The sequence below is a fragment of the Nerophis ophidion genome, linkage group LG03 (assembly GCF_033978795.1).
Source record: "Nerophis ophidion isolate RoL-2023_Sa linkage group LG03, RoL_Noph_v1.0, whole genome shotgun sequence".
NCBI classification, from domain to species: domain Eukaryota; kingdom Metazoa; phylum Chordata; class Actinopteri; order Syngnathiformes; family Syngnathidae; genus Nerophis; species Nerophis ophidion.
The window spans coordinates 77734891-77797576 of record NC_084613.1 but is presented as its reverse complement, the minus strand read 5'-3'; the positions used below and the strand labels follow the sequence as shown (position 1 = coordinate 77797576).

The 62686-nt window shown below is 41.6% G+C and overlaps 1 protein-coding gene and 1 non-coding gene across 2 annotated transcripts; both read right to left on the bottom strand.

Moving 5' to 3' along the window:
* Nucleotides 1–6987: 6987 nt before the first annotated feature.
* trnak-uuu (transfer RNA lysine (anticodon UUU)) lies at nt 6988–7060 on the bottom strand. The gene has a single exon. It is a non-coding gene; the product is annotated as a tRNA-Lys (tRNA).
* Nucleotides 7061–14829: 7769 nt separating this feature from the next.
* On the bottom strand, nt 14830–56884 carry atg9a (ATG9 autophagy related 9 homolog A (S. cerevisiae)). Its single transcript, XM_061896117.1, has 21 exons — nt 56576–56884; nt 56415–56467; nt 43973–44039; nt 43727–43881; nt 43618–43661; nt 40626–40690; nt 40382–40531; nt 38724–38865; nt 38000–38140; nt 37797–37917; nt 34568–34743; nt 34374–34496; nt 30612–30799; nt 30386–30539; nt 30131–30310; nt 24264–24476; nt 23955–24181; nt 21456–21573; nt 21112–21370; nt 15655–15800; nt 14830–15564 (listed from the first exon to the last, which is right to left on the bottom strand). The coding sequence occupies exons 4-21, from the start codon at nt 43827–43829 to the stop codon at nt 15556–15558; spliced, it is 2559 nt and encodes an 852-aa protein (XP_061752101.1). The 5' UTR covers nt 43830–43881; nt 43973–44039; nt 56415–56467; nt 56576–56884; the 3' UTR covers nt 14830–15555.
* Nucleotides 56885–62686: the final 5802 nt, after the last annotated feature.

Genomic DNA, 62686 nt, shown 5'->3' with positions numbered 1-62686 from the left:
TATAATTTACACAAAAATTAAAGCACATCCAGAGATTGTTAACCACTTGTTTTGGACTTGTGAAAACACTCGATCAATATGGTAGAGCATCTGTCGAATCACCCTGGACAATATTCATGATTAATTTTTGGGTTTCAATCAATCAATCAATGTTTATTTATATAGCCCCAAATCACAAATGTCTCAAAGGACTGCACAAATCATTACGACTACAACATCCTCGGAAGAACCCACAAAAGGGCAAGGAAAACTCACACCCAGTGGGCAGGGAGAATTCACATTCAGTGGGACGCCAGCGACAATGCTGACTATGAGAAACCTTGGAGAGGACCTCAGATGTGGGCAACCCCCCCCCTCTAGGGGACCGAAAGCAATGGATGTCGAGCGGGTCTAACATGATACTGTGAAAGTTCAATCCATAGTGGCTCCAAGACAGCAGTGAGAGTCCCGTCCACAGGAAACCATCTCAAGCGGATCAGCAGCGTAGAGATGTCCCCAACCGATACAGGCGAGCGGTCCATCCTGGGTCCCGACGAGCGGTCCACCCTGGGTCTCGACTCTGGACAGCCAGTACTTCATCCATGGTCATCGGACCGGACCCCCTCCACAAGGGAGGGGGGGACATAGGAGAAAGAAAAGAAGCGGCAGATCAACTGGTCTAAAAAGGAGGTCTATTTAAAGGCTAGAGTATACAGATGAGTTTTAAGATGAGACTTAAATGCTTCTACTGAGGTAGCATCTCGAACTGTTACCGGGAGGGCATTCCAGAGTACTGGAGCCCGAACGGAAAACGCTCTATAGCCCGCAGACTTTTTTTGAGCTCTAGGAATCACTAATAAGCCGTACACTGTATGTACCTTTGCAACCTCATTATTCTATTGGCTAAGTTTTATATTCATGAATGTAAGTTTCTCAATCAAGACCTGTCTTTTGTGCCTTTGAAAAAGATTTTGAACTTTACTTTAAAACGCTCTCTACCTCTAACAGCAAAAAAGCTGTCAAAACAATGATGCTGTGTTCTAAATTTAAGTTATTTAATGAATCTGAATGAGCCTATGACTTTGCACCTAGTTCATATATATATATATATATATATATATATATATATATATATATATATATATATATATACATATATATATATATATATGTATGTATGTATATATGTGTATATATATATATATGTATATGTATATGTATATATATATATGTGTATATACATATATATATATACTGTATATATATGTATATGTGTGTATATATAGATATATATGTATATATATATATGTATATATATATATGTATATATATATGTATGTATATATATATATATATATATATACATATACATATATATATATATATATTACATTTTATTTTTGTTACTTTGAATTTACAACCCCCTGGCGCTGTTTTTATAATGTTTTGTAATGTTTTATACTATTGTTGAACTATTTTGATTATTGTTTCTCTTCTGTTTGTTAATGTTGAAATGTATAAATAAACATAAAAAAAGAAAAAGAAAGCACTGTCAACATCAGGGAAAGAAGTGAAGTGAATTATATTTTAAATAGTGCTTTTTCTCTAGTGACTCAACGCGCTTTACATAGTGAAACCCAATATCTAAGTTACATTTAAACCAGTGTGGGTGGCACTGGGAGCAGGTGAGTAAAGTGTCTTGCCCAAGGACACAACGGCATTGACTAGTAAGGCGGAAGCGGGGATCGAACCTGCAACCCTCAAATTGCTGGCACGGCCGCTCTACCAACCGAGCTATACCGCCCCACAAAAAAACAAAAGCAAATACAGATAGAGTAATAATACTAAAAAAATATGAAAATAAAATAAAATAAAACACAAAAAGGGCTTCCTAAATCACTTTAAATGTTTTTAAACACATATATCAATTTAAGGGCTTTTGTACTCTTAATCATTCTCCAAGATTTGATTGATGATTGATGATTGATTTGTGTGCTGACTGTATTATGCTGATAGTATATTTTTTGTACCATGAATTGATTAACGTGGACCCCGACTTAAACAAGTTGAAAACCTTCTTCGGGTGTTACCATTTAGTGGTCAATTGAACGGAATATGTACTGAACTGTGCAATCTACTAATAACAGTTTCAATCAATCAATCAACCTGATAAGCCAAATAAAAAATGAAGGCCTTACTTTCATAAATCCACATTTATGTAGAAAAAAGTTGCCTGGAGCAAAATAACATTGACAAACATTTCTATGTTACCGTCGTTCATAAAAAAATATCACATTTGATCTCTTGTGGTGACTCAAATTTAGTGAAGCTGAATATTGAATGTGAGTGTAAATGTTAATTGTCTGTCTATCTGTGTTGACTCTGCGATGAGGTAGCGACTTGTCCCGGGTGTAACCCAACTTCCGGCCGAAAGGGACAAGCGGTAGAAAATGGATGTATGGATGGATGGGAAGATATTGATTAGTTTTTTAAACAGAAAAATACATGCTTTTCTTAGACTGTGTACATTTTGATTGATTGATAAGTTGGGGTTCACATTAATTTTATTGCGTCTTAAAATGTTATTTTTGCCAAACGAGCCCGCCTTCCGCACGTGTGCAACCGAGATATAGGCTCCAGCACCGCCTGCGACTCCTAAAGGGACAAGCGGTAGTAAATTGATGGATGGAGGGCATGTAAGCCAGTGTTTTTTCAACCTTTTTTGAGCCAAGGCACATTCTTTTGCTTTGGAAAAATGCAGAAGCACACCACCTGTAGAAATCACTAAAAAACGAAACTCAGTTCACAGTAAAAAGTCGTTGTGGCAATAGTTGGTTATGACTTTAAAGCATAACTATCACTATTGCTCTTGTCTTAAAGTAGGTGTACTGTCACCACCTGTCACATCACACTCTGACTTATTTGGACTTTTTTGCTGTTTTCCTGTGTGTAGTGTTTGTTCTTGTCTTGCACTCCTATTTTTTGGGGTATTTTCCTGTAGCAGTTTCATGTCTTCCTCTGAGCGATATTTCCCGCATCTACTTTGTTTTAGCAATCAGGAATATTTTAGTTGTTTTTACCCATTGATGAGGTGGCGACTTGTCCAGGGTGTACACCGCCTTCCGCCTGATTGTAGCTGAGATGGGCTCCAGCGCCCCCAGTGACCCCAAAGCGAATAATTGGTAAAAATGGATGGATTATCCTTCTTTGTGGGGACATTGTTGATTGTCATGTACTTTGTGGACACCGTCTTTGCTCTGCAGTAAGTCTTTGCTGTCGTCCAGTATTCTGGTTTTGTTTACTTTGTAGTTCAGTTTTAGTTTTGTTCCGCATAGCCTTCCCTAAGCTTCAGTGCCTTTTCTTAGGGGCACTCACCTTTTGTTAATTTTTTTTGTTGAAGCATTAAATACCTATTTTTACCTGCACACTGCCTCCTGCTGTTTCCAACATCTACAAAGCAATTAGCTACAGGCTGCCACCTACTGATATGGGAGAGTATTACACGGTTATTCTAGACCAGGGGTGTCAAACTCAAATACAGAGTGGGCCAACATTTAAAGCTGAACAAAATGGCGAGCCAAGGTTGAACAAATTAACCTTTTAATAGGGACCCCAAAAAGTTTTTTATTGAATATTGAACAAGGAAGCCTTATATAACTTTATAGTGACATGCAAACTCGAGTTTCAAATAATAATAATTATGAAAAAAAATTCAATGGCGTATCAAATAAAATTTTAATAAAAATGTAGTGCCTCTTTTCTATTTGCAGCCTTCTCAGGTAAATATCAAAATAAACTTTTTTCACAGGCTAAAAATAAATTTGAAAATAAAATAACAATAATGAATGAATCAAGCATTAAAGTCTTGAAGAAGCAAGAGAAAGTGCACAAATAAAACGTTAATTATTGCTTAGCTGATTTGCTTTAACACTAAATATGGAAAAAGCAACACTTATATATGCAAAATCTTAATAGTGGTGGTAGCGGAGGGTGTATATTGTCGCGTCCCGGAAGAGTTATTGCTGCAAGGGATTCTGGGTATTTTGTTTATGTTGTGTTACGGTGCGGATGTTCTCCCGAAATGTGTTTGCCATTCTTGTGTGTCTTGGGTCCACAGTGTGGCGCATATTTGTAACAGTGTTAAAGTTGTTTATACGGCCACCCTTAGTGTGACCTGTATGGTTGTTGACCAAGTATGCCTTTCATTCACTCATGTGTGTGTTTTATAAGCCGCATATATTATGTGATTAGGCTGGCACGCTGTTTGTATGGAGTAAAATCGGACGTGACGACAGGTTGTAGAGAACGCTTTAAGGCACACCCCCAATATTGTTGTCCAGGTAGAAATTGGTTGAAATTCGGGAGAATGGTTTCCTCGGGAGATACTCGAGAGGGGGGTGGGTATAGCTCGGTTGGTAGAGTGGCCGTGCCAGCAACTTGAGGGTTGCAGGTTCGATTCCCGCTTCCGCCATCCTGGTCACTGCCATTGTGTCCTTGGGCAAGACACTTTACCCACCTGCTCCCAGTGCCACCCACACTGGTTTAAATGTAACTTAGATGTTGGGTTTCACTATGTAAAGCGCTTTGAGTCACTAGAGAAAAGCACTATATAAATATACTTCACTTCACTGAACTTCGGGAGTCTCCCGGGAAAATCGGGAGGGTTGGCAAGTATGAGTATTAGCGGTGAATGCGGCTGTATAATACCGGCGGGCCAGTACTAATGTTAATTTGATATTGCTTCAAGGGCCAAATTAATTTACACGGCGGGCCAAATTTGGCCCGCGGGCCAGAGTTTGACACCCATGTTCTAGCCCAGGGGTGCCCATTACGTCGATCGCGATCGACTGGTCGATCTCGGAGGGTGTGTCAGTCGATCTCAAGCCAGGCATTAAAAAATAGACATAAAAATGAGCAATCATCAATCATACCAAGACTTCACTTTCGTCAGTTGTTTGACATTCTCGGCACCCGAGGATCTTGTGAGATGACGCTGGCTGCTGCGAGCTCATATTTAAGAAAAAAAATCACTAACAGGGCGGACGCAGAGAAACACATTTTATTTCTAGAGACTCCGTACCTACTGTCAAAACTCTAAAGACCGACTGCACAGTTCCTGTCTTCACCATAAAAGACCTGTTTCATCCTGCCTGTGCTAACAAAATAAGAGTCTCAGAAAGCTAGCGTGCACAAGCTAGCAAGCTACGGAGTTTGATGCCAATGTATTTCTCCCCCGCCCTCAGTGACCGCTTTCTCACTTGCTTGCCCACCCGCACACTCACTGACGTCACTCACCTGCTGCCAGACATTAAAGGGCCACACACATATGCTACTCTCATAACAAAGTGTTTAAAAACGAGTATGCAAGTTGGACAAATGAGATGCCAAATCCAACCACTTTCATGTGGTATTGGACAAAAAGGAGGACTTTTTTTTCTCCTCCATTTGAAAATGCGGACGTTATCAGCACCACTGTCTGATTCCAATCAATGCAAGTCATCAGAATCAAATACACCAACTTATATCTTGCCGATTGTATTGTACCGTATGTCCCGGCAAGAAATCTGCGTTCAAAAGACTCCGGCTTATTAGTGATTCCTAGAGCTCAAAAAAAGTCTGCGGGCTATAGAGCGTTTTCCGTTCGGGCTCCAGTACTCTGGAATGCCCTCCCGGTAACAGTTCGAGATGCTACCTCAGTAGAAGCATTTAAGTCTCATCTTAAAACTCATCTGTATACTCTAGCCTTTAAATAGACCTCCTTTTTAGACCAGTTGATCTGCCGCTTCTTTTCTTTCTCCTATGTCCCCCCCCTCCCTTGTGGAGGGGGTCCGGTCCGATGACCATGGATGAAGTACTGACTGTCCAGAGTCGAGACCCAGGATGGACCGCTCGTCGGGACCCAGGATGGACCGCTCGCCTGTATCGGTTGGGGACATCTCTACGCTGCTGATCCGCTTGAGATGGTTTCCTGTGGACGGGACTCTCACTGCTGTCTTGGAGCCACTATGGATTGAACTTTCACAGTATCATGTTAGACCCGCTTGACATCCATTGCTTTCGGTCCCCTAGAGGGGGGGGGTTGCCCACATCTGAGGTCCTCTCCAAGGTTTCTCATAGTCAGCATTGTCGCTGGCGTCCCACTGAATGTGAATTCTCCCTGCCCACTGGGTGTGAGTTTTCCTTGCCCTTTTGTGGGTTCTTCCGAGGATGTTGTAGTCGTAATGATTTGTGCAGTCCTTTGAGACATTTGTGATTTGGGGCTATATAAATAAACATTGATTGATTGATTGATTGATATTCTTGTCTTCATGAAAGAAAGGAATCTATGTGTGTTAAACATGCTTGTATTATCATTAAACACCATTAACTTGTTAACAAAAATGTCTCTTTCATAAATAAATAAATATAAATTATAAATAGGAATGAGGTAGACCTCGACTTGGTCAATTGAAAAGTAGCTCGCCTGCAGAAAAAGTGTGAGCGCCCCTGTTCTAGACAGTACAGACACTCGAAAACAACACATCATTTGCAGACTATAATTACCGGTTTGCAAAAAACATTTTTAACCGAAATAGGTGAAATTATATCATCTCCCACGGGCCCACGGCACACTAGTGCGCTAAAACACTGATCTAAGCAATAGCCTTCCTCACTGCCTTCACTGTAGCTACACCAAAATATCATCGACAGGGGGCAGCAACGTTCTGCTTTAGTTTAGTACGCAAATAAATCACAAATATATATTTCGTGATGTAATAAACAGGTTAACATATGTGTTATTAACATAATGAAAATTATGTATATTTATTTATTCTCAAGTGGAATTTTACAGTGTTTTTGTGAGTCGAAACCGCTTAGCAGGGGACGTTCCAGGTTAACATGTTTGCTACAAAACGTCGACACACGGGCGATATATACTAGTTACAAGGAGTATACTAGTTACATAAGTATTCGTATAAGGCGTTTGAAAAATATATATATATATTAAAAAAAAAAAAAAAAAAGGAACGCCCGAACAGGGACTTGAACCCTGGACCCTCAGATTAAAAGTCTGATGCTCTACCGACTGAGCTATCCGGGCTCTGCTGGCTAAGCAGTCGTTAATGTTTAATAATCTGTTAATATTTAGTTATTGGTGTACCGTATTCCGATATGGTTATATTCAAATATTGATGTATTCCAATATTGTTAACCCTCCGTCTAACTTTGTTCAATATATTCCACAAACATTTGGCCAGTGACAGAGCACCCGGCTTTTTCCGGCTTCATGCGCATATTTCAACATTTAAACAATCACAGATAGGATAACGACATTCTGTAACCTCCCACGAAAGGCAGATTATTTTAAACTATCCATCCATTTCCTACCGCTTATTCCCTTTGTGGTCGCGGGGCGCGCTGGTGCCTATCTCAGCTACAATCGGGCGGAAGGCGGTGTACACCCTGGACAAGTCGCCCCCTAATCACAGGCCAACACAGATTGACAGACAACATTCACACTCACATTCACAAATTAATCAGCATCAAATCAAATACAACATCTTAAACTTTTGACAGAGGCTCCAACGACCCCCCACGCGACCCCTAAAGGGACAAGCGGTAGAAAATGGATGGATGGCATCAAATGAAAAACGACATTTTACACTTTTTTTTGACACTGCGACGTACATACATGTATTTCCTGCATCCAATAAGAAGAGGGTTGAGTATTTTTAGACTTTTCACTTTTTCACTGGTGCGTGTTTACAAACGCCGTTTCCATATGAGTTGGGAAATTGTTTTATAATAAACGGAATACAATGATTTGCAAATCCGTTTCAACCCATATTCAATTGAATGCACTACAAAGACAACATATTTGATGTTCAAACTCATAGACTTCTTTTTTTTTGTGTGCATATAATCATTAACTTTAGAATTTGATGCCAGCAACAGTGACAAAGAAGTTGGGAAAGGTGGCAAAAAATACTGACAAAATTGAGGAATGCTCATCAAACACTTATATGGAACATCCCACAGGTGTGCAGGCTAATTGGGAACAGGTGGGTCCAATGATTGGGTATTAAAGCAGCTTCCATTAAATGCTAAGTAATTCACAAACAAGGATGGGGTGAGGGTCACCACTTTGTAAGCAAATTGTCGAACAACATTTCTCAACGAACTATTGCGAGGTATTCAGGGATTTTACATCTACAGTCCGTAAAAATCATCAAAAGGTTCAGAGAATCTGGAAAAATCACTGCACGTAAGCGATATTACGGACCTTTGATCCCTCAAGCGGTACTGCATCAAAAAACAACATCAGTGTGTAAAGGGTATCCCTACATGGGCTCAGGAACACTTCATAAAACCACTGTCAGTAACTACAGTTGGTCGCTACATCTGTAAGTACAAGTTAAAACTCTACTATGCAAAGCCAAACCCATTTATCAACAACACCCGGAAACGCCGCCGCCTTTGCTGGGCCCGGCCTCACCTCAGATGGACTGATGCAAAGTGGAAAGGTGTTCTGTGGTCTGACGAGTCCACATTTCAAAATACATCTGGAAACAGAGGACGTGGTGGCCTCCAGAACAAAGAGGAAAAACACCATTCGGATTGTTATAGGTGCAAAGTTCAAAAGCCAGCAGCTGTGATGGTATGGGGGTGTATTAGTGCCCAAGGCATGGGTAACTTACACATCTGTGAAGGCACCATTAATGCTGAAAGGTCCATACAGGATTTGGAGCAACATATGTTTTCATCCAAGCAACATTATCATGGACGCCCCTGCTTATTTCAGCCATACAAGTGTTACAACAGCGTGGCTTTGTAAAAAAAAAGGGTGCGGGTACTTGCCTGGCCCGCCTGCATTCCAAACCTGTCGCCCATCGAAAATGTGTGGCGCATTTTTAAGCGTAAAATACGACAGCGGAGACCCCGTACTGTTGAACGACTGAAGCTCTACAAAAAACAAGAATGGGAAAGAATTCCACTTTCAAAGCTTCAACAATTAGTTTCCTCAGTTCCCAAACATTTATTGAGTGTTGTTAAAAGATAAGGTGATGTAACACAGTGGTGAACATGCCCTTTCCCAACTACTTTGGCACATGTTGCAGCCATGAAATTCTAAGTTCATTATTATTTGCAAAAAAAAAAAATAAAGTTTATGAGTTTGAACATCACATATTTTGTCTTTGTAGTGCATTCAATTGAATATGGGTTGAAAAGGATTTGCAAATCATTGTATTGAGTTTATATTTACATCTAACACAAATTACCAACTCATATGGAAACGGGGTTTGTAATTGAAATGTAGATGATTGATGAGCCTTTTGTTTCATTGCTGCACTGTGTTGGGGACACTTAGGGGTGCAGTTGTCTGTGGCTTTATGTCAATACTTGCCTGTACTTGTTTGACTGATGTCCATTTTCAATAAAAATCATAAATGAACAATAAGATACAATTAAAGTATATTTATTTAAATGTGTTGTAAAAAATACATTCAAACTAGAGAATAGTGAGTACCTCAAGTCCACTGTGTAGTCTTTGCACAATTACCTGCCTCTGGTTTATATACAAGGTTAGTGTGTGATGTACCATTTTCTTTGTAAATATTTTTGTACATGGTTTTTAATGTACATCTTACCGGATGTCGTAGATGGTTGTATTTTGCGTTGTTGTATGTGTAATAAAACAAGCAACTTTACTATTTATCTTTTCTCTTTGCAGTACATTGTCTCAGAGCTTATGTACGTGAAGTGAATTAATTAACTCATCATGTTGTACATATGGTGAATGTTTATATTCAACTTGGTTTAAGTAAACAATGGTTGAGTCCATAATAAATTAATAAGCCTTAGTTGGACATTAGCATGTGGACTGGAATTTGCTCTCTCACGAAGAGAGGCAAGGATTTCAGACTTCGGAATGTAAAAGTGATAGCTCTATCCTGGAGGAGAGACTCCATGTCTATCTTCATGTCGACATTTAAGTTACAACTTACATACTAACATCTCCTTACATGGTCAGGTTGTGCATCCATCCATTTTCTACTATTTGTCCTTTTTTGGGGTCGCGGGGGGTGCTGGAGCCCATCTCAGCTGCATTCGGACGGAAGGCGGGATACACCCTGGACAAGTCGCCACCTCAACATTCACATTCACATTCACACACTAGGGCCAATTTAGTGTTGCCAATCAACCTATCCCCAGGTGCATGTTTTTGGAGGAGGGAGGAAGACGGAGTACCCGGGTGGAACCCACGCAGTCACAGGGAGAACATGCAAACTCCACAAAGAAAGAGCCCGAGTCCGGGATTGAACTCAGGACTACTCAGGACCTTCGTATTGTGAGGCACATGCACTAACCTATGTACCACCGTGCTGCCTGGTCAGGTTGTACTCTCCTAAATTAACACATACCCAGGCAGAGAAAGTGAAGTGAATTGTGAAGTGAATTATATTTATATAGCGCTTTTCTCTAGTGACTCAAAGCGCTTTACATAGTGAAACCCAATATCTATGTTACAATTAAACCAGTGCAGGTGGGTAAAGTGTCTTGCTCAAGGACACAACGGCAGTGACTAGGATGGCGGAAACGGGAATCGAACCTGCAACCCTCAAGTTGCTGGCACGGCCACTCTACCAACCGAGCCATACCGCCCCAAAGACGGAATATAAGACTGTGGTTCAGCTCCTCCAAGTTAGGAGTGCGTATTTTTTTTTAATTGACCTCCTCCAGGTACTGCAGTCCTGTATAATGATGCTTGCTTGTAATAAAGCAACTTTTGAACCAGCTGCACTGCCGTGTCACCCTTCTGTCCGGACGAGGATGACAAGCCCAGAAATAGATGTTTTTTAGTTTGGTAATAGAAAAAATGAATAATTTGGTAAAAGGGTAATTAAAGTCTTTTAGGTATTGCTCACATCTGATTTATTTCAGACTCGCCGAGTTGGTGCATGACGGAACACTCGTAGCACAAATGTACTCTTAAGAAATACAAATAATATCAAGATAATACTTGAAGTGAATTAATTATGTTCTCATATTATGTTCTACATATGGTGAATATTTATATTCACCTTGGAGAAAGCGAACCACCAGGTTTAAGTGAATAATGGTTGAGCCCATAATAAATTAAGAAGCCTCAGTTGGACATACGTATGTGGACTGGATTAACTCTCTCACGAGAAGAGGCAACAAATTCAGACTTCGGAATGCAAAAGTGATAGCTCTATCCTGGAGGAGAGACTCCATGTCTATCTTCACGTCGACATATAAGTTACAACATATAGAGGTTGTTTTCCGGTCACTTGAACGTGAACATTTCCTTACATGGTCAGGTTGTACTCTCCTGAATTAACACACCCAGACTGTGGTTCGGCTCCTCCAAGCTAGGAGAGACACATTGTTTGACCTGACCTCCTCCAGGAACTGCAGTCCTGTATAATGACGCTCACTTGTAATAAAGTAACTTTTGGTTCAGTAAAGTCTCTTTTGATCCAGCTAGAATGCTATGCCACCCTTCTTTCCAGACGAGGATGTCAAGACCAGAAATACACAACATACTCAAGTGGGAAACACTAAACGTTAAAAGAATATCAAACAAGTCTTTTAACGGAGCGGTCACTGCAAACTCGTACATTCCTCGGCTATGCTCTTTTGTACTAGAGTGCGGAGTACTTTGGTCTTTTTTCATAAAATCTTGCAATCTTGCACCATTCTGGATAACCTCTGGAGGAACTCTGAATAAATGTTTTATCCTTTTCGCCATCTAAAGGCTTCGTACAGCCGAAAACAACGCAAACATAGGGCATTTTTCTTTAATAAAGGCTAAAGGACATCTAGTAACCTTCAAAGTTAGATGCTGGCATGATATTCAATGAGCCGGACTTGACGTCGTTTTGAATCCAAGCAATTAGTTATAAAATGGATTGAAACAGCCACAATTTATTTACAAAACCCAAAACAAGTGAAGTTGGCATGTTGTGTAAATTGTAAATAAAAACAGAATACAATGATTTCCAAATTCAGACTTCGGAAAGCAAAAGTAATAGCACTATCCTGGAGGAGAGACTCCATGTCTATCTTCAATTGAATAGACTGCAGAGACAATATATTTAATGTTGGAACTGAGAAACTTACTGTTTTTTTGCAAATAATCATTAAGTTTGAATTTAATGGCAGCAACACATTGCAAAAAGTTTGCACAGGGGCATTTCACCACTCGGCCTTGCCGCTCACGTGCAGTGATTTCTTTGAATTTTTTGACGATATTACTATAAATTTCTTGCAACAACTTGATTTGCAAATTCTGACTTCGGAAAGCAAACGTAATAGCACTATCCTGGAGGAGAGACTCCATGTCTATCTTCAATTGAATAGACTGCAGAGACAAAATATTTAATGTTGGAACTGAGGAAGTTACTTTTTTTTTGCAAATAATCATTAAGTTTGAATTTAATGGCAGCAAAACATTGCAAAAAGTTGGCACAGGGGCATTTTTACCACTCGGCCTTGCCGCTTACTTGCAGTGATTTCTCTGAATCTTTTGACGATATTACTATAAATTTCTTGCAACAACTTGTTGAAAAATCTTCTTAAACTGTTTTTCTCACGCATTTGTTCACAAAGTGGTGACCCGCACCCTTTTCTTGTTTGTGAATGACTGAGCATTTCATGGAAGCTGCTTTCTCTTTCTTTTTTGCCACTTGTGCAAGCTTTTTGAATATTGTTTGAAAATTATTTTTCAATATTTATATTCTGTTTTTAATTATGATTTACACAATGTGCCAACTTCCCTGGTTTTGGGTTTTGTACAATAATCTAAAAAATTATAAGCAAATTGCTACGTGGTAATTCTAATACAATGCAACAATCAAAACGAGAGAAAAATAACAATAGCTTATGTTTATTGGATGACTATGGAGCTTTCATAACAAAGAGATTACTGCACCAAATAAGGCGACTGATTCTTATTTACTAAAGTAGTGTGAGCAAGGGCAGGACAACAAAAGTTTGTATTCGCGCTGTGAATGGACATTTGATTGGCATTTGGAAGGATGGACACGATTGCGCAATTGGAAAAGAAGATGGACTCAACCCGCATGATGGGCTTAGGAAAGATGAGGAAAGCCTAGGCCGGGGGTCACCAACGCGGTGCCCACGGGCACCCGGTCACCTGCTGGCCTGTTCTAAAAATAGCTCAAATAGCAGCTGTGGAGAGGCGGAGCCGACGGTCCGACAGAGGCAGGGCACGCTGGAGCCCGGCCCAAGATGGCGGCGAGGAGGCGGAGATGGCGAGCGAGCCGGGAGCGACGCCACAAACAAGATCAGGTGTGTGGATCGCGCACCTGTACACGATTAACGTATCTCCTCTCGCTGTATAAAAGGGGAGGAGGAGGAGAGAACGGGGCTGGTGATGGTGCGGAGCGACAGCAGCCTATACGAGGAAGGAACGAGAGAGAGAGACGATAACACAAGCAGCAGCGCGTGCAACCTGGAAGACAGCAAGAGGCAGAAGCAGACAACGGGAAGGTTGAAAAGCAACACGCAAAACACTTTTGTTTACTGAAAAATAAAAGAAGTCTACACCTGCTCAAAAGGCATGTCCTTCCTTGGTGGTCCCTGGAACCCTGAAGACGACGGCTTGAGTCTTTCACAGCAGCACTTACCTGTGAGCTGCCTCTATTTGTTAAATTGCATTTATTTACTAGCAAGCTGGTCTCGATTTGCTCGACATTTTTAATTCTAAGAGGGACACAACTCAAATAGAATTTGAAAATCCAAGAAAATATTTTAAAGACTTGGTCTTCACTTGTTTAAAAAAATTATTTTATAACTTTCAGAAAGACAATTTTAGAGAAAAAAATACAACCTTAAAAATGATTTTAGGATTTTTAAACACACATACCTTTTTACCTTTTAAATTCCTTTCTCTTCTTTCCTGACAATTTAAATCAATGTTCAAGTAATTTTTTTTTTTTATTGGAAAGAATAATAAATACATTTGAATTTAATTCTTCATTTTAGCTTCTGTTTTTTCGGCGAAGAATATGTGTGAAATATTCCTTCAAACTTATTATGATTAAAATTCAAATAAATTATTCTGGCAAATGTAGAAAATCTGTAAAATCAAATTTAAATCTTATTTCAAAGTCTTTAGACTCTCGCTACTATATTGGATCCACTTTGGATTTGATTCTCACGGTTACGTTAGATCCACTATGGATTGGACTTTCACAATATCATGTTAGATCCGCTCGATATCTATTGCTTTTGGTTCCCTGGTGGTGGGGGGAGGGGGGGCACATATGTGGTCCTCTCCAAGGTTTCTCATAGTCATAATGGTCGACGTCCCACACTGGGGTGAGTTTTTCCTCTCCCTTATGTGGGCCCTACCGAGGATGTCCCCTTTGAGGCACTTGTGATTTAGGTCTATATAAATAATTATTAATTGATTGATGGTTCTTTTAAAATTTTTGTTCTGGAAAATCTAGAAGAAATAATGATTTGTCTTTGTTAGAAATATAGCTGGGTCCAATTTGTTATATATTCTAACAAAGTGCAGATTGGATTTTAACCTATTTAAAACATGTCATCAAAAATATATATTTATTGTGAGAAATCATTAAGATGATCGGTGTTTACACAAAGATAAATATAATTCATTATTAATAATAACAGAGTTAAAGGTAAGTTGAGCAAATTGGCTATTTCTGGCAATTTATTTAAGTGTGTATCAAACTGGTAGCCCTTCGCATTAATCAGTACCCAAGAAGTAGCTCTTGGTTTCAAAAAGGTTGTTGACCCTTGGCCTAGCACACCAAAACCAACTGGTAAACTTGTTAGCATTAACAAAACACACACTTATGTTTCCTCCTATTTAATTAACATCTGTACAAAATGGTATTTTACACAAACTATGAACACAAATCGCACGCTAACGCTTCACCACTACACCCTGCCGTGACCCGCCAGATAGTCAAACTGTAAACATGTCATTCATGAACATTATGGCACACATCCCTTTTCAAATGATTTCATCTGAAATCAGCATAAAACACATGCAATACATCTAAGCTTAAATTACAGCCTCTGCAGTAAGTCATTAAAGTGCATCATTGTTTTTTTTTCCCCTCTTGACAAACGTAAAAAAACCAACAAGTAATGCTGCTATGCTATTGTTATGACGCCATGGTCTGTGTAGCGCTAGTGAATTATACACCTCTAGTTTGTTAGAAAAATGTGTGATAGTCATGCACCTGTGCTGGACGCGTTTGTTTAGGATTACAGCTGCAAAAAAAACAAAACATGTTTTTTTTTTACAGACACAATAGATTTCTAATACTACTTGATTTCTGTTCAATTTATACACAGACCTGCAAGCTGAAGACCCCAGCACATTATATTTGTGTGATATCTTTCCACATACGGGGCAACAAAAACTTTTATAGAGAAAATTTTCAACTTGAAAGTCCCACGCAATAACTTAAATGCAAGATTTTGTTTACTTAATTGTAGACGTAAATCTTCTTTGTATCAGAACCCAGGAGAACGATCCAGATAAGAATGACGAAGCTTTCCAAGGCTTGGCTAACAAACCTGAAAAAAAAAAATAAAAAAAAATCAATGTCAGTTTATTTCAAGGGTAAGCTCGTTTTTTTTTGGTGTAAATTCCGCACATAATACGACCTTGTGTATGTGCGGCGGCAACTCATCCTCAGAGCTCTCCTCCGGTAGCGACTCGTGGCGACGCGGGGCTGCCGATTGATACTCCTCAGCCCACCCGCCCATCGGCACACGGGCTGACCTCGTCACCGCCTTTCCCCCTAAGGTATCTTCCGTAAAAAACAACATAGGATTGAGCTTTCACAGTATCATGTTAGACCCGCTCGACATCCATTGCTTTCCTCCTCTCCAAGGTTCTCATAGTCATCATCGTCACCGACGTCCCACTGGGAGTGAGTTTTCCTTGCCCTTATGTGGGCCTACCGAGGATGTCGTAGTGGTTCGTGTTGTGGTTTGTGCAGCCCTTTGAGACACTAGTGATTTAGGGCTATATAAGTAAACATTGATTGATTGATTGATTTAAAAATGTCTCACTAATTCCATTGAAGGTGTAAAAATTCTGCCTTCACCTCAATTCTCAGCAGTCCGACCCTAACACTAAACATAATGTACCGTATTTTACGGACTATAAGTCGCAGTTTTTTTCATAGTTTGGCCGGGGGTGCGACTTATACTCAGGAGCGATTTATGTGTTAAATTATCAACACATTACCGTAAAGTATCAAATAATATTATTTAGCTCAGGCTTCACGGTGGCAGAGGGGTTAGTGCGTCTGCCTCACAATACGAAGTTCCTGCAGTCCTGGGTTCAAATCCAGGCTCGGGATCTTTCTGTGTGGAGTTTGCATGTTCTCCCCGTGAATGCGTGGGTTCCCTCCGGGTACTCCGGCTTCCTCCCACTTCCAAAGACATGCACCTGGGGATAGGTTGATTGGCAACACTAAATTGGCCCTAGTGTGTGAATGTGAGTGTTAATGTTGTCTGTCTATCTGTGTTGGCGACTTGTCCAGGGTGTACTCCGCCTTCCGCCCGATTGTAGCTGAGAAAGGCGCAAGCGCCCCCCGCAACCCCAAAAGGGAATAAGCGGTAGAAAATGGATGGATTATTTAGCTCATTCATGTAAGAGACTAGACGTATAAGATTTCATCGGATTTAGCGATTAGGAGGGACAGATTGTTTGGTAAACGTATAGCATGTTCTATATGTTATAGTTATTTGAATGACTCTTACCATAATATGTTACGTTAACATAGCAGGCACCTTCTCAGTTGGTTATTTATGCCTCATATAACTTATTCAGCCTGTTGTTCACTATTCTTTTTATTTTATTTTTTTAAATTAAATCAACATAAAAATACACAAGATAAACTTTCCATTAGTGCAGGGGTAGGGAACCTATGGCTCTAGAGCCAGATGTGGCTCTTTTGATGACTGCATCTGGCTCTCAGATTAATCTTATTTTACATTGCTTAACACAATAAGTAATGAATAATTCCACTAATAATCAGTGTTAAAAATAACGTTCAAAATGTAAAAAATTCTCATGCATTTTTATCCCTCCATCCGTTTTTCCACCGCAGTGTTTTTCAACCTTTTTTGAGCCAAGGCACATTTTTTGCGTTTAAAAAAATCCAGAGGCACACCACCAGCAGAAATGTATTAAAAACGAAACTCAGTTGACAGTAAAAAGTCGTTGTCACAATTGTTGGATACGACTTTAAAGCATAACCAAGCATGCATCAATATAGCTCTTGTCTCAAAGTAGATGTACTGTCACCACCTGTCACATCACACACTGACTTATTTGGAGTGGTTTGCTGTTTTCCTGTGTGTAGTGTTTTAGTTCTTGTCTTGTACTCCTATTTTGGTTGCTTTTTCTCTTTTTTTGGTATTTTCCTGTAGCAGTTTCATGTCTTCCTTTGAGCGCTACTTTCCGCATCTACTTTGTTTTAGCAATCAAGAATATTTCAGTCGTTATTATCCTTCTTTGTGGGGACATTGTCAATTGTCAAGTCATGTTCGGATGTGCATTGTTTTTGCTCCAAAGTAAGTCTTTGCTGTCATCCAGCATTCTGTTTTTTTGTTTACTTTGTAGCCAGTTCATTTTTAGTTTTGCTCTGCACAGCCTTCCCTAAGCTTTAATGCCTTTTCTTAGGGGCACTCACCTTTTGTTTATTTATGTTTTAAGCATTAGACACCTTTTTTTTTACCTGCACACTGCCTCCCGCTGTTTATGACATCTACAAAGCAATTAGCTCTAAACAGCACCGACCACTCAACAACACCACATCATTTTCAGACTGTAATTACTGGTTTGCAAAAAACGATTTTAACCCATAAAGGTGGAATTAGATAATCTCCCACGGCACACCAGACTGTATCTCACGGCACAGTGGTTGAAAAAGACTGTTCTACCGCACCTGTTCAAGAAGTCAAGAATGGTAAGAAGTATTTTATTCATTATTTGTTAGCTTCAGAATAAAAATGTTATTAGAAAGAATAACATACGTGTTATACCCTAATGTTGGTTTTACATAAAAATGAACACATTTAGTTGTATTCAGTGTTTAAAAAACATCATATGGCTCTCACTGAAATACATTTTTAAATATTTGGCTTCCATGGCTCTCTCAGCCAAAAAGGTTCCCGACCCCTGCATTAGTGCATTAAACCCCCCCCCCCCCCCCCCCCCCCCCCAGAGAAAACCCCTCCCTCCCCCATTCACACTCATCCACACCCACTCACATAAAAAAGGGTTGTTTTCTTTCTGCTACCAAAATTCTGGTTCCCACAACATATATAACACAGTCTGCAAGGGACACAGTCCCTGAAACCCACATTAATGTGTGTGTCGCCGGTCCACTAACACTATCATTAATAATTATTTTTAATATAATTGTTTTATATGATTTTACTTTCTTTTTTATCCAGGAAAATGTTATTTTTTTTCTTTTTAATCTCATTCTATTTAATTTATAAAATAAAAAAATAAAAAAAACCTTATCTTCACCAGACCAGTTTGTTAATGAAATTAGACTTGTCTAAAAGGTTTTCAAAACCAGGTCCAGTCCAGACAATGTCCAAGTCGGGCTCAGCAACACACACCCTCATCCATGTGCAACAACAAAAATTAGGGAAACAACAGATTGCATATAAGCTATAAACAAAATTACATTTTCATAAAAAGCATTTGTGTATAGTCCATATTATTTCCTAGTCAGACTTAACACACACCTTCACTATTCTTTATTTATTTTAAATTGCCTTTCAAATGTCTATTCTTGGTGTTGGGTTTTATCAAATAAATTTCCCCCAAAAATGCGACTTTATTATGCATTTTCGGCAGGTGCGACTTATACTCCGAAAAATACGGTACTTTATAAATGTCCATTTTCTACCGCTTGTCCCTTTTCGGGTGGCAAGGGGTGCTGGAGCCTATCTCAGCTGCATTCGGGCACACCCTGGACAAGTCGCCACCTCATTGCAGGGCACTTTATAAAAGTACCAATGTTAAATTATGAATAATTTGCTTGGATTGATTTTAATACAGTGACATAATGACAATGATAGTACCAGTACCTTCATTTCTAATGGCACAAAGTGCATTAAAAAAATAATGCACTTTGTGACTTCAATAATAAATATGGCAGTGCCATGTTGGCGTTTTCTTCCATAACTTGTGTTGATTTATTTTGGAAAACCTTGTTACATTGTTTAATGCATTCAGCGGGGCATCGGAGCAGAATTAGGCATAATAATGTGTTAATTCAATGACTGTGTATATCTTTATCGGTTGATATCGGAATCAGTAATTAAGAGATGGACAATATCGGACTATCGGACATCGGCAAAAAAGCCATTATCGGACATCTCTAGTTCTGCTCTTATATCTGTCAGTAGACTCGCTACGGAAGCGCTAAAAACTACCGGTATAACAAAAATGACGGAGAGAAGACGCTGTTGAAGTGGAGCCATGTAAATAAGACCGCCCACAAAACGGCGCATCCTGAGCAAACCAAAGAACCACCTGTGGAGAGGCGGAGCCGGCATGAATTGATTAACGTGGACCCCGACTTAAACAAGTTGAATAACTTATTTGGGTGTTACCATTTAGTGGTCAATTGTACGGAATATGTACTGAACTGTGCAATCTATTAATAAAAGTATCATCTCCATCTCCATCTTCTTCCGCCTATCCGAGGTCGGGTCGCGGGGGCAACAGCCTAAGCAGGGAAACCCAGACTCCCCTCTCCCCAGCCACTTCGTCTAGCTCTTCCCGGGGGATCCCGAGGCGTTCCCAGGCCAGCCGGGAGACATAGTCTTCCCAACGTGTCCTGGGTCTTCCCCGTGGCCTCCTACCGGTTGGACGTGCCCTAAACACCTCCCTAGGGAGGCGTTCGGGTGGCATCCTGACCAGATGCCCGAACCACCTCATCTGGCTCCTCTCGATGTGGAGGAGCAGCGGCTTTACTTTGAATTCTTCCCGGATGGCAGAGCTTCTCACACTATCTCTAAGGGAGAGCCCCGCCACACGGCGGAGGAAACTCATTTCGGCCGCTTGTACCCGTCATCTTATCCTTTCGGTCATGACCCAAAGCTCATGACCATAGGTGAGGATGGGAACGTAGATCGACCGGTAAATTGAGAGCTTTGCCTTCCGGCTCAGCTCCTTCTTCACCAATAAAAGTATAAATGATAAATGGGTTGTACTTGTATAGCGCTTTTCTGCCTTCAAGGTACTCAAAGCGCTTTGACACTACTTCCACATTTACCCATTCACACACACATTCACACACTGATGGAGGGAGCTGCCATGCAAGGCACCAACCAGCACCCATCAGGAGCGAGGGTGAAGTGTCTTGCTCAGGACACAACGGACGTGACGAGGTTGGTACTAGGTGGGAATTGAACCAGGGACGCTCGGGTTGCGCTCGGCCACTCTCCCACTGCGCCACGCCGTCCCAATCAATCAATATCAATATCAATATCAATCATTATCAATCAATCAAAAAAAAAAGTGCGACAGCGAGGCAGGGCACCACGTAGCCCGCTGCGAGATGGCGGTGAGGCGGACCGTGCTGGGATCGACGCCGCAAATATTATCGGGTGCGTGGATCGCCCAGCTGGGCACAATTAAACAATGCTGTCGCACTGTGTAAAAAGCGCGGCATCCGTGGACGTGGGGAGGAGAGGCGGAGAGAAGTAACAGAGCCTACGGGAAGCGGATGCCGAGAGAGAGCTGAAAAGAGCCCAAGGAAGAAGACGACGTACGAAGCTGAAAAGCCGGAGCGGAAGAGCGAGCAGCATGGCTGAAAAGCAACCCGGAATAGACTTTGGTATTGAAAAATAAAAGAAGTCTAAACCTGCTCGCCAGAATGTCCTTCCTTGGTGGTCCCTGGAACCCGCACGACAGCACACGACTGTCACACCACCATTAAATGTTATGTAGACCACAAGGAATTGGTTTAAATGTGGAATAAAAACAATTATAATATGACTAATTTGTTGCGCCTTATAATACGGTGCAGCCTATGGTCCGACAAATACAGTCGGCTTGATGAAGGTCTACTCTCTAGTTACCGCTGTATCGGCGCTGGTTGCTCTGTTGGGATGAAGCCCCCTCCTGACCCGCGGAGGCACTGCCGTCAGAGACTGAAGAAGGGATGCCTGTAGTGGGACTGGGTACTGATGTGGGGAAGGTGTGCGAGCGAGGGAAGTTTTTGTAGCGTGAGCCTGGCACGCTCTTGACCTCGTCCGGGACGCTGTCGCTGCTCTCGTCGCTCTCCTGCCTATGCCATGCGTGACGAGAGAGCTCGCCGCGCGACAGCTGCTTGTGCAGCTGTGGGAGGGAACCACGAAAAGGAGGTGGATTATCATGAAAACAGGAAAGAGATCAAGACAACACGTGGACATGTTCCACCTACCTCGTGTATGTAAAGTGCATGCATGCTCATATCCGTGGAGGCGTACTCGGATAGGACCAAACTGGTGAGCTGACCCTCCCACGCACTGCTGCCTGAACTCAGCGTTCGAGCGTCCGTCCTTTTAGGAATGGAAAAATAGATGAAAAGATGGGCATTTGATAAACAAAGAGGAAACAACAGAAGTGGCATATTTTCTCAAGCAAAACTGGTTTATTTACTCAACTGCACAGACAATCTTAATGAACATGAGTACATTAATTAAGATTAATAGCTATCCCCACAGAATTGTAGCAAGCCACAAGGAAAAAATAGCTTGCTACATTTACACTATATAAACACAGTATATGTTTCAACTTAATGTACAACATCCCAACAAAGAAATAGGCAGCAAATGTCTGTGTAAAATATATTCAGGATGTGTCATGAATACAAAGGATTATGGGTATTAGTTGTGTTGCGTTTATGTTGTGTTACTGTGAGGATGTTCTCCCAAAATGTGTTTGTCAATCTTGTATCGTGTGGCTTCATAGCGTGGCGCATATTAGTAGTAAGTGTTAAAGTTGTTTATATCACAACCATCAGTGTACTCTGTATCACCCAGTATGCCTTTCAATCTCATACGTGTGATTGTGGAAGCTGCACACAACATGTTGCTGGACCAACAATTGGTACGTACATGTTGTTGTAGGTATAAAAGGCAATGACTTCACAGCATGCCTATATTTTTGTCATCAGGATGAACACTATTGAATAGTCGCGGGAACGATAGCGGCTCCAATTGACTACATTACTCTGTGAAACAGTTTTAAATAGCTCTGTGAGTGATAAACGTGGCCAACCTCTGATGTAATTCAGCGGGCGGTTGGTGGGCGGGTACGGTCCTAATAAAATGTTGGTTCGGGTGGATGACGATTTTGGTGACGCGGATGCGGATTATATAATTGCCTATCCGCGCATCTCTATAAGGCGCACTGTCAGCTTTTGAGAACATTTTAGGTTTTTAGGTGCGCCTTATAGTGTGGAAAATACGATACATAAAAGTACTTCAATTAGATTATTCTTTACTACTAAAAATTACAGTGCTAGTAACACCATTATCATATAGCACTGTTCTTCCGAACATGGATATTTACATTATTTCTTATGGAGAAAATTTCCTTTAAAATGCCACCGTGAACGTCAGCTTTACAGATACCATGGCTGTTTTGAATGATGTCGACCACTACAAATCATGCTGTGGGCCACATGCAGTGAAGTGAAGTGAATTATATTTATATAGCGCTTTTCTCAAGTGACTCAAAGCGCTTTTTACATAGTGACACCCAATATCTAAGTTACATTTAAACCAGTGTGGGTGGCACTGGGAGCAGGTGGGTAGAGTGTCTTGCCCAAGGACACAACGGCAGTAACTAGGATGGCACAAGTGGGAATCGAACCTGCAACCCTCAAGTTGCTGACACGGCCACTCTACCAACCGAGCTATGTAAATGTATTAAATAGCAACAACACCCAGCAACCAATCGTGGTGTGGCATCAATTAGAGCAGGGGTGCCCGTTACGTCGATCGCGATCGACTGGTCGATCTCGGAGGGTGTGTCAGTCGATCTCAAGCCAGGCATTAAAAAATATACATAAAAATGAGCAATCATCAATCATACCAAGACTTCACTTTTGTCAGTTGTTTGACATTCTCGGCACCCGAGGATCTTGTGGGATGACAATGGCTGCTGGGAGCTCATATTTAAGAAAAAAATCACTAACAGGGCGGACGCAGAGAAACACATTTTATTTCTAGAGACTCCGTACCTACTGTCAAAACTCTAAAGACCGACTGCACAGTTCCTGTCTTCACCATAAAAGACCTGTTTCATCCTGCCTGTGCTAACAAAATAAGAGTCTCAGAAAGCTAGCGTGCACAAGCTAGCAAGCTATGGAGTTTGATGCCGATGTATTTCTCCCCCGCCCTCAGTGACCGCTTTCTCACTTGCTTGCCCACCCGCACACTCACTGACGTCACTCACCTGCTGCCAGACATTAAAGGGCCACACACATATGCTACTCTCATAACAAAGTGTTTAAAAACGAGTATGCAAGTTGGACAAATGAGATGCCAAATCCAACCACTTTCATGTGGTATTGGACAGAAAGGAGGACTTTTTTTTTTTTCCATTTGAAAATGCGGACGTTATCAGCACCACTGTCTAATTCCAATCAATGCAAGTCATCAGAATCAAATACACCAACTAATATTCTTGTCTTCATGAAAGAAAGGAATCTATGTGTGTTAAACATGCTTGTATTATCATTAAACACCATTAACTTGTTAACAAAAATGTCTCTTTCATAAATAAATAAATATAAATTAGAAATAGGAATGAGGTAGATCTCCTCGACTTGGTCAATTGAAAAGTAGCTCGCCTGCAGAAAAAGTGTGGGCACCCCTGAATTAGAGTGTAAGTTAGCAAAATGAACTCTTGTTATAATAGAGAAGGTTCCTACCCGGAGCCCGCCATTGTCCTGCTCATGGCGGAGGTGTGTCCAGGGGTCCTGTATGCTGCACTCATGCTGCCCCTGAGGTGAAAACTACTGCTGACGGGGGAAAGAGAACGCAAGGCAGACGCCCCATCAGTGCCGGCTAATGCTGCTGCTGCAGGACTGCCCAATAAACTGTCCCCGCCAAAATGAACGGAAGCCAAGGTGGACGGATTCGCAACCAGACTCCTCGGCTGAAAAGGAAAAAAGAAGCAAAATCTAATTAGTGGCGCTCTGTCAATATGGCCATACTTGAGCTGGGGTGCGTCACAGTACTTCAGATTCGTAGAAAGAGACATGATGAGAGTCTGAAGGAGCCGTGGTGGCCTCTCGCTGAACTCTTTCCTTCAGCAGGCTGATGAAGTGCGTGGTCTCTCTGGGAGGCTGCCATTGGGGGTTAGTGATGGCAAAGTGCATTAGAGACAACTCTGTCTTGCCGTCTTCCGCCTGTTGGTAAATGGATGCCTCCGTCTTCCCCGCTGACATCCACTGTGGATGAAAAGACGCACATCTTACATCTATGCTCTCCTTCATGTTTACAAGCCTCTTTCATATTTTTACATACTCTTGTATCTGGCATTTATTCATTTGTGCTTTTAATACAGAACCCATTGAAGCGGGATACCGCCGTCAGTGTGCACATATTAGCACAACCACATTACAAGTAGATACAGAGGAACCTATTTAAGTTGGTCCTGTTTATGACTAGCATCTTGCAAAGTCTTAGTCCACCGCGTTCTCCTAATGACTAAAAAGGGCCCGACAAATCTGGTTCACCACCACATAAAATTTGTGAGCCAAAGGGGTTGTTCCTAAGACAAGTTGTAGTGATGCACAATATTTTTTGCATTTAAGCCAGGGGTGTCAAACTCAAATACAGAGTGGGCCAAAATTTTAAACGGAACAAAGCCGAGGGACAAGGTTGAACAAATTAACCTTTTAATATGGACCCAAACAAATTTTGCATTAAATAATGAACAAGCAAGGCTTATATAACTTTAGTGACATGCAAAATCCAGTTTCAAATAATAATTAAAAAAATATCAATGGCATATCAAATAAAATTTAAATAAACATTTTATGCCTTTTTTTCTATTTGCAATCTTCTGAGGTAAATATAAAAAATTTTCCACAGGCTAATAATACATTTGAAAATAAAATAACAATAATGAATGAAGCAAACATTCAAGCCTTGAAGTAGCAAGAGAAAATGCATGAATAAAACGTTAATTATTGGTCAGTTTGCTGGAAGTTTCCCGGAACACTTAGTGCTGCAAGGGTTCCTGGGTATTTGTTCTGTTGTGTTACGGTGTGGATGTTCACCCGAAATGTGTTTGTCATTCTTGTTTGGTGTGGGTTCACAGTGTGGCGCATAATTGTAACAGTGCTAAAGTTGTTTATACGGCCACCCTCAGTGTGACCTGTATGGCTGTTGACCAAGCATGCGTTGCATTCACTTGTGCGTGTGTGTGTGTGTGTGTGTAAAAGCCACAAATATTATGTGACACGCTGTTAGTATGGAGGAAAAGCGGACGTGACGACAGGTTGTAGAGAAGGCTTAAGGCAGTGCCTTAAATGCACGCTCCCAATATAGTTGTCCGGGTGGAAATCGGTAGAAATTCGGGAGAATGGTTGCCCCGGGAGATTTTCGGGAGGGGCATTGAACTTCGGGAGTCTACCGGGAAAATTGGGAGGTTTGGCAAGTATGAGCATTACGGTGAATGCGGTGTTACAGCTGCATCGACGCTGTATAACACCGGCGGGCCAGCTCTAAAGCTAAATTGATATTGCCTCAAGGGCCAAATTAAATCACACGGCGGGCCAGATTTGGCCCGCGGGCCAGAGTTTGACACCCATGATTTAAGCCCATACCTGTACTGATGACATCCTGCTTCTAGACTTCCTGCTTCGAAGCCAACATTTTTTAAAATTTACATGTGCGTACCTTTTTTTGGGGCAGCTTAATAGCAGCGCGAGCATCTTTTTAGGTTTTCAAAACACAGCAATGCTGGCGTTTCATGTGGTTGTTTCTTTTTCCCCTCGTCTTTTGCACTTTTGGTGAAAACAGCACACAAAATGACTTCCTCAAAAGTCCTGCGTGATCAAAGCCATGATTGTCAACAGTGAGCTCAGGGGAAGTTCAACTCCTAAGAGGTAGTATAAAAGGAGCGCTTGGTTTGCTCACCCTACTCCACTTACAGCGCAGTGCGGGTGATCTCACATCATTGGAGCATTTTTTTCATTAATTGGAGCTATTTTCTAATTATATCAGAATTATCTTTTAAAGTCATAATTCCTCATATCTGTCTGATATTTATCTTGCACTATTAAAATATTGGTCCACTGGCAATATTGGCATGTGTTGCTGCTGAGGGATGAGCAATATGGCCTAAAATCTGTATTGTGTGATATACTGTACATTGCAGTCTCCCGTTACAATGATATACGTACAGTATATAACAATATATTATTTGGCATATAAACGATATTTACAACCATTTCCAAACGAGTTACAAAGGCTCCTAATTTGCTGCTAGAGTATGCGCTAACACAGGGGTCGGGAAGCTTTTTGGCTGAGAGAGCCAAAAAGCCAAATATTTTAAAATGTATTCCCGTAAGAGCCGTATAATATTTTTTTTAACACTGAACACAACTAAACGCGTGCATTTTTAAGTAAGACCAACATTTCTAGAGTATAATAGGTCTCTTATTCTTTGTAATAACATTGTTATTCTGAAGCTAACTATGGAGGGGGCGTAACCTGTGGGCCTGCAATGAACTGGGGTGTGCCAGGACCGGCCTCTAAATCAGCGACAGGTGCGTAAACGGCCCACCTGGGCCTTGTTATGTAATCACCTGTCACTCTGTTATAAGCAGCAGCCAGGAGGAGAGACGGGGTTGGGGCTGGATTCAGAGCGCGAGCGAAAACGAAAAAGAAAAATACAATTGCTGGAAAGCAACTGAGGGACTTATTGAAAAATATAACAATATTGTAACCCTGAAACAGGTTCTCATGTCGGTGCTTGGTGGTCTGAAGAACACCCAGGAGGGCAAGCCCCACACTAACAATAATAAATAAATAACTTCTTACCATTAACGCAACTTCTTGAACAGGTGCGGTAGGAACGGATGGATGGAATTAAAAATGAATGAGAATGTTTTATATTTTGAACATTATTTTTAACACTGTGATTACAAGCGGAGTTATTCATTATTTATCGTGTTAAGCAATGCCAGCTCAGATTGATCCGAGAGCCAGATGCTGTCATCAAAAGAGCCACATCTGGCTCCCGAGCCATAGGTTCCCTACCCCTGCGCTAACATATTGCATCATTTCTAATTGTATTATTTTCTCAGAACTATTTTCGATCTACTTGTTAATTTACTCTTATTGTCTGGTTACTTTCTGTTGTAATACGTTTCTATCTAAGGATGGCGTGGCTCTGTTTGTAGAGCGGCCGTGCCAGCAACTTGAGGGTTCTTGACCTGACAGGTCATGGTTAGGGCCTTGCATGGCAGCTCCCGCCATCAGTGTCTGAATGTGGAAAATAGTGTCAAAATGACACTAGATCGGGTACCCATGTCGTTGTGAGTCTGTCTCCTTTAAAACTATCACATTTAGTTTTTAAAACAAAGCAAAAAACTGGCACTTTTATTCGAGGAGAATACAAGTTACTTTTGTTGTTTAAAATAACAGAAAAATTGGTTATGAATTAATAATATATATAGTGGGTTTTTTTTTAAAGAGAAAATTATTAATAGATTTTTGGGGAATTTTTAGACTTAAATTTTAGGCAACATTGTCCACCCCTAAGAGTTGCATCATAAAATCTGCCTTTACGAAAAAAATAATTAGAAATGAAAAGTCATAGACAACCATAATAAAGTATGACACCTGACATTTTCTGTACTTTTTTTTCTACGCTTTGAAACCTGTGGCTTATAAAATAGCTTTCATTAAACTCCAACAGAGACACTGAAAAAGTGTGTTATTGTTTGTGCTAAAGCGCCATCTTTTAGACAAGTTCGCTTACTGCAGCTGTTGCAGGCTGAAAATGTACTTCCAGTTTTAATGCCTGTTTTTGAACTATAAGTAAGAAAGTCTTTCTGCGTTTCTGCTCAAAAGTGTTTTTCATTAATCACTCCAAATAACGTTTGTAAGTTTTACAATATAACTAAACCATTCATATTCACTAAACTTACCATGAATTGATTTACGTGGACCCCGACTTAAACAAGTTGAAAAACCTATTCGGGTGTTACCATTTAGTGGTGAATTGTACAGAATATGTACTGTACTGTACTGTACAATCTACTAATGAAAAAAAAAAGACTTAGATTTATATCGCGCTTTTCTAAACACTCAAAGCGCTCACAGAGAAGTGGGACTCAACATTCATTCACACCTGGTGGTGGTAAGCTGCATCAGTAGCCAGAGCTGCCCTACGGCCCCTTCGACCACCACCTATCATTAATTCACCAGTGTGAGCGTCACCGGGGGCAAAGGGTGAAGTGTCCTGCCCAAGGACACAACGGCACCGATTTTTGGGATGTCAATAGGTGGGAAGCGAACCTGCAACCCTCAGGTTTCTGGCCGGCCGCTCTACCCACTACACCATCAATCAATCAATCACTTTCGCATATGTGATGACTGTAGGAGTGTTTTCATGCATATTTGTACGTGCTATCGTAATGTAATGAAGCTAGCATCGTTAGCATTAGCTAATACGCTAACACGCTTACGAGTGTCTGTGTTAGAACTACTAACTTACAATAGTATTCTTTTTGTATTGTTTTGTAAATTTACCAAGACGTCACAGTGGAGTTATTGAGTCTGTCTCTGATTGGAGAGCTAGTGGGTCCATGACGATGGCTTCTGTTTTGTTTGATCGACCGTTTTACTGCCATGTTACAGGCCTCGTTTGGAAACAATTAAGGTATGTAAATAAACATCCATCCATCCATCCATCATCTTCCGCTTATCCGAGGTTGGGTCGCGGGGGCAACAGCCTAAGCAGGGAAACCCAGACTCCCCTCTCCCCAGCCACTTCGTCTAGCTCTTCCCGGGGGATCCCGAGGCGTTCCCAGGCCAGCCGGGAGACATAGTCTTCCCAACGTGTCCTGGGTCTTCCCCGTGGCCTCCTACCAGTTGGACGTGCCCTAAACACCTCCCTAGGGAGGCGTTCGGGTGGCATCCTGACCAGATGCCCGAACCACCTCATCTGGCTCCTCTCCATGTGGAGGAGCAGCAGCTTTACTTTGAGTTCCTCCCGGATGGCAGAGCTTCTCACCCTATCTCTAAGGGAGAAGAGGAAACTCATTTCGGCCGCTTGTACCCGTGATCTTATCCTTTCGGTCATGACCCAAAGCTCATGACCATAGGTGAGGATGGGAACGTAGATCGACCGGTAAATTGAGAGCTTTGCCTTCCGGCTCAGCTCCTTCTTTACCACAACGGATAGGTACAACGTCCGCATTACTGAAGACGCCGCACTGATCCGCCTGTCGATCTCACGATCCACTCTTCCCTCACTCGTGAACAAAACTCCTAGGTACTTGAACTCCTCCACTTGGGGCAGGGTCTCCTCCCCAACCCAGAGATGGCATTCCACCCTTTCCCGGGCGAGAACCATAGACTCGGACTTGGAGGTGCTGATTCTCATTCCGGTCGCTTCACACTCGGCTGCGAACCGATCCAGCGTAAATATACAATTACAAAATATTTATGTGTGAATAACTTATTTCACAATATGTATATCTGCGGCTTATAGTCCTGTGCGGCTTATTGTTTTGATAAAATTACACTGTCAATAGCACTCACCATTGGAATATATGGAAAAATTGTTTAGTGGATGTGCCTTATATACCAGTGCCATTGTAGTATGGAAAATATAGTATGGGAGAAAAAACACTTCAAACGTATGAATAAGTGTGAAATTAGTCAACATTTACAAAGGAAATAAAAATGTTGGCCCTCACATCAATCACAGATCATTCTCATCATAATAAAGGTACATGTTTTAATGCAAACAGGATAGGTGTAAATATGATTGTAGCTGAGATAGGCACCAGCGCCCCCCGTGACCTCAAAGGGAATAAGCGGTACAAAATGGATGGATAGATGGATGAAGGTGTCAACTTACCGCAGGATGGCCATGTTGCCTGATGTCCATCTGGGCAAAAGAACATGTGTCTCCCACTCCCACCACCTCTACGGTGAAGTTCCTAAAAAAATCTATGATCTCGAGTGACTTCCTCCTCAAAAAAAAGATGAGGATGATGGGCGTTACAACCGGACTCAAAAGCTCCTCCAGTATGAACACCTACAAAGAAAAAACACAAGACTTGTTTTCATATGGTGACAATGTCCATTTGTTCAGTTGGGTAGTCATACTCACTGCTTTGTACTGGAAGAGCTGGGAGAACTGGTCCCGGGTCTCGTATCGGTGGGCATTGCCCTGCCAGTGGTCAGGCATGTAGTGTATATGAGCCAGGATGATGCGCAACAGCTGCTCTGGACAAAACACCATGTGTTTATCCGGAATAAATGACCTGAGGAGACCGAGAGGAACATCTCATCTGAGGGCAAAAGCAATCCATTTTCAGAAGGGCACAACCTCCTACCTGCAGACGGTGATACACACTCCCAGCAGCGTAATTGAGGAGAGGACATGTTCGACCGCGAGCACGTCCTCGTCGTAGATGGTCAACGTGATCAGGACCGCCAGAAGGGACCCGGCGAAAAAGGCGACATTCTTGGCCACCACAGTTAGCAGAGGAGAGAGGAAGCAGTTCATGTACTTGGAGGCCGCCTGCAAACGACAAAGAAAAGGACAGAATAATTCTAAAGTTAAAGTACCAATGATTGTCACACACACAAAAGGTGTGGCGAAAGTATTCTCTGCGTTTGACCCATCACCCTTGATCACCCCCTGGAGGTGAGGGGAGCAGTGAGCAGCAGCGGTGGCCGTGCCCGGAAATCATTTTTGGTGATTTAACCCCCAATTCCAACCCTTGATGCTGAGTGTCTAGCAGGGAGGTAATGGGTCCCATTTTTATAGACTTTGGTATGACTCGGCCGGGGTTTGAACTCTTACCCTACCGATCTCAGGGCGGACACTAAGATAATCTCATACACCCTTCAAGATTTTATTACACATATCTTCTTAAGGGACAATACTACAGGAAATCCACCTGGATATACTTGCAGAATAGTCTGTGTTCTGCGACAGTTTAGATTTACTGTGCACTGAAAAGGACTATACATAGCTGATGATACAAATGCCAAATAGTGCCGATTGGCATTGGCGGGTATTTGTGAAAAACTATGATTGGCAATTTAGCTCGGTTGGTAGAGTGGCCGTGCCAGCAACTTGAGGGTTGCAGGTTCGATTCCCGCTTCTGCCAACCTAGTCACTGCCGTTGTGTCCTTGGGCAAGACACTTTACCCACCTGCTTCCAGTGCCACCCACACTGGTTTGAATGTAACCTAGATATTGGGTTTCACTGGTAAAGCGCTTTGAGTCACTTGAGCAAAAGCGCTATATAAATATAATTCACTTCACTTCACTTCAATTGCCGATTTATGCCTTCCTCCTCTGGCTGACACTGTACCTACTTGTGGTACCCGGTCTGACAGGCGGCTAACAGCCAACCATGGATGTCCATACATCATGTCGAGCCGCTCCCATGATAAGTTATTAATCACCGTTATCCAGACGAATAAACTGTTTTTGTTCTTAGTATCATAAGTATCATTATGATCAAGTATACTAAACTTGATAAATGATAAATGATAAATGGGTTGTACTTGTATAGCGCTTTTCTACCTCAAGGTACTCAAAGCGCTTTGACACTACTTCCACATTTACCCATTCACACACTGATGGAGGGAGCTGCCATGCAAGGCGCTAACCAGCACCCATCAGGAGCAATGGTGAAGTGTCTTGCTTGGGACACAACGGACGTGACGAGGTTGGTACTAGGTGGGGATTGAACCAGGGACCCTCGGGTTGCGCACGGCCAATCTCCCACTGCGCCACGCCATAAGTTTAGTATACTTATCAAGTATTGTTATACTTATTATGTTTAGCCTCATCTTTAAGGTAAATGTAAATCTTTAAGGTAAAGGTAAAGGGGACGGCGTAGCGCAGTGGAAGAGTGGCCGTGTGCAACCCGAGGGTCCCTGGTTCAATTCCCACCTAGTACCAACCTCGTCAAGGCCGTTGTGTCCTGAGCAAGACACTTCACCCTTGCTCCTGATGGGTGCTGGTTAGCGCCTTGCATGGCAGCTCCCTCCATCAGTGTGTGAATGTGTGTGTGAACGGGTAAATGTGGAAGTAGTGTCAAAGCGCTTTGAGTACCTTGAAGGTAGAAAAGCGCTATACAAGTACAACCCATTTATCATTTATTTATTTATAAATGTACTAAGGATGAACTACTGCCTATAGAAGCAAGCACGAAGATAATGGTGAGACTTTGGAGCAGACAGAAGCTGGTAGAGTGAGGTGAAAGCGACGATGCTATAAATGTGGAACTTGGAGACAAGCTATTTCGACATAAATGGATCGCTTACCCAAAATCAACAGGAAACGTCCCCGGCTTGCTGGACCAGACGGACAACTGTTCATTGAGTGAGTCACACTTACTATCGTTAATGATACACGCAGAACGTCATGCGTGTTAGTACAACTACAGTACATACGTGGTGTGGCTAGCTCAACTGTGTACAAATAAAAATGAAATGTAGGCTAATACTTTACAGATACTGTAACATGATTGTTCATGTTTTTCGGTCAGTACAGATTGGTGTCTTTTCGCATTGTGTTGTGCAATACAAACTCAAAAGCATTTTGTGTTTGACATAGAATCTACCTTATGTCTTGCCCTAGCTAGCTTTTACGGTTAATACCAAAGCATGCCAATTTGTGACTACGCTAAAAAAAGAAAAGAGTTCCTCAGTGTTCGCTCTTACAATAACAATGTCGCTACAGCTTGGTTATTATACAGTATGAGTTATCCATCCATCCATTTTCTACCGTTTATTCCCTTTTGGGGTCGCGGGGGGCACTGGCGCCTATCTCAGCTACAATCGGGCGGAAGTCGGTGTACACCCTGGACAAGTCGCTACCTCATCGCAGGGCCAACACAGATTGACAAACAACTTTTACACTCACATTCACACACTAGGGCCAATTTAGTGTTGCCAATCAACCTATGCCCAGGTGCATGTCTTTGGAAGTGGGAGGAAGCCGGAGAACCCGGAGGGAACCCACGCATTCACGGGGAGAACATGCAAACTCCACACAGAAAGATCCCGAGCCTGGATTTGAACCCAAGACTGCAGGACCTTCGTATTGTGAGGCAGACGCACTAACCCCTCTGCCACTGTGAAGCCATATATATGGGTTACAGAATGTAAATTAAGTATTGTTTGTTGGTTTCTGAATGTTTTTTTAAAGTGATTTAAAAGTAGCTCCAATTAGCTGAATTGCTAGCCACCAAGAACGAACCGATTTGTACATATTGTGGGCGGCATAGCTCGGTTGGCAGAGTGGCCGTGCCAGCAACTTGAGGGTTGCAGGTTCGATTCCCGCTTCTGTCATTCTAGTCACTGCCGTTGTGTCCTTGGGCAAGACACTTTACACACCTGCTCCCAGTGCCACCCACACTGGTTTAAAATGTAACTTAGATATTGGGTTTCACTATGTAAAGCGCTTTGAGTCACTAGAGAAAAGCGCTATAGAAATATAATTCACTTCCTATATGTTAGAAAGCAAAAAAAAAAACTAAACCTTTTGTCTTCTTGTCTATCATAATGATTGTAAACAATACGCAAAGTTCCAAAAGAGCGTACCATATTTCTTCGAATTGACGCCGGGGCGCTAATTAATTTAAAACCTCTTCTCACTCCTGCGCTTACCAAAGGCATGCGGTAAAAGTAAGCATGCGCTAATTATTCTAAATCCTTTTCTCACTCTGGCACTTACCAAAGGTATGCAGTAAAAATTTGAGTGTAATGTATGCTTGGACCTTAAATCCTACTGAATAGCTCTTAATCTTCTTAACTTTATGCGATTTCAAATTACCGGTATTGAAACCAGCCTCCTCCATTTTGAAAATGATGACAGGGGAAGTGTCACTCGTGACGTCACGAGTTGGACCAGGCGGTAATACTAAGCATGCGATAATTCAAGGCAGACACATACTATATGCCCCGCGGCAATTCAAGGAAATACGGTAGTTCCCCTTTAGTTCCCCGCAGCACTCATACAGCCCCAGAACCGGTCCACCACTGTGCTTGAGTCATTTACAATTTGCTTGCATTTTTGCCTCTCGTCAACAATACAAAAGCTGCTAAGCTAGTTAAATGTGGACCTCACTGACCTTGTATCCTTTGCTCAGCCGAGACATGAGCTCGTGGTCCAGCTCATTAAAGTGGCGCAGGTAGCATCGGCCGTACAAAGACCAGCATCTGGCCCCGAGAGAACCAGGCTCTCGCTTGATCACCTTAACAAACACAATGATAAGGTATTTTTACCTTTACCAAATAGACGGACAAATGAGTCGACATGGGATACCTCCGTGTAGCTGAAGAAAGCATAGAGGATCTGCCACACCAGGATGACGGGACACAAGAGGAGGTTGGCCACACCAATCCACAGGATGCGTGACGCCAGTCTGTCGGCCAGCTCTAGGCGGTTTCCTCCTCTTTTATACTCTGACTTTAGGCTCCACTCGTTCTCAAACAGAGAACCTGGAAAAGTAACCAATGTGGATGTCAACAAGTCTGACTTCTTTAGACTACAGAGTGTTTTTTCTAAACAATCAGCTGCAGGACGAAATCCTATTTATGATCAATGAAGGCAAAAAAATGAGTTTTACTAGTTGAGATTTATTACTACCTTTCGTTAGTTAGAAAAAAACTCAAAGAGTGTGCATTTTTATTAGGGGTGTGGGGAAAAAAATCGATTAGAATATAAATCGCGATTCTCACGTTGTGCGATTCAGAATCGATTCTCATTTTTTTTTAATCAATCCAACAAAACAATGCACAACAATACCATAACAATGCAATCTAATCCCAAAACCAAACCTGACCCAGCAACACTCAGAACTGCAATAAACAGAGCACTTGAGAGGAGACACAAACACGACACAGAACCAAAAAGAAACAAAAATTTATATTATCAACAACAGTATCAATATTAGTTATAATTTCAGCATAGCAGTGATTAAAAATCCCTTATTGACATTATCATTAGACATTTATAAAATAAAATAAAAAGAACAATAGTGTCACAGTGGCTTACACTTGCATCGCATCTCATAAGCTTGACAACACACCGTGTCCAATATTTTCACAAAGATAAAATAAAGTCATATTTTTGCTTCGTTTAATAGTTAAAACAAATCAGTTGAGAAAACATTGTCCTTTACAATTATAAAACATTTTTACAAAAATCTACTACTCTGCTTGCATGTCAGCAGACTGGGGTAGATCCTGCTGAAATCCTATGTATTGAATGAATAGAGAATCCTTTTAAATCGAGAAAAAAATCGTTTTTGACTGGAGAATCGTGTTGAATTGAAAAAAAAAAATCGATTTTGAATCGAATCGTGACCCCAAGAATCGTTATTGAATCGAATCGTGGGACACCCAAAGTTTCGCAGCCCTAATTTTTATGAATCTTTAGGACATTTTAGAAATGGGATGAGTAACAACTGATTTTGGCCTGATCCGGATCATCTTTACAATGGTATTTTACATTTATGTTACAGTGTGTGTATGCTAACATCCCTGCAGAGACAAAGATAGTGAATGACTGACAATAGGCTTCACTCTGTTTCTTTCATTCCGCTACAGATAGCTCAAAACGTTACAGGTGATTTATTCATCAAACTTTTAAGAATTGTTCAATATTGGCGATTTTCATCAGACTTTCAGGAAATGTCAAAAATGGGATAAGGAACAAGTAATTAGACTTTGGGGATGATTTTAATCATTTCTACCACTTCACCTTACATATACGTTATGAGCCTCAACTTCTGCGTGTGTGTGTTTGTATGTATATATATATACACAGGGTGTGTGTGACACGTCTAGTGCAGTAGAAGTAGAGAGATGTCTGTAGATAGTGCATGTTGCTTTCTGCTTGCTACTCTCTGCTTACAGCTACCGCCCCCAGCTAGCCCCCCTCAGGGGGTGAAAAGAGGAGCCGAGTGCGTAAGTCTCCTCCTGCTGTTACAAAGCCTCTCCACCACCAAGACTCCTTCAGTGCCTCCTCGTGGCCACACACGGATAAGGGTCTTTGCAGACCCTGAACTAAACTGAAGGGGATCTCGGAGCAGCAGTGGGCCCCAGAGACGTGGCGTATAGGCCCACCATTGTGTGGAACACCCCCTGACGCCCGTCAACCCTGCCCCAACTATGGGTAAATAGCCCCATTGCCTTGTGGGTCAGCTTATTTAGGCAAAGGCTAAGGGAGCACACCCTAACAGAAAAGCAATGTGCTGGTGGTGCGCAATAGGCGGGCCTTGAAGGAATAAGGACCCGGCAACCTCCTGCAGTCATGGCGAGGGACTGGTCGTCATGGGCTCACCCATGCCACGGGTTTACCTGATTGTGGCGAAGATAGTGCTATTGGAGAAAGGCACTGAAATATCTCCTTGCGCAGGTACCTTGCTTGCTTGCTTATGTCGTCATCGGACTCGATGGACAACCATAAGCAAGTGTGTGTGTGTGTGTGTGTGGGCTTTTGTATGTGAGCGCCCCGGCCGTCACCCACAGAGACAAAGACATTGGATGGGAGACCAGAGGCTTCATTCTGTTTTTTTTATTCCGCTATAGATAGCTCAAAAGTTTATTGGCACATTTTGATTAAATGTTCAAGACATGCACCTGGGGATAGGTTGATTGGCAACACTAAATTGGCCCTAGTGTGTGAATGTTGTCTGTCTATCTGTGTTGGTCCTGTGATGAGATGGCCACTTGTCCTGGGTGTACCCCACCTTCCGCCCGAATGCAGCTGAGATAGGCTGCGGAGACCCATGACCCTGAACGGGACAAGCGGTAGAAAAAATGGATGGAATGATGGATGTTTTGGAAATGTTAGAAATGTGATTAAACTTTGTGGGGTGACCTCCGATTTTCTTTACTAGTAGGGCCTTTCCCGAGCGCTTTTTTTAGTTATTGAATGGATATGAATGAAATAAATGTATTCCGGTTTAGCTCGGTTGGTAGAGTGGCCGTGCCAGCAACTTGAGGGTTGAAGGTTCGATTCCCGCTTCCCCCATCCTAGTCACTGCCGTTGTGTCCTTGGGCAAGACACTTTACCCACCTGCTTCCAGTGCCACCCACACTGGTTTGAATGTAACTTAGATATTGGGTTTCACTATGTAAAGTGCTTTGAATCACTTGAGAAAAAGCGCTATATAAATATAATTCACTTCACTTCACTTCAATCAACCATTTTGTGTGATCACTTTAACAGTACAGGTTATACATATCAACAATCATACAAATACACACACAAAAGAAAAGAAAAAGAATGACCGAAAAAGAAATAGGCTGAAGCCAAAGCTTATATTTGCCTATCCTATACCTTCACTGAAAATTAGATTGCCTGGAACATCAACGTTAAAAAAAATCAATGGGATGAAGGTAATTGTTACTATATTTCATAATTTATTTATTTATGATCTGTAGGCCACATTGCCTAGCCCTATCATGCACTTCTTGTTGGACATATTAAATAAAAATGCACTCCTACATGAAAGAAATCCAGTGAGGATGCAGGAAACACAAACCTGGTCCCCAAAAGAAGATGAGCTCGAAGTTATACTTGAGGCCCCGGGTGAAGAACACACTGTCTCCGAGTACAGGAAGTTGAAAGCGGACGGGAAGGAGCGATTTATTCACCATGGCAACCTGCAGCCAAGAGTAAAGTGCGTTTCGAGGTTAGATAGAGCTTGATCAGATTTAGAAAAACACGGCTCGGGTGTGTAACAACCATGTAATTTTTAAAGCGGAGAATGCGGTGGTAAATGTCCAGCTCTGTCAACTCTTTTTTATGGATGCAGATCTGGTGTTCCTTCTGGATCTCCACTATCCTGGCCTGGACCTCCTGCCACGTTACGTAAGGCAGCTCCGACTGGATAAAAACCCACACATCCAAGTTAAACACAGAAAAACTTAAGAAAAACACTTGCTAGGCCTGATCTTTCAATAGTGAATATGTCATGAATCCAGACGGTGATCTGGATCATCCCCAAAATGTAATCACTCGTTTCTTATCCCGTTTCTGACATTTCCTCAAAGTTAGATGAAAATCAACCGATAACATTGTAAGCTAACTTTTATACTAGCATGAAAAAAACGGAGTAAAAAAACTTGTGAGCCATCCACTGTCTTTGTCTCTGTGGGTGGAGGTGGGCCACAAGCAAACACACACACAAGTTGAGGCTTGTACAAGGGATGAAAATCCACCAGTAACTTTTTGAGCTATCAATAGCAGAATGAAAGAAAAGGAGAGACCACTCTTTTGGTGAGCCAATAGCGTACACACACATAAACATAAGATAATTTAGCAGAAATGATCCGAATCTGGCCCAAAATGTAATCAGTTATCGGACATTCCATTTGACACAACTAACTAACTGACAGACCAATGGCAAAGATTACATAACTTTATGGCGGAGGTAATAACCCAACATTACAAGGATGGCTGGTGTCACCATTGTCATTTTGAGGGCGTTGATGTAGAAAGATCGGATCTCCCAGAAGCAGCAGACATTGTAGATGAACTTCACCAGCCGGTGTAGCCAAAACACCCCGGAGATCATCAACACAAAGATGACGAACGCATTGTCTCGGATTCTGTCAGAGAAAAGAAACTCATAAGCTCACAGTGTGACATTAATTGTCACCCCAAAAATCAGTGGAATTTATTGATAAACACTACAATAAATATTTTTTTCTTCAACAGTCACATAGTTCAAAACTCACGGTTCAGGCGCACTGAACATTTTGAATAAAGGCGCACAGTGACAGACTTGTGTATCGGCCTGTCTACTCTAGTCTCTTGACCATGTTTTGGAAATGTAACTTATCACCAGTGGCCGGCCAATAGACTTATCCATTCATCCATCCATCCATCTTCTTCCGCTTATCCGAGGTCGGGTCGCGGGGGCAACAGCCTAAGCAGGGAAGCCCAGACTTCCCTCTTCCCGGGGGGTCCTGAGCCGTTCCCAGGCCAGCCGGGAGACATAGTCTTCCCAACGTGTCCTGGGTCTTCCCCGTGGCCTCCTACCAGCTGGACGTGCCTTAAGCACCTCCCAAGGGAGGCGTTCGGGTGGCATCCTGACCAGATGCCCGAACCACCTCATCTGGCTCCTCTCGATGTGGAGGAGCAGCGGCTTTACTTTGACTTCCTCCCGGATGACAGAGCTTCTCACCCTATCTCTAAGGGAGAGCCCCGCCACACGGCGGAGGAAACTAATTTCGGCCGCTTGTAGCCGTGATCTTATCCTTTCGGTCATGACCCAAAGCTCATGACCATAGGTGAGGATGGGAACGTAGATCGACCGGTAAATTTAGAGCTTTGCCTTCCGGCTCAGCTCCTTCTTCACCACGACGGATCGGTACAACGTCCGCATTACTGAAGACGCCGCACCGATCCGCCTGTCGATCTCACAATCCACTCTTGCCTCAGTCGTGAACAAGACTCCTAGGGACTTGAACTCTTGAACTAGACCTATCCATTTTACATAATTTTCACCAGAAACTCTATTACTCTAAACAGGATACTGTTTAAACCCATTTTGCCATTAGTTTAATAAATTATATTTATATTTGAGGGTAATCAGTTACCCAACTCTTCAAAAGTTTTACGTGTTGTAGCAACAATTTTTTTCAAACCGGATGCAGCACTAATTTCCATGTGTCAGATTTAGTCAGGCACATCTATATTTTCATTCACTAATTCTTAACACAACCATTTTGTTTTTAATTTTTGCTTTGCTTTTTTCTTTTTTAAATAATCACACCACGAGAAAAAAGCACTTTCTCTTGATTTGTGATTAGTCAGACTTGCCGAACATGGCTACTTTCTATAGGATTTGCAAATTTATAAGGGACCGTGGTCTGTGGGACCAATTTCAAGTTGATTGCGATCTACAATAGAATGTGCTTTGCACACAATATAATACATATGGATTTGAACGTACATCTGTTTTTAGCAGGAACTCCACGCAGCTTCAGTCGCATGAGGCCTCTGTTGACTATATTTTGGACTAAACCAAAATCTATGATAAATATTGTTTCTAAACCCAATCTTGTGAGAAAGGCATCCACTCAGTAGATTATCAGCGCCACAGAATCAAATTATTCCCACCGTGCACTGCAGACGTCCACCGGTACAAAAGCGTCGGGCAACGTGACTTTCGACGAATCCGTGTGATTCACAAACTTGTTGGCGAAGAGGATGTCGTAGTCCACGCAGTTGGCCAGGAAGACAGTGAAGCCCACCACAAACAGCAACTGGCTGCACAAAAACCCATCGAAAACTATTAGCAAAGATGACAAGTTCTACAAAGAACCCCGCCCCCGAAAAAAAATACATTAACAGGGATGCGTACACAAGCTCGAAGATCTCTCCCAGCAGCATACAAGTGAATCCGTTCTTCTGATGCAGGTTATAAATGTGATGACTGTTAAGGAATTTGTCAGTAGTCATCATGATATAAAATACACAGTATTCCCACATACCCTCACATACTTTAGAGTAGTCAGTGTATTGCTTGAATAGCAGTATTTACAAACCACTGAAAATTAGTCAAAACGTGGCCAATATTGTGTAGATATCTGGCAACTAGGGGTGTAACGGTACGTGTATTTGTATTGAACCGTTTCGGTACGAGGGTTTCGGTTCGGTACGAGGGTGTATCGAACAAGTTTGTAATCTAAAGTCTTAACAAGCTGCTCTGCTTTCTGCCTCTGTCTGAGCAGTGAGCACCCAGCATTGTCCCGCCCACACAACCATCTGATTGGTTACATACAAAACCAATCAGCAGGGCGTATTCAGAGCGATGTAACAGCCAATAAGCAGTGTGTATTCAGAAAGCATGGAGTCAGTGCTCCTGCGTCGAGATGAGCAGATATGTGTTTAGCAGGTGAGCAGCTGACATCGAACACTCCCCAAATTATAAAAAACACTTCCCAGTCACAACTATTACAAACATCACTATGAGCCCGTTGACCTTCTGGAAACAAACAGCAGCTCAGCTCTCTCATAGGTCTGGGTTGAGGTGAAGGTTAACTAGCTTTTAGCGTTAGGTTAGCTCATTTTGCTGTGTGTGTGTGCGTGTGTGTGTGTGTGTGTATAATAAAAGTCAACTACAGGCTTCTCAAATGCTGTAATAAATTAAGCATGATGAGTTGACTTGAAACTGTTTAATGTTGCACTTTTTATATGTAGAAGAAAGGTTTTGTCATTTTATTTAATCAAAGCAGCAACTTGAGGCAGTTTAATGTTGATTAGAGTTAGTAGAATTATTATAGTGTTCCCAATGTTAAAAGGATCAATCCATTGTTTACAAATTTTGTAAATAAATAACCCAAAAAATGTATATTTTGTTGTTTTCTTACTGTACCGAAAATTAACCGAATCGTGACCTCTAAACCGAGGTACGTACCGGACCGAAATTTTGGTGTACCGTTACACCCCTACTGGCAACACAAGTGTGTAGAAAGATTACAGTGTCTTGGCTCCAAGTCAGGGGCGGCATGAGTGCTGCTCTTACCAATGGAGCTGCGGTTTGTTGAGAAGACACAAATTTCAGATTTTAAAGCCCAGTATGTTTTATTACAGTAAATATGCTGTCATAAAATCAGGCCCGCCATCATTTTATACGCACTGTGAAAGCCTGGAAATAATATGGGTCAATAAATAACTTTATCTTTACTTACTAAATGTTTTGTTCATTTCATTTTGACAGTTAAAATATCTGCTTGGACTATAACGCAAGTCATCCATCAAATTGCGCACTGTAAAAAAAGACAATGAATTTCACGGTGACAAAAACTGGTAGATCAGTAATCAGAATTTTACCGTAAAAGAAAAACTGGAACTAATTTTCCATTTACAGTAATACGCCTTTAAAAATAATGAACACTCGTAGACTTTACCACAAAAAATATAGTGGCACATTTCTTTATTTATAGTATGCTGTAAAAAACATCGTAAATTTTACAATATAATTCTGCCAACTAAGCTCCCAGGTAGGGCTGTGCGATATATCGATATAGTCGATATTTCGCAGGTTTGTCTACGTACGATATAGAAAATGACTATCGTGATATTTGAGTATACGTTGCTTTTAACTGCTGGCATTACACTACAGGCTCTTCCCACTCTTTCTTGTCTCTCCTCACAGACAGCAAGCGCACCTTCTTACATACGTCACATACTGTCTTACATACGTCACATACGTATAGCAGCATGGATAACGTTAGCTGTGATGCTAGCGGAGCCGTGCGAGTGGTAATACGAGAGAAAGAAGGTGCGAATCTGGTAACAAATGAAGGAAGAATTAATTCCCAAGGTCCATTGTCTGGCTGTGGTTTGACTTCAAGCGGGAATATGTCGAACAGACAACCATAATTTGTCAAGTGTGGGGCATAGGCGTTGCAAAAAAAAAAGTAGCATTACTGCTAATATGTGGCATCATTTGAAAAGTCACCTGCTAGAGAATGAAGAGTGATTACTCCGCATGTCAAGACCTCCATTCGGTGCCACACGCCCACACCATCAAAATGCTGAGGCAAACATTTCCACATCAACACCGTATGAAAAAAACAGTCAACAACAAAAGGAGGTAATGTCAGCAGTAACCTACCACATAGCGAAAGACGAACACTATTTGATTTCCTATTATGCAGCTCATTTTTATTTGACAGTTATTGAAATATTTTGTGTGACATCATGCACAAAAGTGCACTTAACTTATTTTAAACTATTGTAGTGGTGTTCTGTACAAAAAGTGCACTTTAATTTAGTGTTATCATCTTAGTGACATCATGCACAAAAGTGCACTAATAGCTTGTTTTAAAATGTCTCTGACAATCTTGCACTTTCTGTTTTGAAATGACACGAATGTTTGTGCCACTGCTTAAAAACTGTTTAATAAATACAGTTTTGGTCAATTGACTTAGTTGTGATTTCTTTTTCTGCATGAAAGTTTAAAATGAGCATATATTAATGCAGTATGAACAAGAATGTTTTAATGTAGACACATAGAATCATCATACTGCTGTGATTATATGTATCAAGTGTTAATTCAAGACTAAAGCAAAATATCGAGATATTAAAAAAAAGGCCATATCGCCCAGCCCTACTTTAGAGTAGTCAGTGTCCAGCTTGTATAGCAGTATAAATTTACAACCCACTGAAAACGAGTCAACACCCTCATTGCTGTCGGTATAAATCAAGATAATTGTGCCACGATCACAATCAAGCGTGGTGGTGAAGCGTCATGGTCTGTGGTGGTATGAGTGCTGCTAGTACTGGGGGGGATGCGGTCCATCCAGGGGAAACAGGAATTTCAAACTATGAATATTTAAAAAGGATATTCTTTGAAAAAACAGGTCCAGGTTTTCGATATGGTGCCACTGAGCTGCAAAAGAGTAAATAAAGGTTAGGAATGGTGTCACAATTTGTCTAAATAAATGTGTGTCGTACATTTAGCTCCCTCTGGAACGTGCATCAGGGGATTCTCCTCCCCGGGGGGAGAGTCGCTGTACGACGCCTCCAGCCGCTGGTACTCCGTGTCAAAGTGTGCCATCGCTGATGCGGCGTGAGTCTCACCACCGGGTCTCCACGGCCGCAGTTACTGACTGCAGCATGAACAACATCGGGGAGTTGCAGAAAACCTTATGTGCAGTAAACACAACATGCAACTTTAGTTCATTTATTCATTTGGCTCACCTTAAACGTTCCAGTTGTCGACGGCTCAAATAACCGCAGAGTCTCCTATAGTCGCCGTGTGCGTGGTCTACAAAAGCAAATAACCACAAGGTCAGAAAACTTATGCTGGTAAGAAATCTGATGGGTTTTTTTTATTAATAACTTTACAGAAAGCTAAACTGTTTCGAAGTATCATGAGGGCAGCTTTTGGTGTGAAAATCATGTGTGTTACACTTGCTGATTTGTTGTTTACACTGAACCTATCAACTGTGAGCTTCCTTACCGCTATTAAAAAAACACTTGCTCTGTTATACGTGTTCAAACATGACCATGTGTTTAGGGAGCGCTACATTTTCCATTTTGCAAGCTTTTTTTTGTGAATGTTACAGCTTAAAATTCCTGCATTCGCAGAATTTTTTTTTGCGATGGAAGTTGCCATGTTTTCAAGATTTTTTTTTTTTTAAACACTGAAATGGTTTTTTGATTGATTGATTGATACTTTTATTAGTAGATTACACAGTTCAGTACATATTCCGTACAATTGACCACTAAATGGTAACACCCGAATAAGTTTTTCAACTTGTTTAAGTCGGGGTCCACGACTTTATAAATGTATGGTCAAACTCTTAAGTGTTCATTGTTCCTCAAAAAGCACAGGGTTTTAAAAAGTATCGTAAAATAAATGCTATTAATGTTTTACTCGTTTTATACCGCACAGACCTAAAAGTAGACATTAAGTGGCAGTCAGAGCAAATACTTAGAGCTCATTTTAAAATTACTGTACCGTTTTAATGAACTAATATCCATCCATCCATTTTTCTACCGCTTATTCCCTTTTGGGGTCGCGGGGGGCGCTGGCGCCTATCTCAGCTACAATCGGGCGGAAGGCGGGGTACACCCTGGACAAGTTGCCACCTCATCGCAGGGCCAACACAGATAGACAGACAACATTCACACTCACATTCACACACTAGGGCCAATTTAGTGTTGCCAATCAACCTATCCCCGGGTGCATGTCTTTGAACTAATAATTGTGATAATTAATGATAATTACTAAAAGAAACAACATAAAAGCCTTTTTTATCATCCATAGCTGCAGACAACCTACATGTAACCTTTACATTCGTTAAAGTAAAGTTAAAGTTAAAGTACCAATGATTGTCACACACACACTAGGTGTGGTGAAATTTGTCCTCTGTATTTGACCCATCACCCTTGATCACCCCCTGGGAGGTGAGGGGAGGAGTGGGCAGGAGCGGTGCCGCGCCCGGGAATCATTTATGGTGATTTAACCCCCAATTCCAACCCTTGATGCTGAGTGCCAAGCAGGGAGGCAATGGGTCCCATTTTTACAGTCTTTGGTATGACTCGGCCGGGGTTTGAACTCACAACCTACCTACCTCAGGACGGACACTCTAACCCAGGGGTAGGGAACCTATGGCTCGGGAGCCAGATGTGGCTCTTTTGATGACTGCATCTGGCTCTCGGATAAATCTGAGCTGACATTGCTTAACACGGTAAGTAATGAATAATTCCACTTGTAATCACAGTGTTAGAAATAATGTTCAAAATATAAAACATTCTCATGCATTTTTAATCCATCCATCCGTTTTCTACCGCACCTGTTCAAGAAGTTGCGTTAATGGTAAGAAGTTATTTTTTTATTATTGGTTAGTGTGGGGCTTTCCCTCCTGGGTGTTCTTCAGACCACCAAGCACCGACATGAGAGCCTGTTTCAGGGTTACAATATTGTTTTATTTTTCAATAAGTCTTTCAGTTGCTTTCCAGCAATTGTCTTTTTCTCTTTCGTTTTCGCTCGCGCTCTGGCTCCAGCCCTAACCCCGTCTCTCTTCCTGGCTGCTGCTTATAACAGAGCGACAGGTGATTAGATAACAAGGCCCAGGTGGGCCGTCTACGCACCTGTCGCTTATTCAGAGGCCGGTCCTGGCACACCCCAGTTCCCTGCAGGCCGGCAGGCCACGCCCCCTCCACAGTTAGCTTCAGAATAACAATGTTATTACAAAGAACAAGAGACCTATTATACTCTAGAAATGTTGGTCTTACTTAAAAATGCACGCATTTATTTGTGTTCAGTGTAAAAAAATATAATATGGCTCTTACGGAAATACATTTTAAAATATTTGGTTTTGTGGCTCTCTCAGCCAAAAAGGTTCCTGACCCCTGCTCTAACCACTAGGCCACTGAAAAGTTTTTGTCCATTTTAAACATTAATTTACAGTATGTTCCAACACATTTACCCCTGCACGTTGAGATTGATTGATTGATTGATTGATACTTTTATTAGTAGATTGCACAGTACAGTACATATTCCGTACAATTGACCACTAAATGGTAACACCCGAATAGGTTTTTCAACTTGTTTACGTCGGGGTCCACGTTAATCAATTCATGGTAAGCATCTGTGAACCGTTGTGCGTTCCTAAATGAGATACTATGAGAGATCACCATCCCACTTCAGCATCTCCACCATGTAAATGCTGCCGAGGCCAGCTTTGCAAATGACAATCTGTTCTTAATTGAATTACTTTGTATTGGTGTTGTCCCGATACTAATATAATACAAAATCATTTCAATACTTCTTGGTACTTTGATACTTTTCTAAATAAAAGGGAACCACAAAAAATTTCATTATTGGTGGAAGCTTTGCTGAGCTTTCAGATAAACGGCATCAGCATGTGTGTTGAAGGTCAAACAGGTGTCGATGTCTGCCTTTTAGATCCTTCGATGTCGACTCTTCCTATCATTTTGAAGCAGAATTCACCAACAGTTGGATTCTTCACCCACTAATAGGGGAACGTGAGCTGGGTTTAGACCGTCGTGAGACAGGTTGGTTTTACCCTACTGATGATGTGTCGTTGCAATAGTTATCATAAGTAAAGATTGAATGAATATATACAGTAAATACACTACATGTAAACTAGGAAGTAAATGTTTATATGTTACTTTACACAGAAGGCTGTAGACGGAAACTGGAAGTAGGTCTGAGCTACGCGGGAAGACAACACTTCCGCAGTCTGATCGTTAAAGAGTTAATCTATTGTTATACGTTGTATATGTTGTTATCTATTGTTATACGTTGTTTTTCCTGCTTTGTCCACACAAGAAACACACATTAGTTTTGATTAGACCAAGGGTGTCAAACTCGTTTTCATTGAGGGTCAAATCGTAGTTATGGTTGCCCTCAGAGGGACGCTTTTAACAATGAGCAATATACAGTATGAGCCCGATTGCAGCTGAGATAGGCGCCGGCGCCCCCCTGCGACCCCAAAAGGGAATAAGCGGTCGAAAATGGATGGATATACATATAATACATTAACAATGCATGTCCAAAGACACGCACCTGGGGATAGGTTGATTGGCAACACTAAATTGGCCCTAGTGTGTGAATGTGAGTGTGAATGTTGTCTGTCTATCTGTGTTGGCCCTGCGATGAAGTGGCGACTTGTCCAGGGTGTACCCCGCCTTCCGCCCGGTTGTAGCTGAGATAGGCGCCAGCGCCCCCCGCGACCCCAAAAGGGAATAAGCGGTAGAAAATGGATGGATGGACATTAACAATATTTCTTTTTACATAAGCTGCAAAAACATATTTAAGTTTTACTTTAAAAACTGGCAGCTCAGTCACCAGAATTTTACAGTAAAAGCGGTGTGTTTTTTTCACAGCATATAAACAAAATTAAATAAATGGAATGGAATGGAAAAACAACACCACTGTTTTTAGCCGTAAAATTCAAGCCACAGAGCTCCCAGTTTTGTTTGGTTTTTACCGTAGAATCCCGTCGTTTTAATGCTTTTTTTTGTTTGTATTTTAATGTTTTAGTGTCTTACTGTATATGGAAAACACACTACCAAAGTTGATTTTGATTTTACTGTAAAAAACTCAGTCGGCGGAATTTAACCGTAAAATATGTTGTAAATTTTACGCTCTACAATGTGATTGATAATTTGTTTTGAAATCATAAGTCAAGCACATATTTAAGTACAGTATTCATCTTTCTTTTAACAAAAACAATTTTGGAATACATGATAATGTAATATTTTGATTTTGTACATCCATCCGTGCATTTTCTACCGCTTATTCCCTTTGGGCTCGCGGGGGGCACTGGTGCCGATCTCAGTTACAATCGGGCGGAAGGCGGTGTACACCCTGGACAAGTCGCCAACTCATCGCATTTGAACATACTGAATTTTAAAATATATGCAATTGAATGCAGTTCATGATTTTTAATGTCAAAAGGAAAAGAACAAATATATTTAGTAAGAAAAGAATAAGCATTTTATTAACGCATATTATTTTCAGGTTTTCGCGGGCCACATAATATAATGTGGCGGGCCAGATTTGGCCCCCTGGCCTCGAGTTTGACACCTGTGGATAAGCCAGTTGACATGCGCGCTTGAATTTGATTGGTGAAAATATACAGGGAAGTTGCGGAAATTGGACAAAGTTGTGCCTATCTCGGAAGGACTGGTTACATTTGCATGAATTGATGCGAAGGTCCTGGGTTCAATCCCGGGCACTGTATCTTTCTGTTTGGAGTTTGCATGTTCTGCCCGTGATTGCGTGTGTTCCCTCCAGGTACTCCGGCTTCCTCCCACCTCCAAAGACATGCACCTGGGGATAGGTTGATTGGCAACACTAAAATGGCCCTAGTGTGTGAATGTGAGTGTGAATGTTGTCTGTCTATCTGTCTTGGCCCTGTGATGAGGTGGCGACTTGTCCAGGGTGTACTCCGCCTTCTGCCCGAATGCAGCTGAGATAGGCCCCAGCACCCCCGCGACACTGAACGGGACAAGGGGTAGTAAATGGATGGATGAACAAAAGCATTTGACACTGTCTCCAGGGAACTACTGACAAGATCAGGATGTCCTCCAAAATTAATCAGTACAGTCCGATTGATGCATCAATCAATCAATCAATCAATCAATCAATCAATCAATGTTTACTTATATAGCCCTAAATCGCAAGTGTCTCAAAGGGCTGCACAAACCACAACACAAACCACTACGACATCCTCGGTAGGCCAACCCAGTGGGACGTCGGTGACAAAGATGACTATGAGAACCTTGGAGAGGAGGAAAGCAATGGATGTCGAGCGGGTCTAACATGATACTGTGAAAGTTCAATCCATAATGGATCCAACACAGCCGCGAGAGTCCAGTCCAAAGCGGATCCAACACAGCAGCGAGAGTCCTGTTCACAGCGGAGCCAGCAGGAAACCATCCCAAGTGGAGGCGGATCAGCAGCGCAGAGATGTCCCCAGCCGATACACAGGCAAGCGGTACATGGCCACCGGATCGGATCGGACCCCCTCCACAAGGGAGAGTGGGACATAGGAGAAAAAGGAAAGAAACGGCAGATCAACTGGTCTAAAAAGGGAGTCTATTTAAAGGCTAGAGTATACAAAGGAGTTTTAAGGTGAGACTTAAATGCTTCTACTGAGGTGGCCTCTCGAACCCACGAGGGCATTCCAGAGTACTGGAGCCCGAAATGAAAACGCTCTATAGCCCACAGACTTTTTTTGGGCTTTGGGAATCACTAATAAGCCGGAATCCTTTGAACGCAGATTTCTTGCCGGGACATATGGTACAATACAATCGGCAAGATAGGATGGAGCTAGACCGTGTAGTATTTTATACGTAAGTAGTAAAACCTTAAAGCCACATCTCAAGTGCACAGCTTGACAAAGTGATGCATGAAAATATGACAGCTACAGTACTTGGGAATGGCCATGATTCTGCTCCTTGAAATATAAACTGGAGTAAAACAGGGATGCCTGAAAGCCCCTGACACTGTTCTCCGTCTTTATCTTTGTTGTGATCCACATTGCATATTCACAAATACCAGCTGAGCTTTTTCAAATTGCATTTCGGATAGATCGAAAACTGTTCAACTTGAGGAAGCTGCAAGCCAGAACAAAAGTTTCAAGTTCCACAGAGGTAGAATTTCAATATGTTGATGATACTGCAAAAGCAGCCCAGAGAGCAGAAGATTTGAAAGTAATACTGGATGCACTTAACTATGCATACACACAATTTGGACTTCAAATAAATGCAAAGAAAACACAAGTAAGGACGTCATCCTGCATCCACCAACAATAAAGATAGAAGAAGTGGCTCTTGAAAATGTAGAAAGCTTCACATACCTTGGTAGTATACTGTCTTCAAATGCTAACATTGATGCAGAAGTCAATCATAGAATCAGGCAAGCTGCTGCAGCCTTTGGAAAGCTTAAGACCCGAGTGTTCCAAAATCATGACATCAGACTAGATCCAAAAATCAAAGCGTTCCGAACAATTGTTATAACAACTTTGCTATATGGTTCAGAGGCATGGACAGCATATCAAAGACATATCACAGAACTTGAAAGGTTTCAAACAGCGACATTTACGCCAGATGATGAATATTAAGTGGCAAGTGTTACCATGAATTGATTAACGTGGACCCCGACTTAAACAAGTTAAAAAACTTATTCGGGTACTACCATTTAGTGGTCAATCCTACGGAATATTTACTGAACTGTGCAATCTACTAATAAAAGTTTCAATCAACCGATCAATCATAAAGATATGAGAACAAACATCAATGTACTTGAACAGGCCATGATTCCCAGTGTAGAGAGTACTATTGTTAAATACCAACTACGATGGACAGGGCATGTCATACTGATGAATGACGACAGATGTTGTAATGTCAGCTAAATAAAGGGAAAACAAATGTTGGTGGGCAAAGAAAACGCTACACGGATTGCTTAAAGAAGATATGGAAACAATTTGAACTAGATAGTACATACTGGGAAGATCTAGCGAAAGACAGAATAACATGGAGAGCTGCAGTCAGTGAAGGAGTGACAAATTATGAGGAGAAAAGAACATCTATGATACTTGAAAAAAGAAGGAGGAGCCTTGCCTAAATGCATATTACCACCTGGTCGGATCCGTCCCATATGCAGCAGAAACTTTAAAGATCGTATTGGCTTGTACAGTCACTACAGAGCACATCATTTTTAGGGACGATGGACCCCTATCTTCTAAAAAGAAGAGGAGCCAGCAAGCAATCTGTGTTGGCCCTGCGATGAGATGGTGACTTGTCCAGGGTGTAGCCTGACTTCCACCCAAATGCAGCTGAGATAGGCTCCAGCAACCTGCGCGACCCCGAACGGGACAAGCGGTAGAAAATGAATGGATGGATGTTGCGATTGTTGCATCATAAATTCCTGTAGAGACTGTCCATCCATCCATCCATCTGCTTCCGCTTATCCGAGGTCGGGTCGCGGGGGCAACAGCCTAAGCAGGGAAACCCAGACTTCCCTCTCCCCAGCCACTTCGTCTAGCTCTTCCCGGGGGATCCCGAGCCGTTCTCAGGCCAGCCGGGAGACATAGTCTTCCCAACGTGTCCTGGGTCTTCCCCGTGGCCTCCTACCAGTTGGACGTGCCCTAAACACCTCCCTAGGGAGGCTTTCGGGTGGCATCCTGACCAGATGCCCGAACCACCTCATCTGGCTCCTCTCGATGTGAAGGAGCAGCGGCTTTACTTTGAGTTCCTCCCGGATGGCAGAGCTTCTCACCCTATCTCTAAGGGAGAGCCCCGCCACATGGCGGAGGAAACTCATTTCGGCCGCTTGTACCCGTGATCTTATCCTTTCGGTCATGACCCAAAGCTCATGACCATAGGTGAGGATGGGAACGTAGATCGACCGGTAAATTGAGAGCTTTGCCTTCCGGCTCAGCTCCTTCTTCACCACAACGGATCGGTGCAACGTCCGCATTACTGAAGACGCCGCACCGATCCGCCTGTCGATCTCACGATCCACTCTTCCCCCACTCGTGAACAAGACTCCTAGGTACTTGAACTCCTCCACTTGGGGCAGGGTCTCCCCCCCAACCCGGAGATGGCATTCCACCCTTTTCCGGGCAAGAACCATGGACTCGGACTTGGAGGTGCTGATTCTCATTCCGGTCGCTTCACACTCGGCTGCGAACCGATCCAGTGAGAGCTGAAGATCCCGGTTAGATGAAGCCATCAGGACCACATCATCTGCAAAAAGCAGAGACCTAATCCTGCGGTCACCAAACCGGAACCCCTCAACGCCTTGACTGCGCCTAGAAATTCTGTCCATAAAAGTTATGAACAGAATCGGTGACAAAGGACAGCCTTGGCGGAGTCCATCCATCCATAATCTACCGCTCAACTACATTGCCCAAATGCAGGGACTATCATGCGCTCCAAATGATTATACAAGTTACAGAATTAACTTGTTCCATGCAAGCGGCTTTCACATTTTGTCAGAACAAAACTGCTCTCGATTGACAATGATGTTAGAAAACTTCTCCGTTCCTCATTTAAGTGTTTGGCGTGGTTAAACATTCTTTTCCTGCGGTGGTTAACTTATTTTTACACTTGTATGGTGTTAAAGCATGGCCTGCACAGTTAACAATGGTTCTATTATAACAGCAGTGCAACTGTAGGTAGCGCCACACCTTGCTTTATCTAATCATTCGCAGTTTATCACAGGAAGTATGAGAGATGATTCAGAGATTTTTGTTGACATGATCATCATCTTGATTTCTTCTTATTCCTTTCATGAAAATGCATGCATACAAGCCACATGCAGCTCACACATTAATTTTTTTTGTTTCTTAAACATTTCCATGATCAGAAAGGAGCAGATGGAAGAATAACAGATAGAATAACAGATAGGGACGATGGACCCCTAGTTCGAGATGCTACCTCAGTAGAAGCATTTAAGTCTCATCTTAAAACTCATTTGTATACTCTAGCCTTTAAATAGACCTCCTTTTTAGACCAGTTGATCTGCCGCTTCTTTTCTTTCTCCTATGTCCCCCCCTCCCTTGTGGAGGGGGTCCGGTCCGATGACCATGGATGAAGTACTGACTGTCCAGAGTCGAGACCCAGGATGGACCGCTCGTCGGGACCCAGGATGGACCGCTCGCCTGTATCGGTTGGGGACATCTCTACGCTGCTGATCCGCTTCAGATGGTTTCCTGTGGACGGGACTCTCGCTGCTGTCTTGGAGCCACTATGGATTGAACTTTCACAGTATCATGTTGGACCCGCTCGACATCCATTGCTTTCGGTCCCCTAGAGGGGGGGGGTTGCCCACATCTGAGGTCCTCTCCAAGGTTTCTCATAGTCAGCATTGTCGCTGGCGTCCCACTGAATGTGAATTCTCCCTGCCCACTGGGTGTGAGTTTTCCTTGCCCTTTTGTGGGTTCTTCCGAGGATGTTGTAGTCGTAATGATTTGTGCAGTCCTTTGAGACATTTGTGATTTGGGGCTATATAAATAAACATTGATTGATTGATTGATTATATTTATCTGCCCCCTTTTTTTTAACACAAATTATTTTTGATGACTTTATCACTGTTCCCTCGACCAACACCCAAACTCTAACATACTTTTTAATTTTTGTTTAAGCATTTTCACAATGACACGCCCAATCAAACTCAAAAATCAGTTTGATAAAATGTTGTGTCTTTTTGGAACTCCTTTAAAATTCTAAAAAATTCTTGCAACTTTTACATAATTCAATGCTTTCACACCAGCAACAGACAAGCACATTTGTTGGATGTTTAACCTTCGTCTTGTGTTAGGGTCGGCACCGACCCATTTTAGTTTTTAAATGCATAAAAGAACCACATAAATTTATTTTTATGCATCAAGGCTTTTTGACTTTGTCAGGAACCTCTATTTCAACAAAATAAAACTTGTTTTTTTTGTTTCACTAAATTATAAAATGCTCTGGTTGAAATTATGACATTGGTGTTGTTAGGGTCGGTTTCGACCCAGTTATAGAAAATAAGACTATAAAGCACTAAGTAGAGCCAAAACTGAACACACTGACGGCCAGCTCCTCACCCAATCATGTGAGCTTTAGTAGATCCTCATTTTACCTTGTTATCCAGTACAAAAACAAACAAAATTCATGTAGTTCTTTTATGCATTTAAAAACTAAAATGTCCAGACATTTGAGGTCAATTCAGTATAGAGTTGTTACTATGTTAAAATTATTAAAATGAAAAAATAAATAAAACAAATTTATTTAAGAGATGTGTTCTAATACCCCTCAGTAATGGTCAGGTAACACAACAACCTTTTTTTTATTTATACGATTCTCTTGAGGTTCGTTTTACCATTTTTTTCAATTGAAATCGAGGGGTATACTGACAAAAAAAAGGCCCAATGGACCACACCAAAAATATTAAAACCAATATTTTCATGGATAAGGAAACCTAACGAGGTAACCAAGAGATGAGAAACAAATTGGATGATAGATAATTGTTTTTAGTGTATTTTACAGCTGATTTAAGACATGGGTCAAAACCGACCCGTTAACATAAGAGATGGTAACAGAAAGCTAACACAAGAGGAAGGTTAAAGTCATACGGCTCTCTGTGATTCTCATCTTCAGACGTGAACATGAATAACTTTATTTCTCGCTTTGAACATCACTAATAAGAGCATGCAATTCTACAATGTCTTTTAGTTTTGATAATCCTGACCTACTGAAGAGTGGATATGTGTGGTCTCTATATCCTACTTTAAAAATAATATGAATCGCTCTCTTCTGTAAAAGAAATAAAGACGAGATGATGCTATTTCCCCATAGTTCTGCACAATAATTGAAATATGGTAGAATAATTCAGAAATATAACATTCTCATGGTATTATACGGGAAACTATATTCAACCTTGTTCAAAATAAATAAGCTTTTAGATACCTTATTTTTCACATGCAATATATGAACTTTCCATGTCAACTTTTCCTCTAGTTCAGGGGTCGGCAACCTTTACCAATCAGAGAGCCATTTTGACCCGTTTCACAAAATAAAGAAAACTATGAGAGGCACAAGACTCTTTTGAAATTTAAAATAAAATAAAACAGCGTACAAAGTTTTTTTTTTGCTTTCTGCTATGTATTAACCAGGGGTCTCAGACACGCGGTCCGCACCTTAATATGAAAATTGAATATTAGTGCGGCCCGCAAGTTTTTATTTGAATGCCTCTTGACAACATCACATTTGCCAACCATCTCAATTTTTCCGGGAGACTACCGAGTTTCAGAGCAACCATTCTCTCGACTGTCTGCTGGTTTTCACCCGAACAACAATAATAAGGGCGTGCTACGATGACAATGCGCTTAGTGCCCTCTACAACCGTAACAAACAGCTTACCAGCCCATTTACATGTTGTATGAGGCTTCTGCAGACACACATAAGCGACTGCAAGCCATACAGGTTACACTAGTGGTTGTAATACAAACAACTTTAGCACTCTTACAAATATGCGACACACTGTGAAACCACACCAAACAAGAATGACAAACAAATTTCGGGAGAACATCCACACTGTAACACAACATACACACAACAGAACAAATACCCAAAATCCCATGTATCCCGAACTCTTCCGGGCTACATAATACACCCCCCCTACCACCAAACCCCGCCCCCCTCAACCGACGCACGGAGAGGGGTGGGGGTATAATGTAGCCCAGAAGAGTTAGGGATGCATGGGATTCTGGGTGGCAGAGGGGTTAGTGCATCTGCCTCACAATACGAAGGTCCTGAGTAGTCAGGGTTCAATTCCCGGGCTGGGGATCTTTCTGTGTGGAGTGTGCATGTCCTCCCCATGAATGTGAATGCGTGGGTTCCCTCCGGGTACTCCGGCTTCCTCCCACTTCCAAAGACATGCACCTGGGGATAGGTTGATTGGCAACACTAAATTGGCCCTTGTGTGTGAATGTGAGTGTGAATGTTGTCTGTCTATCTGTGTTGGCCCTGCGATGAGATGGCGACTTGTCCAGGGTGTACCCCGCCTTCCGCCCGATTGCAGCGCCCCCCACGACCCCAAAGGGAATAAGCGGTATAAAATGGATGGATGGATGGGATTCTGGGTATTTGTTCTGTTGTGTTTATGTTGTGTTACAGTGCGATTGTTCTCCCGAAATGTGTTTGTCATTCCTGTTTGGTGCGGGTTCACACTGTGGCGCATATTAGTAAGAGTGTTAAAGTTGTTAAAATCACAACCCTCAGTGTAACCTGTATGGCTGTTGAACAAGTATGCCTTGCAGTCGCTTGCGCGTTGAATCAGCAGCCGCACACTAGATGTGGCGGGTCGGCACTCAGATAGCATAGTATTAAAGCGGACGTTTACGCCCTCAATAATGTTGTCCGGGTGAACATTTGAGAATGTTATCCTGGGGAAAACCTTCCGGAAAAACGGGGGGGTCGGCAAGTATGCATCTGAGCCACATCAGAGTGTTCCAAGAGGCGCATATGCAGATCCGGAGCTGCGGGTTGCCGACCCCTGATCTAGGATGACCCCAAGAAATCTGATTTCAGACACATGATCGCATTGCTTTTTTGGGGGGTGTAACTACTTATATGAGACATTATCACAGAAACATGTACTGAATAAAATGGTTACCTCCATTCCTGCACAATGCATGCCCTCCGGAAGTTGGTATTCAACATTTCCAGCTACAAAAACAAAGGATAACCAGCATTGAGTCTTTTAAATCAAAGGCCACTTGCAAATGTCATAACACAAATAAGACAATAAAATAAGAAAATAAAAGTACATCTTACATTTGACGAGGGTCTGCTTGCAGGTAACCCACATTGACGTAGAGCTGCAGTGAAGGAGGCTCAGGTGTTTTTGTTGTTTACATGACGTAGGCCTGCCCAAAAAGGCACCTTCTCGGTGTCGCCGCACGTAAACTCTGCGTCAATAAAAGTCTTTCACATCGACTGGTTTACTAATTAACCAAACTGCCCTGCGTTAATTTATTCTGTCAATTCGTTAGTTTTCGTTTCCGGTTGACTCCTTTCATCCGCGGTGGGTTCGGTTTCATGTCTTAGCATGTAGCTAGAAGCTTCTGTCAACGCTAGCGGACGGAGAGCCAATCAGAAAGCAAGCAGTGAGTTGTTTTTATGCAACAACCAATAGGGTTTGAGTAAAGGCGGGCCTCATTTGCGGTAGGCTGATCCTGGACACGCCTTCTGTAAACATGTTGGGAATTGGCACCGCCCATAGACATCTTATAAGTAGACACCAACGCGAGAAATTTGGCCGCCATCTTGAAGTGGTGATGAGGTGCTGGCGAGCAGCCTAAACTAACAGTTGACAGGTAGAAAACAATTTTTTGATTGATTGATTGAAACTTTTATTAGTAGATTGCACAGGTCAGTAAATATTCCGTACAATTGACCACTAAATGGAAACACCCGAATAAGTTTTTCAACGTGTTTTAGTCGGGCCCACATGAAGTGAAGTGAATTATATTTATAAAGCGCTTTTCTCTAGTGACTCAAAGCGCTTTACATAGTGAAACCCAATATCTAAGTTACATTCAAACCAGTGTGGGTGGCACTGGGAGCACGTGGGTAAAGTGTCTTGCCCAAGGACACAATGGCAGTGACTGGGACGGTGGAAGCGGGAATCGAACTTGCAACCCTGAAGTTACTGGCACGGCTGCTCTACCAACCGAGCTATACCGCCCACGTTAATAAATTCATGGTACAAATATATACTCCCAGCATAATATAGTCATCACACAAGTTAATCATCATAGTATATACATTGAATTATTTACATTATTTACAATCCGGGGGGTGGGATGAGGAGCTTTGGTTGATATCAGAACTTCAGTCATCAACAATTGCATCAACAGAGAAATGGACATTGAAACAGTGTAGGTCTGACTTAGTAGGATATGTACAATGAGCAGAGAACATAGTGATAGCATCAGATAGCATAAGAACAAGTATATACATTAGAAATACATTTGATTGTTTACAATAGGTTATTTACAATCCGGGGAGATGGAATGTGAATGGAGGAGGGTATTAGTAAAGGGTTGAAGTTGCCTGGAGGTGTTGTTTTAGAGCGCTTTTGAAGGAGGATAGAGATCCAATTACTTTTACACCTGTTGGGAGTGCATTCCACATTGATGTGGCATAGAAAGAGAATGAGTTAAGACCTTTGTTAGATCGGAATCTGGGTCTAGCGTGGTTTGTGGAGCACCCCCTGGTGTTGTGATTATGGCGGTCATTTATGTTAAGGAAGTAGTTTGACATGTACTTCGGTATCAGGGAGGTGTATCGGATTTTATAGACCAGGCTCAGTGCAAGTTGTTTTACTCTGTCCTCCACCCTGGTTTGTTCTGTGTCGTGTTTGTGTCTCCTCAATTGCTCTGTTTATTGCAGTTCTGAGTGTTGCTGGGTCAGGTTTGGTTTTGGAATTGGATTGCACAAAGACATGCACCTGGGGATAGGTTGATTGGCAACACTAAAATTGGCCCTAGTGTGTGAATGTGAGTGTGAAAGTTGTCTGTCTATCTGTGTTGGCCCTGCGATGAGGGGGCGACTTGTCCAGGGTGTACCCCGCCTTCCACCTGATTGTAGCTGAGATAGGCGCCAGCGCCCCCCGCGTTCCCAAATGGGAATAAGCGGTAGAAAATGGATGGATGGGTGTTATGGTATTGCTGTGTCTTGGTTTGTTGTATTGATTAAAAAAAAATTATAATAAAAAATACATTCAAAAATCTATTTAAAAAAAAAAATCTATTCTGAATCGCACAACGATTTTTTCCCACACCCCTACCAGTTACTATGGTAATCTACGTCACAGCAGTTCAGACGAGGCACCAAGCGGTGTGGGCGGGAAGCGATTCTACAGACGCGGAAGACGATTTACACAACAAAGTTCTAAAGCTTAGTGATATATAGAATATAATAGAATATAATAGAAAGTACTTTATTGATCACTGGGGAAAATTCAGCAAATATCAGATATATTGGATTGTAGGTGGGTTTATTTTGTACTATTCGCGTTCATATTTTACTGTTTGTTGCATTTTTGTTGCGTTTCATTTGATTGTAAAATATGTCGATCGAAAGTGTGACATTCATATTTTGTCAATATTCAGTGTTTTATCGTACATAGAAAAAGGTAAAATTCCATTATGTTTTTTAAGGTGGTCTGTCAAAACGTTTTTAAGCATTCAATCAGACATTGTTGTGAGGTTTTATATTAGTGTTCCTAAAAACAGATATACCGGCCCCCAGACACATTTTTTTCTCTAAATGTGGCCCCCTGAGTCAAAATAATTGCCCAGACCTGATTTAAGGGAAGAATGTAATACAAAATATCAATACACAGTGTCAAGACAGAATAAACTCTCTGCTGCTGAAAGCAACATAGATACAGTATATAGGTCCCAAAGATATATATATATATATCTAATGTATTCATACATTGTTTATATAGATTATGTATATATCACCTAATCATATTGTTTCTTGAATTTAAAAATAGCTGACCGTTTTTTCCCCCTTCTCTGGGATTATCACCACTCCAAGATGGCGGCCCCGCTTCTCGTCAGCGCCTGTAGGCAGTAGTGGTCGATGCTGCGTCTACTTATAAGATGTCCATGGCGTCGCCAATTGGTTGATTCTCATAGCACACGTTTGTGGAATGTGATGTAAAGACCAAATAATAAATACATATGATTAGATCTTCGTGGAGAAAATGTAGTGTTATCATTAATTTCCATTCATCCATTTTCTACCGCTTATTACCTTTTGGGGTCGCGGGGGGCGCTGGCGCCTATCTCGGTTACAATTGGGCGGAAGGCGAGGTACATCCTGGACAAGTCGCCACCTCATCGCAGGGACTTAAAAAATAATCATATGGAATTTGTTATATCATTTCATCATCAATTTGGCGGCTGCCTCCTTTGCAGTGTGCATTTGTGGGGGGTGATGTCATCGCGGTGCGCAAAGGCTGTCCCAATTCAAAAAAGTGTCCAAGTGTCCTTCGAATCCGGCCGACAAATGTGTCCTTTTCTCCCATTAACAGAAAGGTTGCAACCATTACCAGGAATTGATTAACGTGGACCCCGACTTAAAGAAGTTGAGAAATTTATTTGGGTGTTACCATTTAGTGGTCAATTGTACGGAATATGTACTGTACTGTGAAATCTACTTATGAAAGTTTCAATTAAAAACAATCAATAGATGTCTTAAAAGTAGATGCAGCATTGGCTGCTGGGACGCGAGAAATTTGGCCGCCATCTTGAAGTGGTGATGAGGAGCCGGCGAGCACCCTAAACTAACAGTTGACAGGTCGAAAACAAAGTGTTCAGCGTTTTCCTTCCAATTCATGGTGGCTGCAAGCTGTTTTGCACGCACCAATACGCCATCAGTGTTAGCGCTAGGAATTTTCAAAATGGGGTCCCAGGGACCCTTATTAAGTCGTTAAAATGGGGTCCCACAGTAAATTTTTGGCGTCTCACTTTTTTGTAACTGGTTTGAAAACAAAATGATGAATGTATGCATTATCCTGTGTATCTCACATTCTGTAATGTGTTTTGAAAAAGGTTTGTCATATTTCTTATGTTATTCATATTATCTATATTATATTATTCTTATATTATTTAGATTATATTATTTATGTTATTCTTATATTATTTATATTATATTATTTATATAATTCTTATGTTATTTATATTATATTATTCATATATCATATATTATATATATATATATATATAATCCATCCATCCATCCATCTTCTTCCGCTTATCCGAGGTCGGGTCGCGGGGGCAGCAGCCTAAGCAGGGAAGCCCAGACTTCCCTATCTCCAGCCACTTCGTCTAGCTCTTCCCGGGGGATCCCGAGGCGTTCCCAGGCCAGCCGGGAGACATATTATATTATTTATAATTATTATTTATTATTGTCATTGTCTATTGTGAGCGAACTGTGGTGCTTAATTTCCCCCAGGGATCAATAAAGTACTTTCTATTCTACTCTATTCTAATCTATTCTATTCTATTTTATAAACCTTACTTGATTCATTAAACAAAAAATACAATAGAGAACACATTTTTATGCATGAATACATGTATTTAGTTATAAACATTCATTCACTTTCTTCTTTACTACATGGAACTAAACTTTACCAATGCCGGTATTTTTTTCTATATTTTTATTGTAATATTTTCAGAATGTGTTAGTTCTATTTTAGGCCAAAGTGAGACAAAGAAAACAATCTAAAGTAATTTTTTAGTTTCAATGCCATGATTTTAATAGACCAACCCACGTGTGCAGAGATTTTCCTCCATCCGGCCCTTGAGCTAAAATTAGTTTAACACCCCCGGTTTAACTTGTCGACTAATAAAATTTTTTAAAAAATAGTCGCTGATTAGTGGACTATTAAAATCATTGTTAGTTGCAGCCCGAATGTGAACACATTATTAGTATTAGCTGTGAGGAATTAATAAGCTCTGTTTCTTCCTACTCTTTCTTGGACATGTTAAATTGTGAAACTGTGAGCATGCAAATGTACTTTAATGTAATTTTTCTATGCATGTTTAAAATGAAGTACAATATCCCCATTATTGCAAAACCTGCTGTAAAGATTATGGTTAAGTGTATGCATTAATGCAGTGGTTCTCAACCTTTTTTCAGTGATGTACCCCCTGTGAACATTTTTTTAATTCAAGTACCCCCTAATCAGAACAAAGCATTTTGGGTTGAAAAAAGGAGATAAAGAAGTAAAATACAGCACTATGTCATCAGTTTCTGATTTATTAAATTGTATAACAGTGCAAAATATTGCTCATTTGTAGTGGTCTTTCTTGAACTATTTGGAAAAAAAGATATAAGAATAACTAAAAACTTGTTGAAAAATAAACAAGTGGATCAATTATAAATAAAGATTTCTATACGTAATCATCAACTTAAAGTGCCCTCTTTGGGGATTGTAATAGAGATCCATCTGGATTCATCAACTTCATTCTAAACATTTCTTTACAAAAAAAAAAATCTTTAACGTAAATATTTGTCGTGGATGCTTTTAAAAAAGGCTTAAAAGCCCATCTTTTTAAAAAAGCCTTTTTATAGACATTAGAGATGCGCGGTTTGCGGTCTCATCCGCGTAGTCCGCGGATAAACCGCGGGTCGGGCTGGTGACATGACAAAAATATAGATTTTATATAAATTCGGGCGAGTGGCGTTTGAATCATTTGGAAATATATGATAAACATGGTTCAGAGATCGGTAACTTTTACCGATCAAAGAGCCATTTTCTACTCGTGTCACAAAGCGAAGAAGACATTAGTTGACGTAAATAATGTCAATAATGTCTGCCGACAGTCACCCAGTTAGTAAGAATTATGACTGCTAGGAAACCTTTGCCTTTGACACCTTCCACAACTTGCACATTTCACTTGCACGTCCGGTAATATGTTATGTGAGGCTTCCGCAAACACACGCACACGACTGCAAGGCATACTGAGTGTAACAGAGTACACTAATGGTTGTGATATAAACAATTTTAACACTCTTACTAATATGCGCCACACTGTGAAGCCACACCAAACAAGAATGACAAACACATTTCGGGAGAACATCCTCACAGTAACACAACATAAACGCAACACAACAAATACCCAGAATCCTTTGCATCCATGACACCCCCTAAATATATTTTACCCCCCCGTGTGTCGGTAAGGTGGGCGGGGTTGGGGGGCGGGGGTGTAAAATATATTCAGGAAATGTCATGGATGCAAAGGATTCTGGGTATTCGTTGTGTTGCGTTTATGTTGTGTTACTGTGAGGATGTTCTCCCGAAATGTGTTTGTCATTCTTGTTTGGTGTGGCTTCACAGTGTGGCGCATATTAGTAAGAGTGTTA

Coding starts and splice junctions, on each gene's coding strand:
- atg9a (XM_061896117.1), bottom strand. CDS start 43,829: ATGGCACACTTTGACACGGAGTACCAGCGGCTGGAGGCGTCGTACAGC. Junction 34,744..37,796: donor CATCTTCTTTTGGGGACCAG/GTTTGTGTTTCC, acceptor TTACTTTTCCAG/GTTCTCTGTTTGAGAACGAG. Junction 24,182..24,263: donor TCTCTTTCTACGAATCTGAA/GTACTGTGACGC, acceptor TTTCCTTTTCAG/CCGAGGAGTCTGGTTGCGAA.